At 40.1% G+C, this 60,948-nt stretch overlaps 1 protein-coding gene across 1 annotated transcript; it reads left to right on the forward strand.

The window, feature by feature from the left end:
- Positions 1-33,445: 33,445 nt before the first annotated feature.
- On the forward strand, positions 33,446-59,064 carry LOC102279088 (RE1-silencing transcription factor). The gene is given in 6 exon segments (XM_070372458.1): positions 33,446-33,842; positions 41,216-42,119; positions 47,303-47,386; positions 53,902-54,545; positions 54,547-55,002; positions 55,004-59,064. Coding segments are annotated over 5 exon segments (3,015 nt in total). The 5' UTR covers positions 33,446-33,842; positions 41,216-41,224; the 3' UTR covers positions 55,940-59,064.
- The last annotated feature ends 1,884 nt before the right edge of the window (positions 59,065-60,948 follow it).

The raw sequence follows: 60,948 nt of genomic DNA on the forward strand, positions 1-60,948 counted from the left end.
TAGCAGGCATCCATTTTTGTTGGTTTCACATTGGTGAAATCATCAGGATTTTGCTAGGGATATAATTAAGGTTTGTAGAGTCTAAATCATTTCCAGAAGTCTCAAGTAGACTTCCCCCTTTTTTTTTTTGGCTGTGCCACACAGCATACAGGATCTTAGTTCCCAATCCAGAGATCAAACCTGTGTCCCCTGCAAAGGAAGCATAAAGCCTTAACCACTGGACTGCCAGGAAATCCCTGCTGTTGTGTCTTTAACTTCTGTTCAACCCATTCAAATCCAGCCAGACTTCTGTCTTCATCTCTCCACACTGTGACATCTTTAAAGTCATGGCTATCTCCCATTTTGCCATATCTAATATATGCATTCTACTCCTTATCTGCAAGGAGATCCAATTAGTCAATCCTAAAGAAAATTAGTCCTGAATGTTCATTGGAAGGACTGATGCTGAAGTTGAAATTCCAATCCTTTGGCCACCTGATACAAAGAACTGACTCATTGGAAAAGACCCTGATGCTGGGAAAGATGGAAGACAGGAGGAGAAGGGAACAACAGAGGATGAGATGGTTGGATGGCATCACTGGCTTGATGGACATGAGTTCGAGCAAACTCTGGAAGTTGGTGATGGACAGGGAAGCCTGACATGCTGCAGTCCATGGGGTTGCAAAGAGTCGGACACGACTGAGCAACTGAACTGACTCCTTATCTGACACAGCCTCTCAGCAGCATTTGACCCAGCCCTCTGGTTTCTCTGACACTGTACTGTTTTGTTCTCTGATATCTCTGTTCCCTCTCCAGTCTCCTTTGCTATCTCTTCATCCTCTGTGGGTCTCTAAATACTGGAATTCCAATTCGATACTGTATCACATCAACTGTTCTGTGTTGGTCTTTATTTCTTCTCTCATTCTTTTCCCCACTCCTTCATCCCTGTTTATCGTTATGACTTTAAATATCTTCTTGATGATGCACATGACTCCCAAACTTATATTGTCAGCCCAGCCTCTTTGCTGAACTCTAAACTTAGAACTTTCTTGACTTCTCTACTGGCATGTTTCATGAGCATTTAAAACTCCTTTGTTTGGGACTTCCCTGGTGACCTAGTAGCTAAGATTTCACACTCCCAATGCAGGGGCCCTGGGTCTGATCCCTGGTCAGGGAACTAGATCCCGCATGCTGCAACTAAAGATCTTGCATACGTCAAAGATCAAAGACATCGTGTGCCTCAGCTAAGACCCGGTGTAGCCAAAAAAGTAAGTAAATAAAATAAAATTCATATGTTCAATATTACAGTTTATTGTAAGGTATAAGCAGAAAAAATAAACCCCATAAGCTGTGGAAACTGAGCAAATCTTTTGTCAAAGAAAATGTCTTTTCCCACATGACGTTGACTACAAAGAGGAAACCAACAAGTAAGGAAAATATTTATTAGCTACTTGCCCAAAGTTAAAATATGGCTCCCAGATATGTGTGTGTGTGAGAGATTTGTTTAACTTACCAGTAAGGGAACTGGTGGGTCAGGAAGATCCCTGGAGAAGGAAATGGCAACCCACTCCAGTGTTCTTGCCTGGAGAATCCCATGGACAGAGGAGCCTGGAGGGCTATAGTCCAAAGGGTCACAAAGAGTCAGACATGACTGAGCGACTGAACAACAACAAAGGGAACTGGCAGACAGTAAAGCTGTTCCGAAGACCATTTGAATAATAGAGATTTATAAGGTCACCCAGGAAAGACAATTGCTTCTTGACAGGAAAGCTATGACAAACCTAGACAGTGTGCTAAAAAGCAAAGACATACTTTGCCAACAAATGTTCGTCTAGTCAAGGCACGGTCTTTTCAAGTAGTCATGTACAGATGTGAGAGCTGGACCATATAGAAGGCAGAGTGCAGGAGAACTGGTGCTTTCGAACTGTGGTGCTAGAGAAGAATCTTGAGAGTCCCTTGGACTGCAAGGAGATCCAACCAGTCCATCCTAAAGGAAATCAACCCTGAATACTCATCAGAATGACTGATGCTGAAGCTGCAATACTTTGACCACCTGATGCAAAGAGCTGACTCACTGGAAAAAAATAACCCTGATGCTGGGAGACATTGAGGGCAGGAGAAGAAGTAAGTGACAGAGGATAAGATGGTTGGATGGCATTATCGATTCGGTGGACATGAACTTGGGCAAATTCCAGGAGATGATAAAGGATAAGGAAGCCTGGTGTGCTGCAGTCCTTGAGGTTGCAAAGAGTCAGACACAACTTGGTTACTGAATAACAACAACCAGGAAAGACATGCTAAATAAATTTGCAAGGTGAAAGACACAACTAGTTAATGTCCTACAGGGCAGTAAGACTAGCCGTTTTGAGATACCATTTTTGCTGGAGAGGAATCATTTGACTATCAGACAAAAACCTACAAGTTAACATGTAATTTCCCAGAGTCTCCCAAAAGTGATCATTTCTCTAGAGAATTAAATCATCCTTGGGCAGGCCTGTAAGATAGACCTGAAGTGTGACATTGGAAAGATACACAGCCTTCTTTTTGCCTTATTTCCATGTTTTGGATAATTTTTATTAAGTGTGAGAATCTTTACCAACTTTTTTCTTGAGCACACAGTTTATAATAAATAAACAGAATTGGGATTTTTATTCCAAAGCTCATATTTCTTCTACCATACACCACTGACACATGGCTTTTATTTAGGAGAGGTGCTATAGAGATTTCCAGGCTGTAGGGTGGACAACTGAATATCCATTACCAGAACAAAATGCTCTTAGAACTCTGAAGGTTGAGCTTGTCTCTGGATTTTTTTTCAAAGCCTGCTATCTTGAGTCCCATTCAGTTTTCTGCTCCCAGAGACCTAGTAAAAACTTCAGATTTATATCATTCATTTTCCAGGTTATGCAATGTTTTATTTATTGATGTTTAGTTTTAAGTACATGTCTAGTCTTCTCGAGGAGATGGTAACTCTCTCAAAAGGAGGTTTTCTTTCTTAATACTTTACTGTAGTTATAGCTCCTTGTATATGCTCTACAATGTTCAGTAAGGATTAGCAGTACTGAGGCCATACACAGGTGAAAATGAAAGCTGAACAAGTTGAGACAAATAAAAGACATATTGTAGGGACATCCCTGGTGATCCAGTGGTTAGGACTCCTTGCTTCTACTGCAGGGGGTGTGGATTTGATCCCTGGTCAGAGAACTAAAGTACTGCATGCTGCATGACAATAAATAAATAAATAAAAGACATATTGTCAAGTAAAATAATTTTGTTGCTGTTCAGCCTCTAAGTCCTGTCCGACTCTTTGTGACCCCATGGATTGCAGCATGCCAGTCTCCTTTGTCCTTCACTTTCTCCTGGAGTTTACTCAAATTCATGTCCACTGAGTCCCATCACTTCATGGCAAATAGATGGGGAAAAATGGAAACAATGACAGACTTTCTTTTCTTGGGCTCCAAAATCACTGTAGATGTTCACTGCAGCCATGAAATTAAAAGACACTTGCCCCTTGGAAGAAAAGCTATGACAAACCTAGACAGCATATTAAGAAGACATTACTTTGCCAACAAAGGTTCATCTAGTCAAAGCTATGGTTTTTCCAGTAGTCATGTATGGATGTGAGAGTTGGACCATAAAGAAAGCTGAGCACTGAAGAATTGATGCTTTTGAACTGTGGTGTTGGAGAAGACTCTTAAAAGACACTTGGATTGCAAGGAGATCAAACCAGTCCATCCTAAAGGAAATCAGTCCTGAACATTCATCCAAAGGACTAATGCTAAAGCTGAAACTCCAATACTTTGGCCACCTGATGTGAAGAACTGACTCATTTGAAAAGACCCTAATGGTGGGAAAGGTGGAAGACAGGAGAAGGGGACAACAGAGGATGAGATGGTTGGATGATATCACCGGCTTGATGGACATGAGTTTGAGCAAGCTCCAGAAGTTGGTGATGGATATGGAAGCCTGGCGTGCTGCAGTCCATGGGGTTGCAAAGAGCTGGACGTGATTGAGCGACTGAACTGAACTGAACTGAAACAAGTTGGTGATGCCGCCTAACCATCTTATTCTCTGTCACTCCCTTCTCCTTTTGCCTTCAATCTTTCCCAGTATCAGGGTCTTTTCCAACGTGTCGGCTCTTTGCATCTGGTGGCCAAAGGATTGGAGCTTTAGCATCATTCCTTCCAGTGAATATTCAGGGCTGATTTCCTTTAGGATTGACTGGTTTGATCCTCAGTATATACTCAGTTTAGCACATAAGCAAGCTAAATGACACCCAGAGGCACCATGACAGTTCCCAGGCCAACCACCAAAGACCAAAAAATGGGTGGTGGCCCAATTTCTATAAGTCCAACTCTTTCCCAAAATAGTTGGAATAATCCTCCCACTCATTAGCCTATGAAATTTGTTCTTGCTGTTTAGTCACTAAATTGTATTCAACTTTTGCAACCCCATGGTCTATAGCCCACCAGGTTCCTCTGTCCATGGAATTTCGCAGGCAAGAATACTGGAGTGGGTTGCCACTTCTTTCTCCAGGGGATCTCCCCAACCCAGGAACTGAACCAGAGTCTCCTGCATTGGCAGGTGGATTCTTTACCACAGAGCCACCAGGAAAGTCCCCTGTGAAATTACCCAGCTCATAAAAGCTAACCATACCACATTTTGAGGCCACACTTGTCCTCTGCGATGGCCCACACTCTGTCTGTAGCATGTGTTCCTCTCTAAATAAATCCACTTCTTACCTTCCACTTTGTCTCTCACTGAATTCTTTCTGAGATAAGACATCAATAACCTGAGCCTCATTAGGTCCTGAACCAAGTGTCTGGTTTCAGTTGGAAGACTGTGGGTTTGGTCCTGGTTCAAGTCCCAGCACGTGAGTTCAATTCCCAATCTGAGTTGAATGGTTTCAGTTTCACAAACAAATGGGTTCATTCAGCAATTTATACTGAGTGCCTGCTATGTATTAGCCACTGGGACACAGCTGTAAGTCAGACATGGGCATAAACTTGATTACAGTGTACTGGGAAAGACTAATACTAACTTCACAAAGAGGATTAAATTACTATTAAGAAGTTATACTTAAAAATAGGGACTTCCCTGGTGGTCCAGCAGTTAAGACTCTGGGGTTCCAGTGCAGGGTGTGTGGGTTCAATGCCTGGTTGGGGAACTAAGATCCCACATGCTGAGCAGTGTGGCCAAAAAGTAGTAAAGCAAACAAAAACAATGCAATATGTTGGGACCAGGACACCTGAAAACCTCAAAAATAAAGAAAGTCTGAGAAACTGTCATCACCTTAGGAAACATGACAATGAATAAATGTAGTATGGTATCCTGGATGGGATTCTGAAACAGAAAAAGGACATGAGGCAAAAACTAAGGACATCTGAATAAACTACGTGATTTAGTTAATATTAATGTACTGAAAGTAACAAATGCGTCTTGGTTCATTAGCTATAATAAATGTGCCCTTTTAATATAAGATAACAGGGAAAATTGTTGGGATGAAAGTATATGGGAACTCAGGAGCCTGGTGGGCTGCCGTCTATGGGGTTGCACAGAATCGGACACGACTGAAGCGACTTAGCAGCAGCAGCAGTAGCAGCAGTACTACCTATTTAATTTTTCTGTAAATCTTAAACTATTCCAAAAAAGTAAAATCTCAAACAATTTAAATGCTTGCATTGTAAATAAAACAAAAATTATTTATGATAAACAATAAGAAGGCAAAAAACTGGATGTTTATTGTTAGTGTCTATGAAGGTGGCAAGAAACGCTTCTTGGGAAATCATGTAAGAGCTGAGACTTGAAATTTGAAAAGGAGTTGGCTGAGAAAAGAGGACATTAAGATTCTTCTAGGCAGAGATTATAGGGAATTCTAAGACTGAGAAAATCAAAGCAAGTTCAGTGAGGTCATAGCAAGATCCCTGGGCAAAGATGATAAGATGAGACTGTGACTGCCCCAGATAGGCCTTGGAGACCAGGCAAAGAATTTTTCAATTTATATTAAAACCAAAAAACCATTTACTCAATTACCGGTATGATCAGCATAGCTATGTGCAGCTCTGCAAAGCTTTGGGCCCTATTATGGTTGTTTACTCACTAAGCCTTATCTAACTCTTTGTGACCCTATGGACTATAGTTTGCTAGGTTCCTCTGTCCATGGGTTTTCCCAGGCAAAAATACTGGAGTGAGTTGTCATTTCCTTCTCCAGGGTATCTTCCCAACCCAGGTATCGGACCTGTGTCTCCTGCATTGCAGGAGGATTCTTTACCACTTGGCCCCCTGGGAAGCCCACTGGCCCCATGCTGCTGCTGCTGCTGCTGCTAAGTCGCTTCAGTCGTGTCCAACTCTGTGCGACCCCAGAGACGGCAGCCCACCAGGCTTCCCCGTCCCTGGGACAATGAACAAAACAATAAAACTCCTACCCTAGTAAAGACCTTAAGGACAGGGTGGGAGATGCTGGAGGGAAGAAGATGGGGAAACAGACTGAGCACTGAAGGCCCTTTGGTTTTACTCTGAGATGAGGGCTTTTGAATCAAAGAGTGATTTGACCTCCTTGTGCATTATCTATGAAACCTCACTTAGACCGCAACTCTTCCCAAAATCAACTCCCTGTGTCAGCCACAATGACCTTTTGCAAACAGACCTAGTCATTCTCCTGCTCCTGCTTTAAAGCCCTATTTTTGTCTCCTTGCAGAGACATAAGAATCCAAACTCCTAAAAGCTTAAAGAAACTCCTAAACACTTAAGACATTTCTTCAAAATATGTCAATCTGAAAAGAAAATGTGGTTTTTTTAAAATAAGTTTTTATTTATGGTGGTTAAAGGCGGAAAATTTTCCTCTCCAGATCAAACCAGGTCCCAGAGGATTCTTGAAGGTCATTCTGAAACCAACTGCACATACAAACAAATGTTCTTTAGTTTATTCTATCAAACCCTCATCTCAGGATTTTCCTGGTGGCTCAGTGGATAATAGTCCTACCTACAAATGCAGGGGACAAGGGTTCAATGCCTGGTCAGGGAAGATTCTCACATGCTGCAGAGCACATGCCACAACTGCTGATCCTGTGGACCACAATTACTGAAGCCGGCACACCTAGCCACTATGCTCTGCAACAAGAGAAGCCACCACAATGAGAAGCCTGTGTACTGCAAGGAAGAGTGGCCCCCACTCCCTGCAACTAGAGAAAGCCTGCACACGGCAATGAAGATTTTCTATGAGAAGTCTACTTAGAGGAGATTTTCTCCAAGAAATTCAATTTCATTTTTTAATGTATAACCATCACTACAGATGGTGACTGCAGCCATGAAATTAAAAGACGCTTACTCCTTGGAAGCAAAGTTATGACCAACCTAGATAGCATATTCAAAAGCAGAGACATTACTTTGCCAACAAAGGTTCGTCTAGTCAAGGCTATGGTTTTTCCTGTGGTCATGTATGGATGTGAGAGTTGGACTGTGAAGAAGGCTGAGCACCGAAGAATTGATGCCTTTGAACTGTTGTGTTGGAGAAGACTCTTGAGAGTCCCTTGGACTGCAAGGAGATCCAACCAGTCCATTCTGAAGGAGATCAGCCCTGGGATTTCTTTGGAAGGAATGATGCTAAAGCTGAAACTCCAGTACTTTGGCCACCTCATGCGTAGAGCTGACTCATTGGAAAAGACTCTGATGCTGGGAGGGATTGGGGGCAGGAGGAGAAGGGGACAACAGAGGATGAGATGGCTAGATGGCATCACTGACTCGATGGACGTGAGTCTCAGTGAACTCCGGGAGTTGGTGATGGACAGGGAGGCCTGGCGTGCTTCGATTGATGGGGTCGCAAAGCATCAGACACGACTGAGCGACTGATCTGATCTGCTATTTGGTGGGTTGTATATCTGAGCAAATCTGCTGGAAACTTCCTATGAGATGCAACTGAATAAAAATGATAAATAAGTACATTTCATTTCTACAACATGATAGAGACAATTTCAGCTCAGCATGCAAATTTTAATTTGGGGAGAATGCTGTAGAATTTTAATAGATGGAATACTGAGAAGTTATTAAAAAGAACCAGACATTTGAATATAATAAGTTTAAGATATTAAAGGAAAATTTTATATGTGTATTGTAACTAAAATTATTTCCTTCTATCCTGAAATTTTCCTTTAATATACATATTGTAAATGTATATTGTATATGTATTATTTTATATATAATATAAAAAGTTATATTATATTGACGTTGGGAGAAAGCCTCAAGTGTATGACTATTGATACTACTTATTCTTGAGTATGAGTAATACATAACAGTTTTCAGATTGTATGTTACTGAAATATTTGACACTTTCTACAAATTTGTTTCTGGTTAGTTGTAAATAATACAAAATAATTAGAATCTAATATTTATAAAGTGGCTTCCCAATGGCTCAGCAGTAAAGAATCTGCCTGCCAACGCAAGAGATGCAGGAGATGTGGGTTCAATCCCTGGGTCAGGAACATCCCCTGGAGGAGGAAATGGCAACCCACTCTAGTAGTATTCTTGCCAGGGTAATACCATGGACAGAGGAGCCTGGTGGGCTACAGTCCATAGAGTCACAAAGAGTCAGATATGACTGAGCATGCATGCAGACACACATGATTTATAAAGTATATAATACTTTAGTAATTAAATCCATATTTATAGGAACTAATAAAATAGAACTAAATTAGACACTATCATAAAATGACAGCCAATGATTATACTAAAACTTCTCTCTTGGTGTGAATTACACATTTTATTTGGACTTCTATTTGAAGATGACCCATCAGTTCAGTTCAGTCGCTCAGTCATGTCCGACTCTTTGCTACCCCATGAACTGCAGCATGCCAGGCCTCTCTGTCCATCACCAACTCCCGGAGTTCACTCAAACTCATGTCCATCAAGTCGGTGATGCCATCCAGCCATCTCATCCTCTGTTGTCCTCTTCTCCTCCTGCCCCCAATCCCTCCCAGCATCAGAGTCTTTTCCAATGAGTCAACTCTTCGCATGAGGTGGCCAAAGTACTGGAGTTTCAGCTTTAGCATCATTCCTTCCAAAGAAATCCCAGGGCTGATCTCCTTCAGAATGGACTGGTTGGATCTCCTTGCAGTCCAAGGGACTCTCAAGAGTCTTCTCCAACACCACAGTTCAAGAGCATCAATTCTTCAGCGCTCAGCCTTCTTCACAGTCCAACACTCACATCCATACATGACCACTGTAAAAACCATAGCCTTGACTAAATGGACCTTTGTTGGCAAAGTAATGTCTCTGCTTTTCAATATGCTATCTAGGTTGGTCATAACTTTGCTTCCAAGGAGTAAGCATCTTTTAATTTCATGGCTGCAATCACCATCTGCAGTGATTTTGGAGCCCAGAAAAATAAAGTCAGCCACTGTTTCCACTGTTTCCCCGTCTCTTTCCCATGAAGTGATGGGACCAGATGCCATGATCTTAGTTTTCTGAATGTTGAGTTTTAAGCCAACTTTTCCACTCTCCTCTTTCACTTTCATCAAGAGGCTTTTTAGTTTCTCTTCACTTTCTGCCATAAGGGTGGTGTCATCTGCATATCTGAGGTTATTGATATTTCTCCTGGCAATCTTGATTCCAGCTTGTGCTTCTTCCAGCCCAGCATTTCTCATGATGTACTCTGCATATACTTGTTGACAAATTATCAGTGATTATTCGCAAAAAGAAAAAAGCTTATGCCTTCATTCTGGACCTTAAATTAAGAAGCTTATCTTAATTATAATTCCCACTGCTGCTGCTGCTGCTAAGTCGCTTCAGTCGTGTCCGACTCTGTGCCCCCATAGATGGCAGCCCACCAGGCTCCCCCATTCCTGGGATTCTCCAGGCAAGAACACTGGAGTGGGTTGCCATTTCCTTCTCCAATGCATGAAAGTGAAAAGTGAAAGCAAAGTCGCTCAGTCGTGTCTGACTCTTCGCGACTGCATGAACTGCAGCCCACCAGGCTCCTCCGTCCATGGGATTTTCCAGGCAAGAGTACTGGAGTGGGGTGCTATTACCCTATTTTTAAAAAATGGCTTACCCAGTTCCTACCCATTCCCAACCCAGCCCAATTTAGAACAGACCATAGTTGCTTGGGTATCTGTAGGTGGCAGGAGACATCTGTAAGGCCACCCCTCCCACCCCCCCACCCCCACCCCCCAGCTCCCACCTCCTCCTCCTTCTTCTTTCAACCTGGCTTCCTTTCCTCACTTGAAATCTTTGATGTTAGTACTTGGATCTGAAGTTCTGTGTCTCTGTAGGAGGTTTTCTGAGAGACTGTATTCTTGTATTTAAGGGCTTCCCTGGTGGTGCAGAGGTTAAAGCATCTGCCTGCAATGTGGGAGACCTAGGTTTGATCCCTGGGTTGGGAAGATCCGCTGGAGAAGGAAATGGGAACCCACTCCAGTACTCTTGCCTGGAGAATCCCACGGACGGAGGAGCTTGGTGGGCTACAGTCCACGGGTTGCAAAGAATCGGACACGGCTGAGCGACTTCACTTTCACTTTCACTTTCATAGTTGCTTTGCTCATCATCCATTCTATGAGTGGGAAAAGAGAGATGACACTTGTCTACAGGCTAAATTAGTCTAAGGGAATCAACTGGAAAGGTCATCATCTGAATATTCTAAAAGGTCACTGAGAAAGTTCCCTCCCCCTACTCATCCCTCCCCACTTATAGGACTCTATAGGAGGCTTGTGGAATGGATTTCCCCTACAAAGTCACTGTCCCCTTCAGTAAGCCTATCTTGACCCAGACTGGGTTAGATGCTCCTTAAACAGGCCTGGTTTGCTGCCATGCACCTCTTCATCCATCTTAACACTTCTAGAAATGCATTGTCATTTTTCCATGAAATTCTCCCTCGCCACTAAGTTATGAACTTCTTTTATCCCTAAAGCTTAGCGACCCAGGGATTGAACCTGCGTCTCCGGCATTACAGGTATATTCTTTATCATCTGAGCCATGAAACCAGGACCTAAAGCTTAACAGGGACTAATTATTTGGCCACAGATATTTATTTGAGGGCCTACACTGTACCAGGTGCTGTGCTAGGTGCTGGATTTATGAAGGTGACCAAAATAGTAAAACTGACATGGAATTTAGAGTCTGGTGAGGGAAATCAGTTTTTTAAATTAATATACAAGTAACTAATCAATTAAAATAGTGTTTAGAGCTACAACATCCAAGTAACAGGTGGTAAGAGAGCACACAGAGGCTTAGTAGGACTTGATGCAGTTCACTGAAGGCTTCCTGGAAGACGTGAAGGAAGGGGGGGTTCCTAAAATGAGAACAAGTTGCCCAAGCACAGTGGGTCTGTGTTGGAGTCGGGGTAGGTACTGAGGCCCAGAAGAACCATCCAGGTAGTTGAAACAGCACGTGGAAATAGTCTGATACTGGAAATGGCCAGTGTGGAGGAGTTGGTGGCAGGAGAGATAGCAGCCCAGGTCAGGCAGCTCCTTATTGAACTTGTTAAGCAGCTCAAACATTGCCTTAAAGAAATGAGAAAACTGGGAGGGGATTTTAGCACAGGAATGACGTGATCAGATGATCTGATTTGCATTTTTAAAAGCTGAATTTCTGAGGCCTCCAGATGAAGAATGGAATGTAGAAGAGCAGGAATGGGCAAAGGGATTTTAGCTAAGGCAAGAGATAATGGTGGCTTAATGAATGTAGATAGCGGAACTTTAGAATCTAAGCATAGGACACAAGGCCTGGAGAGTCCCCACACATACCTTTCAGGTTCCAGGTTTTATGTCTCAGTGAACAAGGCACCATGAATTATTCAGTACTAGCTTATTCATAGCAGAGCTAGGGCTACAAGCCAATTGTGCATTTTTCTCTTGCTACCTTTATTCATGGACTTCATGACTCAGCAAGTTTTTTTAATTTTAAAAAAGCAATGCCTTACTAAATGATGGATATATGAACTTCATTACCCTATTCTCTCTACTTTGAGATGTTTGAAGATATTGATAATAAGTGGTTTTATGAAACAATACTTTAAAACCTTTGGGGCATAGGTATGAATTCAAGGCATTTGAAATCAGTTTAGCTATGGAAACTGGTCCATGCCAAAACCATCCATGGATCGAGGAGTACATTGCCTTACAGACAGACAATAGAGCACTCTTGCAGAGGGAGTCTGAGCAACAGCAAGTTTATAGAGCTTCAAAGAGTAAACAGGAAACAGGGCAAGATAGCCTAGGAGGTCAGCCATTTCCGTATAAGCTTGCTGCTAAGTCGCTTCAGTCGTGTCCGACTCTGTGTGACCCCATAGACGGCAGCCCACCAGGCTCCCCCGTCCCTGGGATTCTCTAGGCAAGAACACTGGAGTGGGTTGCCATTTCCTTCTCCAATGCATGAAAGTGAAAAGTGAAAGTGAAGTCGCTCAGCGGTGTCCGACTCTTAGCAACCCAGGTCCTATTTTCCAGAGTAAGGTGAGCTAGCTGAAGCTGAGTTAGGGGATTGTAATGGGTGTATGTTGACAGTGGGGCATTTCCTGGAGGTGCAGGCTGGCTTAGGTTTAGATGTGTGACCTGGGTTGGGCTGCTGGTGTTAGGGCAACCACTGACCGAAACCACCCACCCTGGCCAGGACTGATAGCAACTACTTGCAGGAGTTATCTTATAACAGGAGGTCCTGGTAAGGAACATGGAACCAGCAAGCTACCACCAACTGGAAGAAGTCAGGAAAGGTCAAAAGGAGGGAGGAGACACCAGTCCATGTGTCTTACCAACCTCTCAGAATCCTTCTCACTGGAATCCATCTTGGCTGAGCGATGCATGTGCCACCAGGAAGGACCCTGAGTCAGAACGATCGGCAAGAGACAATCAGGAAACTAACCCCACCACCATAAAACCTGAGACTGTGAGCCACGTGACAGAGCAGTTCTCCTGGGTTCCCTTACTCTGCTGCTCTCCACCCCTTCCGAGTAAAGTCTCTTGCTTTGTTAGCTCATGTCTCCTCAGACAATTCTTTTGAGTGTCAGAAAAAAGCCCACTCTTGGGCTCTGGAAGTGGTTCCCTTCTCTGCAACAGCACATTTCTTGATCACTTAACATTATTTTGTCTAACTCTTCCTAGACATTAAGTAATCAATGTCATCACAGCTGTATGCACAAACCCCCCAAGAGTGACTATGCAGTTGCCTATTTATGATTTAAATTACATATCAGAATAACTTTGAAGAAGTTCTGGATTTGTTTTATTTAAGCTAGGGACTGTTACTCATTTAATAATTTTGGAATACAGAAAGCAAAGACAAGTGTTTATATTCATTAAAACAACTATATGGAAGGTAAGCTGTGATCATATAGTGGTTAGCATAATCATATAGTGGTTAGTATTTTGCACTGTGGAGAGTGGATGTGTGGTGAGGTAATTCTACTGACTTTCAGCCTGAAATCTCTGGATCTTGGAGAGTAGTGGTTGGCAGTTAAAGGCATTAGCTTTAGCTATTAGTTTCTTTTAAAGTGACTGTTATGGCAGGCATTCCTTGGGCTTGGGATCAAAGAACTCTTGAAACAGCATCTTCTAGTTTACCTTCTCCCCAGTCATTCTGCACCATGTGATTTCCTTGGTACCCAGAAAACATTCAGTTAGTTATCTCCTTATTAAAATTATTTTTTCACCCTAGTTTTACATTAGCAAGGGAATATTCAAAAGAGCAAACCTGATGCACTGTAAGTACCAACTAACTGTTAGTGAATGAAGCAATTTACAAGCAAATTGGAACCCTGTAATTTGAATACAACATTACAAGCGGCATAATATAGAAATGCATACTAGAAGGTGAAAATTTCCTCTCACATGTGCACTGTACAAAATAGTCCTGGCTAATATTTGACTACTAGTTTTAGTAAAAACACTGGCCTGGGCATTCTTGAATACCTCTATGTGCTGTAGGAGGCTATGTTGGGTCAAAAGGTTTCTGTGTGTGTGTGTATTTTGGTAGTGTCAACTTACTCTCCAAAAAGTTGTAATAATTTTGACTCCCCTAAACATAGTATTGTCCAATGATCCATGATTATTTTACTTTAAAAATTCTTGTTTTCTAAATTATAAAAGTACATATCCTTTTGAGAAGAGTTAGAACAATTTGGGAACATTTAAAGTAGAAAATTGAGGTATTTCCTATCCCCTATCCAGTTTCTGAAATTATTTTGCAACAAGATGACAATGTGGTCAATTTGATTTTTGTGGTCAAAAATCAATTTTAGATTTTTTTCTTCTTTTTCCTCTAGCACATGTAAACAATATATGCCACTCCTAAGAAATTCTGGGAAAGAGCTGCCTAGGCCTCTGAGTCCTCAGACATGATTGTATTTTGAAAAGCAAGGCTCTACCTTACTACCAATTCATCTTTAAATACATCTACATCAAATACATATGAGAAAAAAGTAATAATTTAGCATTTTTTTCTTTTAAAAATACTTGACTATAAGTAACTATTTGTCTTTTCATACTGTAAAAAGTAAACAATGGAAATAGTGACAGATTTTTTTTTTTTGGACTCCAATATCACTGCAGATGGTGACTGCAGCCATGAAATTAAAGACACTTGCTTCTTGGAAGAAAAGCTATGGCCAACCTAGACGCATATTAAAAAGCAGAGACATTACTGTGCCAAAAAAGATCTGTCTAGTCAAAGCCATGGTTTTTCCAGTAGTCATGGATGGATGTGAGAGTTGGACTATAAAGAAAGCTGAGCACCAAAGGATTGATGCTTTTGAACTGTGGTGTTAGAGAAGACTCTTGAGAGTCCCTTGGACTGCAAGGAGATCCAACCAGTCCATCCCAAAGGAAATCAGTCCTGAATATCCATTGGAAGGACTGATACTAAAGCTGAAACTCCAATACTTTGGCCACCTGATGGGAAGAACTGACTCCTTTGAAAAGATCCTGAGGCTGGGAAAGATTGAAGGCGGGAGGAGAAGGGGACAACAGAGGATGAGATGGTTGGATGGCATCACCGACTCTATGGACATGAGTTTGAGTAAGCTCCGAGAGTTGGTGATGGACAGGGAAGCCTGGCGTACTGCAGTCCATGGGGTCGCAAAGAGTCGAACATGTCTGACTGACTGAACTGAACTGATTTATAGTCTTTTAATTCAATAATTGTCCATTTGTCTTGCAATTCATTTTTCAAGCTTGGAGCATAAGCTTTTGTAGGGGTGGCTGATCTGGCTTAGAAATGGAGAGAAGTTTATTCTCTCACAGTTCTAGAGTTTAGAAGTCTACAATCAAGGTATCAGCAGAGCCATGATACCTCTGAATGGCTTATAGGGGAGGATCCATTCCATGTCTCTCCCAGTTTCTGGTGGTTGCCCACTTCCTTGTCTTGTGGCCACATCACTACAATTTCTCTCCATCTTTATATTGCTATCTCTGTTTTCTCCTCTGTGTGTCTCTTATAAGGACATCTGTCTGTGGATTTAGGACACAATCAGATAATCCAGAATGATCTCCTCATTTCAAGATCCTTAATTCAAGTACATCTGCAAAGGCCTTCAGATAACACTATTCCAGGCATGTGTGCCTGGAACCCAGTGAGAGAGGTCAAGAAAAGGAAGAGATACAGTAGGAGATGTTAGGGGAAAGTAGGAGGAAGTGATGGAAAACTTAGATTACTAGTTGTTAAATGGCTTCACTGTCACTTGAAATCAAAGTATAGACAGTACATATAATGAGCTGTTGAGTCACTTTGTGAGCATGGACTTAATGTCAGGAGAGAGATTCTTTACACCTACTCTGAGTCAAAAAATCCAAGTGACTATCCTTGTCCTAAACTTAGGTGATGCATCTCTACCTGTCCAATTCTGTGTCTCAATGTTCTGTGCACAGTGCAAGGTAAACAGTGCTAAAATTTCCCCCTTTGTTTTTCTCTTTTCTAGATTACATGCAGACTAGCTTCTTAGGGAAACATTCTATTTTCTGAGCACAACACAGGAATTTAGATATCATTTTTGCCAGTATATCAGTATACTGAATTTGGTTAAAGTTTCATGGTGTGACCCTCACAACTGTGATTGGATTATAGTGGTCTGATTTTGTTTTTCGGGGAGACTTCATCACTGCTTATTTAAGACTTCCTTGTGAAAAGTGAAAGTGTCAGTTGCTCAATCGTGTTCAGCTCTTTGTGACCCCTTGAACCATAGCGCGCCAGATTCCTCTATTCATAGAATTCTCCAGGCAAGAATACTGGAGTGGGTTGCCATTCCCCTCTCCAGGGGATCTTTCTGACCCAGGGATCAAACCTGGGTGTCTTGCATTTCGGGCAGATTCTTTACCGTCTGAGCCACCAGGGAAGCTCTAAGACTTCCTTGGAACAAGCCACATTCATGCTTAAAATGGTGTCTGTTCTAGACTAATGCCATGCAGTTTATCTTCAGTCTTGATTTGCTCCAATCCCAGCTGGCTTGCCACTCTGGTTTACTTGACTTTCCTGCATCCCTCTTCTGCCTCTTCATCTTTCAATAGAGGACCAGTCTTCCCTCCTCTTGGATAACATATTAGGAACAACCTTAAGGTAACTGATCTCTAGACTGGAATTTCTGTCTATAAACTGTGCCCATGAGTTGCTTACTTCCCTCAAATAAATACTCCTCCTCTTCCTTGAAGCTTAGTCTAGCTAAAAACAATTTCTCCTCCAAATTCTAAAAACTCTTATTGTTTGTACTTTTACTGAAGCAGAATATGTTTTATTTCCCCATCTAGATCATAAGTTTGGTGAAAGTCAAAACCTTGTTTATACTTTAAAAAAAAATTTATTTATATATTTATTTTTGGATGCACTGAATCTTTGTTGCTCTGAGATGGCTTCTTCTAGTCGAGGCTAGCAGGGGCTACTCTTCATTGAGATGCATGGAGATGCACATTCTCTAGAGCGCAGGCTCAGTAGTTGTGTTCTGTGGGTTTAGTTGTTCCCCGGAATGTGGGATCGTCTAGGACTAGAGACTGAACCCATTTTCCCTGTATTAGCAGGTGGATTCTTAATCACAGGACCACCAGGGAAGTCTGTAGCTTATATTTCTTTACTTGCCCTCCACCCCATACTATGTTTTACCTTAAACAGAGACGATGCTTGATAAATACCTGTTGAATAAAACAGCTTTAAGGATAGGAAGTGAATTTATAGTATAAATTGGTAAAGACTATCAGGAGGAAAATCAACATCCTTAGATACAACATTTTGTGAAAAAATTTGGAACACTTACCAAAATAATGCAAATAATCAAAACACCTCAACAACAAAAAAAAGTTTCCATTGTTTATATTTTTTCAGGTCAGGTTTATTGAGGTATACTTTGCATTTAGTAAAATTTGCCCTTTTAAATTGTTCATGTCAATGAATTTTGAGTAATTTTCACAATTATGTATCTATTACCACAGCCAAGATAAAGATCACTTATCAGTTCAGTTCAGTCGCTCAGTCGTGTCCGACCCTTTGCAGCCCCATGAATTGCAGCACGCCAGGCCTCCTTGTCCATCACCAACTCCCGGAGTTCACCCAAACTCATGCTCTGGTGGTTCAGACAGTAAAGCGTCTGCCTACAATGCAGGGGACCTGGGTTCAATACCTGGGTCGGGAAGATCTCCTGGAGAAGGGAATGGCGACCCACTCCAGTACTCTTGCCCCCCTCCCCCAGCACCCCCCCACCCCCCGCCAAAAGTGGCTCAAAGATCACTTATATCATCCCCCAAATTCCCTTGTACCTTTTTATAATCAACCCATTTCTCTCACCACCAGCTCCGGGCAACCACTAATCCCCTTTGTATCTCTTATCAGTTCAGGTCAGTCGCTCAGTCGTGTCCAACTCTTTGTGACCTCATGGACTGCTGCATGCCAGGCCTCCCTGTCCATCCCAAACTCCCCGAGTTTACTCAGACTCATGTCCATTAAGTCGATGATGCCATCCAACCATCTCATCCTCTGTTGTCCCCTTCTCCTCCTGCCTTCAATCTTTCCCAGCTTCATGGTCTTTTCAAATGAATCAGTTCTTCCCATCAGGTCCTCAAAGTATTGGAGTTTCAGCTTCAACATCAGTCCTTCCAAAGAATATTCAGGACTGATTTCCTTTAGGATGGACTGGTTGAATCTCCTTGCAGTCCAAGGGACTCTCAAGAGTCTTTTCTAACACCATAGTTTAAAATCATCAATTCTTTGGTGCTTAGCCTTCTTTATAGTCCAACTCACATTCATACATGACTACTGGAAAAACCATGGCTTTGATTAGACAGACCTTTGTTGGCAAAGTAATGTCTCTGCCTTTTAATATGCTGTCTAGGTTGGTCATAGCTTTTTTTCCAAGAAGCAAGTGTCTTTTAATTTCATGGCTGCAGTCACCATCTGTAGTGATTTTGGAGCCCAGAAAAATAAAATCTGCCACTGTTTCCACTGTTTCCCCATCTATTTGCCCATCTATTTCCCCATCTATTGAAGTGATGGGATCAGATGCCACGATCTCAGTTTTCTGAATGTTGAGTTTTAAGCCAATTTTTTCACTCTTTTTCACTTTCATCAAGAGGCTCTTTAGTTCTTCTTCAATTTCTGCCACAAGGGTGGTATCATCTGCATATCTGAGGTTATTGATAGTTCTCCCAGCAATCTTGATTCCAGCTTGTGCTTCCTCCAGCCCAGCGTTTCTCATGATGTACTCTGCATATAAGTTAAATAAGCAGAGTGACAATATACAGCCTTGATGTATTCCTTTCCCTATTTGGAACCAGTCTGTTGTTCCATGTCCAGTTTTAACTGTTGTTTTCTGACCTGTATACAGATTTCTCAGGAGGCAGGTGAGGTGGTCTGGTATTCCCATCTCTTTAAGAATTTTCCAGTTTATTGTGATCCACATAGTCAAAGGCTTTGGCATAGTCAATAAAGCAGAAGTAGATGTTTTTTTGGAACTCTTCTGCTTTTTCAATGATTCAACGGATGTTGGCAATTTGATCTCTGGTTCCTCTGCCTTTTTGAAATCCTGCTTGATCATCTGGAAGTTCACAGTTCACGTACTATTGAAGCCTGGCTTAGAGAATTTTGTGCATCACTTTGCTAGCATGTGAGATGAGTGCAATTGTATGGTAGTTTGAGTCTTCTTTGGCATTGCCTTTCTTTGGGATTGGAATGAAAACTGACCTTTTCCAGTCCATGGCCATTGCTGAGTTTTCCAAATTTGCTGGCATATTGAGCATAGCACTTTCACAGCATCATCTTTTAGGATTTGAAACAGCTGAACTGGAATTCCATCCCCTCCACTAGCTTTGTTCGTAGTGACACTTCCTAAGACCCGCTTGACTTTGCATTCCAGGATGTCTGGCTCTAGGTTGGTGATCAAACCATTGTGATTATCTGGGTTGTGAAGATCTTTTTTGTACAGTTCTTCTATGTATTCTTGCCACCTCTTCTTAATATCTTCTGCTTCTGTTAGGTCCATACCATTTCTGTCCTTTATTGTGCCCATCTTTGCATGAAATGTTCCCTTGGTATCTCTAATTTTCTTGAAGAGATCTCTAGTCTTTCCCATTCTATTGTTCTGCTCTATTTCTTTGTGTTTTGCTCTATTTCTTTGCATTGATCGCTGAGGAAGACTTTCTTATCTCTCCTTGCTATTCTTTGGAATTCTGCATTCAAATGGGTATATCTTTCCTTTTCTCCTTTGCCTTTAGCTTCTCTTCTATTCACAGCTAAATATAAGGCTTCCTCAGACAACCATTTTGCCTTTTTGCATTTCTTTTCCTTGGGGATGGTCTTGATCTCTGCCTCTTGTACAATGTCCCGAACCTCAGTCCATAGTTCTTCAGGCACACTGTCTATCAGATCTAATTCCTTGAATCTATCTATCACTTCCAGTATACAATTGTAAGGGATTTGATTTAGGACATACTTGAATGATCTAGTGGTTTTCCCTACTTTCTTCGATTTAAGTCTGAATTTGCCAATAAGGAGTTCATGGTCTGTGCCACAGTCAGCTCCCAGTCTTGTTTTTCCTGACTGTATTGAACTTCTCCATCTTTGGCTGCAAAGAACCTATAGTCAATCTGATTTCAGTGTTGACCATCTGGTGATGTCCATGTGTAGAGTCTTCTCTTGTGTTGTTGGAAGAGGGTGTTTGCTAGGACCAGTGCATTCTTTTGGCAAAACTCTATTAGCCTTTGCCGTACTTCATTCTGTACTCCAATGCCAAATTTGTCTGTTACTCCAGGTGTTTCTTAACTTCCTACTTTTGCATTCCAGTCCCCTATAATGAAAAGGACATCTTTGGGTGTTAGCTCTTTAGCCTTTCCCAAAATGCTGTATAAATGGAATCATAAGGAAAGTGGCCTTTTGTATCTGGCTTCTTTCACTTAGCATAATGCTTTTGAGATTCATCTATGTAGTTGCCTGTATTAGTAGCTAGTTCCTTTTCATCGTTACTGAAAATTATTTTTAGCAGAAGACATTTGAATTCCTGAAATTACTCATCTTCCTAAAAGCAGAAGTAAGAAAAATTCAATGATCACAAATCCCTTCCCCTAGAGGCCATCTGTGGGATCCACCAAGGATGACTGAGGCTTATCATGGGAAATGAGAAGTCTCCACACTACATGTAAACATACATTGTCCCAGAACTATCATATCTCCTGTCTGTTCTCCTCAGGTCCATCTATCTTTCCAAAAAGTCAGTTTGTTTCCCCTTTCTTCCTCCCCCTCCCTCATTGAGAATTCACTTGTTTCCCTTTAAGTATCTTTCTCTCCCTCCCCTTCCTTTATTAAGATGATATATAAAAAAAGCGTTAGTTGCTCAGTCATGTTTTACTCTTTGTGACCCCATGGACTGTAGCCCACCAGGCTCCTCTGTCCAGGGAATTCTCCAAGCAAGAATACTGGAGTGGGTAGCCTTTCCTTTCTCCTGAGGATCTTCCCTACTCAGGCACTGAACCCAGGTCTCTGACATTGCAGGCAGATTCTTTACTGCCTGAGCCACCAGGGAAGCCCATTAACATGGCGTATAAGCCCCAAATTCTAATTGCCCCTTGAGTCACACATTTCTCTGCACCCATACCTTAACATAAATATGGTGATTAATTGTTATCTTCTGCTAATCTGTCTTCTGTCAGTTGAATTTGAAAGATCTCAATCACTGAAGGGGGCTTCCCTGGTGTGTCAGCTGGTAAAGAATCTGCCTGCAATGTGGGAACCCTGGGTTCAATCCCTGGGTTGGGAAGATCCCCTGGAGAAGGGAAAGGCTACCCAATCCAATATTCTGGCCTGGAGAATTCCATGGACTGTATAGTCTATGGGGTTGCAAAGAGTCTGACATGACTGAGCATCTTTCACTTTCAATCACTAAAGTAAGTACAGGAAAAGTTTTAATTCCGACACTTTATTTCATTGTATGGGTGTATTAAAATTGTTTATCTATTCACCAATTGGACATTTGGGCTGTTCCCAGTTTTTGGACACTTCCCTACCAGTTCTTTGCATAACATAAAATTTCAGTTCTGTTCTGGAACAGGATATCCAGATTATATATTTCAAGTCTCTATAGAAAACTTCAAGACTGTTTTCCAAAATGGTTGTATGGCCAATTTGCATTGCCATCATTAATATATGAATCTCCAGTGGCTCAGCATTTTCATCAGCACTTTATATTGCCCGCTGTTTTAGCCATTCTGGAAGGTTAAGTGTTAATTTGAAGACAAACAAGGAAAACATACAGATTACTCATCAAAGAAATATTGATAAAACCAGTGCCTAGTTTTAGCTTCAGCTGAGTTCAACATTTTGTTGGATGTTTGATTTCGTTGACTGTCAGGAGTAAGATCATGTGAAGAACATATGACACAGTACCTTATCTCACAGTCCTCATGGTCAGGTCAAGGGAACATACGAAAGAAAAGTAGGCGCCCAAGTAAACTTTCTATGGCATGTCAGGAGCACAGAGTAGAAGCTTTCTACCTCTTTCTCAAAGGAAGAGAAAGGCTTCAAGAAGTTGTATATTTGAGTTAAATCCCCTTTCCCCTAAACTAATGAATAGCCTTGTACTTTAAAATGTCAATCCTGTATCTTCAGTATTTTAAAAGCTATAGAAGTCAACAAGGCCTCTCCTAGCCAAAAGACAAATAATTTTAGCATAAAAGTATACTGAAGAGTTAAGAAAAGGTAGTTTGAAGAGACTTCTTACCTCAAATACCCTGTCTGTGGGGCCATTGAACAAAGTAGCTCATTAGGCCCAGAGGAATTTTCAGAAAAGGATGTTCCTGGGGCCAGGAACAAACAGAGGAAAACTGGAGAGTTTGAGATAGAAAGATCAGTGGCCCAGTTGGAAATCTGTGTACTTGGATCTCAGTTCCAGCTGTGCTCCAACTAGGTGAGCAAACCTAGACAAGCCAAATGCTTGCAGGCCCATCTTTCCATCTGTAAAACAGAGATCTCTGAGATCTTAGATCCCTTAGATCCCTTTCAGTTGTGACATTTTGTGGTTTGCATATCACATGGAGGGAGAATTCTCAAAAAAAGGACAATGGGGAGGGCCAGAGCAGAGAAATGAAATGAGGGGAGGGGCAGGGCTATGCAGGGAGAGAGGTGTGGCTTGTATGTAAACAGAGGTGAATGGAGTCACCCCTAAGGCTCAAACAGACTCTTAAATTCCACCAAGGCAACATGTGGAAATAGGAGTATGCTGGGAATACAAGATGCAAAAGAGCACGAACTGCTTTTGCTGCATCCCATAGGTTTTGAGTTGTTGTGTTTTCATTGTCATTTGTTTCTAGAAATTTTTTGATTACCCTTTTGATTTCTTCAGTAACCTGTTGGTTATTTAGAAATGTGTAGTTTAATCTCCATGTGTTTGTGTTTCTTACACTTTTTTTCTTCTAATTGATATCTGGTTTCATAGCATTGTGGTTGGAGAAGATGCTTGATACAATTTCAATTTTCTTAAATTTACTGAGGTTTGATTTGTGGCCCAAGATGTGGTCTATCCTGGAGAATGTTTCATGTGCACTTGAGAAGAAGGTGTATTCTTCTGCATTTGGATGGAATGCCTTGAAGATATCAATGAGATCCATTTCATCTAATGTATCATTTAAGGCTTGTGTTTCCTTAATAATTTTCTGTTTGATGATCTGTCCATTAATGTGAGTGGGGTGTTAAAGTCTCCTACTATTATTGTGTTCCTGTCACTTTCTCCTTTATGTCTGTTAGTGTTTATCTTATGTACTGAGGTGCTTCTATGTTGGGTGCATGCTTCCCTGGTGGCTCAGATGGAAAAGAGTCTGCCTGCAATGTGGGAGACCCAGGTTCGATCTCTGGGTTAGGAAGATCCCCTGGAGAAGGAAATGGCAATCTACTCCAGTACTGTTGCTTGGGAAATTCCATGGACGGAGGAATCTGGTGGGCTACAGTCCATGGTGTCACAAAGAGCAGGACATGACTGAGCAACTTCACTTTCTATGTTGGGTGCATAGATATTTATAATTATTATGTCTTCCTCTTAGACTGATCCCTTGGTCATTATGTAGTGTCCTTCCTTATCTCTTGTAAGAATTTTAAGGTCTATTTTGTCTGATATGAGATTGTTACTCCAACTTTCTTTTGCTTCCCATTTGCATGGAATGTATTTTTCCATCTTCTCACTTTCAGTCTATATGTGTCTTGAGGTCTGAAGTGGGTTTCTCGTAGACAGCATATATAGGGGTCTTGTTTTTGTATCCATTCAGCCAGTCTGTGTCTTTTGGTTGGAGCATTTAATCCATTTACATTTAAAGTAATTATTGATATATATATTACTATTGCCATTTCTTAATTGTTTGGGGTTGATCTTGTAGATCTTTTTTCTTCTGTTGTATTTCTTGGCTATATGAGTCCTTTTAACATTTGCTGTAAAGTGGGTTTGGTGGTACTAAATTCTCTTAACTTTTGTTTGTCTGAAAAGCTTTTTATTCCTCCATCAATTGTGAATGAGGTCCTTGCTGGGTACAGTAATCTTGGCTGTAGATTTTTCCCTTTCAGTACTTTAAATATATCCTGCCATTCCCTTGTGGCCTGCAGGGTTTCTGATGAAAGATCAGCTGTTAAGCACATGGAGTTTCCCTTGTATGTTACTTGTTGTGTCTCCCTTGCAGCTTTTAATATTCTTTCTTTGTGTTTAGTCTTTGTTAGCTTGATTAGTATGTGTCTTGGTGTGTTTCTCCTTGGGTTTATCCTGTATAGGACACTCTGTGCCTCTTGGACTTTGTTGACTATTTCCTTTTCCACGTTGTGGAAATCTTCAACTATAATCTCTTCAAAAATTTTCTCATACCTTTTCCTTTTCTCTTCTTCTGAGACCCCTATAATTTGAATGTTGGTGCATTTGATATGGTCCCAGAGATCTCTGAGACTGTCCTCAGCTCTTTTCATTCTTTTTACTTTATTCTGCTCTTCAGAAGTTATTTCCACCATTTTGTCTTCCAGCTCATTGATTCATTCTTCTGCTTCAGATATTCTGCTATTGATTCCTTCTAGAGTATTTTTAATTTCAGTAATTGTGTTGTTTGTCTCTGTATGCTTGTCCTTTAATTCTTCTAGGTCTTTGTTAATTGATTCTTGCATTTTCTCCATTTTATTTTTTTTTCAAGGTTTTTGATCATCTTCACTATCATTATTCTGAATTCTTTTTCAAGTAGTTTGCCTATTTCCTCTTCATTTATTTGGAATTCTGTGTTTCTACTTTGTTCCTTCATTTGTGCAGTATTTCTCTGCCTTTTCATTGTTTTTTTTTTTTTAAGTTATTGTGTTTGAGGTCTCCTTTCCCAGGCTTCAAGGAAAGTTGAATTCTTTCCTTGAAGAAGGTTGAATTCTTTCTTCCTTTTGATTTCTGCCCTCCATGGTAACACTTTGGGCTTCCCTCATGGCTCAGATGGTAAAGTGTCTTTTTGCAATGCTGGAGACCTGGGTTCGATCCCTGGGTTGGGAAGATCTCCTGGAGAAGGAAATGGCAACCCACTCCAGTATTCTTGCCTGGAGAATCCCATGGACAGCAGAGCCTGGTAGGCTACTGTCCATGGGGTCACAAAGAGTCGGACACTATTGAGTGACTTCACTTCACTTCAGGATTGGCACAGTGGTTTGTGTGAGCTTCCTCTAGGGTGAGATTTGTGCTTAGTTTTTGCTTGTTTATTTTTCCTCTGATGGGCAAGGCTGAATGAGATGGTGATCCTGTCTGCTGATGATTGGATTTGTATTTTTGCTTTGTTGTTTAGATGAGGTGTCCTGCACAGGGTGCTACTGGTGGTTGGGTGATGCAGGGTCTTGTAGTCAAGTGATTTCCTTTGTGTGAGTTCTCATTATTTGATACTCCTTAGGGTTAGTTCTCTGGTAGTCTAGGGTCTTGGAGTCAATGCTCCTACTGCAAAGGCCCAGGGCTTGATCTCATTGTTTAGGCTTTGATAATGGTTTGTACTTGATGTATTTTACACGCCATTCAAGAACTTCTTTACAACACTGACATACTCCATCATGAAGTTTTGCATTAATTTTTCACATGACTCCTCACAGAGGTCAAAGAACATCCTCAGGCCCTCAGTGCCAGCAAGGCTCTTTTAAAGAGGCCCAGTCTTGATCCTTTCCCCTTCATGAAGCTTCTCTCTCTCAAACCCGGCATAAAAGAAACACAAAATTTTAACTAACAGAATTCAGCAACACATCAAAAAGCTCATACACTATGATCAAGTTGGGTTTATTCCAGGGATGCAAGGACTCTTCAATATACACAAATCAATCAATGTGATACACCAATATTAACAAACTGAAAGATAAAAATCACATGATAATTTCAATAGATGCAGAAAAAAACCTTTGACAAAATTCAGCACCCATTTATGATTAAAACTCTTCAAAAAATGGGCATAGAAGGAACCTACCTCAACATAGTAAAGGCCATATATGATAAGCCTACAGTACTGAACTGAACTGAACTGAACAGCAAACATTATTCTCAATGGTGAAAAACTGAAAGCATTCCCCCTAAGATCAGGAACAAGAAAAGGGTGTCCATTTTCACCACTATCAGTCAACATAGTTCTGGAAGTCCTAGCTACGGCAATCAGAGAAGAAAAAGAAATAAAAGGAATCCAGATCAGAAAAAAGAAGAAGTAAAGCTCTCATTGTTTGCAGATGACATGATACTGTACATAGAAAACCCTAAAGACAGTATCAGAAAATTACTAGAGCTAATCAGTGAATTTAGCAGTTTCAGGATACAAAATCAATACACAGAAATCACTTGCATTTCTATATACTAACAATGAAAAATCAGAAAGAGAAATTAAGGAATCAATCCCATTCACCATTGCAACAAAAACAATTAAATACCTAGGAATAAACCTACTTAAGGAGACAAAAGAACTGTACACAGAAAATTATAAGACACTAATGAAAGAAATCAAAGATGACATAAACAGATGCAGAGATATTCCATGTTCCTGGGTAGGAAGAATCAATACTGTGAAAATGACTATAGTACCAAATGCAATCTACAGATTTAATGTGATCCCTATCAAATTACCATCTAATAGGCATTTTTCACAGAACTGGAACAAAAAATTTCACAATTCATATGGAAACACAAAAGACCCTGAATAGCCAAAGCAGTTTTGAGAAAGAAGAATGGAGCTGGAAGAATCAACCTTCCTGACTTCAGATCATACTACAAAGCTACAGTCATCAAGACAGTATGGTACTGGCATAAAAACAGAAATATAGACCATAGAAAGCCCAAAAATTAAACCCATGCACCTATGAGTACCTTATTTTTTGACAAAGGAAGCAAGAATATACAATGGGGCAAAGACAGCCTCTTCAATAAATGGTGCTGGGAAAACTGGACAGGTATATGTAAAAGAATGAGAACACTTCCTAACACCATACACAAAGGTAAACTCAAAATGCATTAAAGACCTAAATGTAAGACCAGAAACTATAAAACTCTTAGAGGAAAATAGGCAGAACACTAGATGACATAAATCAAAGCAAGATCCTCTATGACCCACCTCCTAGAATAATGGAAATAAAAACAAAAGTAAACAAGTGGGACTTGATTAATCTTAAAATTTTGCACAGCAAAGGAAATGTTAAGCAAGGTGAAAAGACAACCCTCAGAATGGGAGAAATAATAGCAAATGAAACAACTGATAAAGGATTAATTTCCAAAATATACAAGCAGCTTATACAACTCAATGCCAGAAAAACAAATAAACCAGTCAAAAAGTGGGAAAAATACCTAAACAGACATTTCTCCAAAGGATACATACAGATGGCTAACAAACACATGAAAAGATGCTCAACATTGCTCATTATTAGGGAAATGTAAATCAAAACGACAGTGAGATATCCCCTCACACCGATCAGAATGGCCCTCATCAAAAAGTCTACAAACAGTAAATGCTGGAGAGGATGTGGAGAAAAGGGAATGCTCTTTCACTGTTGGTGGGAATGTAAACTGATACAGCCACTATGGAAGACAGTATGGAGATTCCTTAAAAAACTAGGAATAAAACCACCATAAGACCCAGCAATCCCACTCCTAGACATATACCCTGAGGAAACCAAAACTGAAAGAGACACATGTATCCCATTGTTCATTGCAGCATTATTTACAATAGCTAGAACATAGAAGCAACCTAGATGCCCATCAACAGATGAATGGATAAAGAAGTTGTGGTACATATACACAATGGAATATTACTCAGCTATAAAGAGGAAAGCATTTGAGTCAGTTCTAATGAGGGGGATGAACCTAGAATCTATTATACAGAGTGAAGTGAGTCAGAAAGAGAAAGATAAATACCGTATTCTGACACATATATATGGAATCTAGAAAAATGGTACTGAACAATTTATTTACAGGGCAACAATGGAGAAACAGACATGGAGAATAGTCTTATGGACATGGGGAGAGGGGAGGAGAGGGTGAGTTGTATGGAAAGAGTAACATGGAAACTTACATTAACATATGTAAAATATAGCCAACGGGAATTTGCTGTATGGCTCAGGAAACTCAAACAGGGGCTCTGTTATCAACCTAGAGGGGTGGGATGGGGAGGTAGATGGGAGGGAGTTAAAAAAATTTTTTTTCTCTGCTCTTCTGGACTTTGGTTCTAGTAAGGAAAGATAAAAAAATGGTAAATAAAATTTAAAAATAACACACAAGATGTGTTTGTTAGTGATAAACGCTAATAGCAGAGAAGGACAATAGGATTGGGTGCAGAGGGGGAGGGGCTGTAATTCTAAAGAGTGCGGCTGAGAAGATGTCATCTGACTCAGGAGTGGAAGGAATGAGCTTGCATGGACAGAGAGGTACTGGACAGTCTTTCAGAAAAAGAACAGCAATTTCAAGTAGCCAGGATTCAAGGAAGCCAGGGATTTGAGTGGAAGAGGAACAGGGGAGAGTAATGCAAAATGTGGTGTGGGCTCCCTCAGGAGCAGGAGGAGCTCAGGTTCTTCTGGAGCTCCCTGGCTCACCTCCTTCCCTCTCTCAGCATTTAGGGAATACCTCTGTGACTCAAGCTGCAGATACTATCATGGATAAGACCCTGTGTTCTGGTTACCAGAACCAGAATAAGACGTTTCGGCGCCCAACTGGCAGCAAGGGTACATGAAGATACTGTCAACAATACTTGAGCAGGACTTAAATCTCTGTCTTTAGTTCTGAAGGCCTAATGGTGGGTCTCCTTACAGAGGACAAATGAAGCTACAGAGAAGAAACTAGGGTATATTGAACTAAAAAAAAAAAGCATATAGTTTTTCTAGAAAATACCTGCAGGAGATTCAAAATTTAACAAAAATAAAAAGCACCTTAGATTTCTAAACTGCAAGAATTTTAGATATCACCAGTGCAACTTCTTCCTTTCATAGATGAAACTCAAGAGAAATGATTTCTTTTTAAAAAAATGTTATTGAAGTATAGTTGATTTACAATTTCTACTGAACAATAATGACTCATTTATACATATATATGTATTCTTTTTCATGTTCTTTTACATTATATTATCTCAGATATTGAATATAGCTGCCTGTGCTATACAGTAGAACTTTACTGATTATCCCTCTTAAGAGAAGTGATTTCTCAAAGTAACAGAGGGAAGGACAAATGGTTCTCTAGCCTATTTGGCCAGTGCAGTGATTAATTTATCACAACTTTTTTTTTAACCTTTACCAAAGTTTCAGAATAAGGTTGTAGAGAGCAAAACACAATATTTTAAAAATAATTTTATTTATTTTTGGCTGTGCTGGGTCTTTGTTGCTGTGCAGGCTGTTCTCTAATTGCGGTGAGCAGGGGCTACTCTGCAGTTGTGGTGTGCAGCCTTCTCATTGCACTGGCTTGTCTTGTTGCAGAGCATAGGCTCTAGGCACACAGGCTTCAGTAGTTGTGGTTCATGGGATTATTTGTGGAATCTTCCACATACAACCAGCACGTGGAATCTTCCCGAACCAGGGATCTAACCCGTGTCTCCGGCATTGGTTGGCATGTTATTTACCACTGAACTGCAGGGAAGCCCTAGAGCAATATTTTAAGTTATGTTGTAAGTTCACTGTGAACTAAATGAGAAATAGAAATTGTGCTGACTCAGAGAGCAAAAATGTCAGAGTCAGAGTTTTGATACCTACAGGATCAGTTATATCAGGAGGAGATTCCTAGAGGTGCAAGCAGTGACAGGTACTATTGGAAATGTAGGGAAAATGGGAGAAAAACCCCCAAACATAAGCCCCTGACAGACCAAAGCCATCTCTTTGGCTGTCTCTTTGGCTGGTGACATCAAGAATAGACTTGAAACCCAGTAATATCAGGATGGAGATGTTACACCCAAATTTTTAAACAATGACGACTTTAAGTAAAATGCAACATTTAAAACAGATTATTGTAATTCAGTGTAGCATTAAATGTAAGTTCAGTCAAATTAAGCTCTTTTCTAAAGAAAAAAATGAAACATGGTTAGGAATAAAAAGCATATGGAAACTCAAAAACAATATTAAATCAAGCTTGTGAAATAAATCTCTAGAGAAAAATATTACTCAGAACATAGAATCATTGTAAAGCAACTATACTCTAATCAAAATTAATTTTTAAAAGACAATGATAATTAAAAGTTTTAAATGATGAATTAAATATATGGTAAAGAATCCATGGTCTCAAAATGAGAAAACCAGAACTCATTCACCTTTCAAAGTCTTTATTTTGTGAAAGATCTTAAATTTTGGATGCAGCAAAGTAAAATACAGCCTCTTGAAAAAGAATTCCAGTTCACAGCACAGTTTCTCCTAAGGAGAGTTCCTATTGATTTGTAACTTGGCCTTGAATTTGACCTGTGGCCTTCATGTCATGATGATTTGGGTCACTCTGATTATGACATCTCTGGAACAAGGGCCTCTGCTAATTTTAAATGAATGCAGCTGTCGATTGCCATTCATTTATTTGCATCACAATATATGGGAATAAATTTGCAATTAAAAAACATTTCCAGTAAGCAGTCAGATTGAGGAAATGAAGGACATTTATCTAGTAAGTTTAAAAAGAGATGTTTCATTTTTGCCCTTTTGGACATGAAAAAAGGAAACAAAGTTTATGTCTTTGAAGTGTTGATTGAGGCCAGATTTATTCCCTGGGCTACAGCATCAAAAAAAAGCCATGCAATCCAAGTTAGATTTTAGTTTAAATTTAAAAAAAGAATAAATGTTGAAAATTTCATACCACACCTACAAAAGTTTTTTCTTCCCTTTTTCCTCCTTCTTTGCTTCCTTGCTTCTTTTCTTCTTCTCTTTAATTTTTCTTTCTCTTTTTCTATTCTTTCCACATTTCTTTCTTTTTTCTGTTTGAGTTGATGAAAATGAATACTTCTTAAATTTGATTTATAGAGAGGGCTTGCATTTAATATTAAAAATCAAAACCTTTGATAATCACATTAGAGCTTTCATGCCATCTTACATCTGACACTGCAAAAATAATAACATACCATCCAGATTTAGGGAACCAGGTCTATGAGGAGTAGACCAGGAGAGAAAAGAGTCTGGAGGCTTTCTCATAAACTAGACCAGTGAAGGGACTTGAAAGAGAAGGAATTGAGGGAGCTCTAGAAAGACTTAGGAGGCCTCAATACATAGGTTTTGAGGTGTGCTGTTTTCACCATGTATAATGTTCCTTCCATTATCTTCCACTTGTTGAAATTTTAATTCTCCAAAACCCAACTGTATAATCACCTACCGTGAGAAGTTCTAGATATTCTTGACTGTGTGGATAACAACAAACTGTGGAAAACTCTTAAAGACATGGGAGTACCAGACCACCTTACCTATCTCCTGAGAAACCTGAATGTGAGTCAAGAACCAACAGTTAGAATTGGACTAGAACAACTGACTGGTTCCAAATTGGGAAAGGAGTACAACAAGGCTGTATATTGTCACCTTGCTTATTTAACTTATATACAGAGTACATCATGTGAAATGCTGGCCTGAATGACTCGCAAGCTGGAATCAAGATTGTCGGGAGAAATATCAATAACTTCAGATATGCAGACGATGCCACTCTGACGGCAGAAAGTGGAGAGGAACTAAAAAAATCTCTTCATGAGGATAAAAGAGGAGAGTGAAAAAGCTGACTCGAAACTCAACATTCAAAAAACTAAGATCATGGCATCTGGTCCCACACTTCATGGTAAATAGAGGGGGGAAAAGTGGAAGTAGTCACCGACTTTGTTTTCTTGGGCTCCAAAATCACTGTGGATGGTGATTTTGCAGCCATGAAATTAAAAGATGCTTGCTTCTTAGAAGGAAAGCTATGACAAACCTAGACATGAACTTCCCTGTAGCTTATACAGTAAAGAATCTGCTTTTGCAATTCAGGAGACCCAGGTTCGATCCCTGGGTCAGAAAGATTCTCTGGAGACGTGAATGACAACCCAATTTCAGTATTCTTGCCTGGAGAATCTGATAGACAGAGGAGCCTGGTGGGCTACAGTTCATGGGTTTGCAAAGAACTGGACACGACTGAGTGACTAAGCACATACACAGACAGCATATTAAAAAGCAGAGACATCACTTTGCCAACAAAAGTCCATATAGTCCAGACTATGATTTTTCCAGTAGTCATGTATGGATGTGAGAGTTGGACCATGAAGAAGGCCGAGCACTGAAGAACTGATGCTTTTGAATTGCAGTCCTAGAGAAGACTCTTGAGAGTCCCTTAGACTGCAAGGGGATCAAACCAGTCAAGCCTAAAGGAGCTCAACCCTGAATATTCAGAATGGACTGTTGCTGAAGTTGAAGCTCCAATACTTTGGCCACCTGATGTGAAGAGCCAACTCATTGGAAAAAAACCTGATCCTGGGAAAGACTGAAGGCAAAAAGAGAAGGGTTGGCAGAGGATAAGATGGTTAGATGGCATTACTTACTCAGTGAACAGGAATTTGAGCAAACTCTGGGAGATAGTGGAGGACAGAGGAGCCTGGTGTGCTACAGTCCATGGGGTTGCAAAGAATCATATAGGACTTAGCGACAGAATAACAACTCTGAAGCTTCGTAGCACTTGCTGCTCTCTTTATTGTAATACTAGTGATTGTCCAACTTATTTAGATCGGTTAACCAGGGCCTTGAATTCCATACTAAGGGGCTTAAAGAGGGCCACTAGGTTTCAAGGCAAACTAATAAGGTATTTCTGGTGAAAACAAAAAAGAAGCGGGTGTAGAAACTATTCTCTCTCTCTAGCATATTGCTGTGTCAGGTATCATGCATGGCTGCTGCTGCTGCTGCTAAGTCGCTTCAGTCGTGTCCGATTCTGTGCGACCCCATAGACGGCAGCCCACCATGCATGGCTACCCTAGTTTAAAAAAGTGGAAGCAAGTTACTCTCCAAAACTTGCTTACTAAGCAGCCTCCCCATCCTTAGCACCTTCTCTACCCTCTCTAATGCTATACTGAAATACTACTTTGAAGGTTCAGCAATGACGTGCTTACTTTCCACGTCTAGGGATTTGTCCCCACTGTCCTCATTCTCACAATTTAAGTCCATGATCTTTCAGAAACATTTTCTTCTTACAACTCACTCACAGATCGAGGATTTTGTTTTTTATGTATCCCCCCCGCCCCCCCAAAGAAGCTTAATACGGAGCTTACTTGGTTAAGGGTGGCTATGGGTGGAGTCTTCAAGAAATTCTGAAAGGTAATTTAGAGCGTTTTAGACTTGAAAGGGCGGTTGACAATGCTCCTAAAGTGAAGGGTCAAAGTCTGTAGACATGTTTTTAACAGCGCTCCAGAGCTGGGAGATAACTTTCTGTTGTTAGTTTATGAAGGAAATCAACAAATGAAGAGGAGCTCGGGTCTTTTTTTTACCTAGGAGCTCAAGTGAGAGACTGGGAGAACCAGGCGCGGTTAACCCTGGGCGCGCCCTCAGCGCAGCCGGGGCTCACAGCTTGCTTCGCCCAGGGGCGGGGCGCGCCAGGCGGCTAAGCTTCTGAGCAGCAGAGGGGGCGTGTCCGGCGGGCGCGCGCGGGCCGTGAGGGGGCGTGTCCCGGGAGTGGCGGCGGCGGCGCGGGTCGGGTGCGCGGCGCAGCCTCCTGTGTTGGAATGTGCGGCTCCCGAGAGCTCAGGGCGCAGGAGCGGAGTAAGCGCCGCCGAGGCCTGGGGCCCCAGAGCCTGCTGTGGGTGGCGGCGGCGGCCCGGACCGCAGGGCGAGAGCCAGCGGCCTGAACACTCTGTGCAGCCCCACTGGGTCTTCGCGGGCCTCGACGAGCCCAGCGTCCAACTTTTCCACCGTCACCCTCCCCTCCCCCGAAACTCCTGCAACAAAGAAAAGTAGTCCGTGAAGGAGCGGCGACGCGGGCCGTCGCCCCTCCTCGCCCAGAAAGGCCGGTAAGCGCGGCGCGATCTGAGACACGTTTGGGTGGGGGCGGCGGGCCGGCCGGGCGGCCGTGGCCGCGGAAAGGGGAGGGCGCGGAAGGACGCGGAGCGAGGCGCTGTCCAGGGCTGATTTGCAGATACTGTGGCTCGGGCGGCGGCGGGGGCGGGCGGCCGGGCGGGATCGGGTTACATCGTCGCCGCCGGGGGGCTGGGCCGGGGGCGTCGGTGAGGTGCGGCGCGGCGCCAGGACCCCCTCCCCAGTCGAGGCTGGGTCGCCGCGTCCGCGCGGGCGCAGGAGCGGGGATGTCTTGTCTAGAGGCCAGGAGCGGAGCTGCTTGGGGCCCTAGTCCTGAAACTAACTTCCTCTAGTGCTCCTCCTGCTCCAAGTCCCGTCGCAGCCCCTCGCCTGCCGGCGGCCCTCGCGTTTTCCTCCCTCCCCGGCCTCTCCCTTTCGCCGGAAGGCGCCGTTGAGTGCGGCCGGGCGAGTTGAGTCAGCCTGGGACCCGGGCGGTTCCGCCAATGGGGCTGGACAGCGATTTCTGCGCTCGGGCGGCCAGGCCGCCGAGGCCCTGCGTGCGGGGTCGTCTGGCCGCCGGAGTCGGCGGGGCCGGGGCGCGAGTCCCGCGGGGCGCCGTGGGGGAGTGAGCCTCAGACTTCCGGGGCGCAGGGGGCCCCCTCTGGCCCTCGGGGCCCGGCGCCTCGGGAGGGCGCCCGCGGAGGCTCCCGGCCCCCTGCGGAGGGCGAGCCCTGGGCGGGCGAGGAGCGGAGACGACGACGACGCGGCAACTTTCCTCACTCTTCCCGGACTGGGGCGCGCGGGCCGGGAGGGGGCAGCCTGAACTGGGAAGACTCGGTCTGGCCCAACGGCGCCCCGAGTTTGCCTGTTTCGCCGTCTTCAGTGGTGGGGAGCCCAGGAGACGCTTCAGGACGACTTGGTGTGTCGATGGTGCAGTGAGCGGGCCGAGGCGAGGGGAAGCGAGGGCGCCGGAATTTGCGAAGAGCTGCTTTGTGTTTGGTACGTATTTTGAGAAAATGGCCGAATGCCTATTTCAGTCAGGAATGCCGCGGCCGAGGCCGGCGCTGGTGAAGGCAGCACGTAGGATCCGAGTGGCACGTTGGGCTTTCGGGCTGTGCGCGGACGGCCTTCCTGAGCAACGTGGAAATGCCTGTGGGGATGGTAGTTAGGGTTTGGGGAGAATTAGGAATTATGAGTCGCCTGGGCGTTTCGTTAAGGCTTTGGACAGCCTTTGCTTTGTGTGATGGCATTTGATTCCGACTTTCTTTGGTACCTATGACTCAACGAGTTTGTTTATGCACTTGGGTGAAACGGATTACTGTTTGTATTTTGGGTTTAGCATTTTTTTTTTTTTCAGTCTTTGCCATCTGTTTTGCTTTTTCTGATTTGTAAGAGAACACCTGATTCGTGAATAACACCTTTTAGATTGGAAACTAAAGTGTGAAGATGGTGTATGAAAACCCCAAGGTTTCAAGGTGATCTTGTAATGGCTCCGCTGTGCAAGTGGGCCAAGTCAAGCACAGTGCAAGAAAGTTGCTGATAGTGAAAATGAGTTGTCTTGTTTTATATGGGAATTTGAAAGTTTCTTTACTTTGATTTGTGAAGTCTTTTTTCTTTTTTGATTTGTGAAGTCTTAAATACACCAAACATCTCTTCTCACAGGAGAAAAGGTGATTACTTACTTTTTTTTGTTTGTTTTTACTTTGTAACAGGTCAAATAATCAAAAAAGTAGTACTTTTTAACAATATAGTTGATCCTTGAACAATACATGTTTGAATTGTGGGGGTCCACTTGGATTTTTTTTTCCCAAGGAATAAATTGTAAAGTTTTTGAGCTTTGCAGTATTTTGAAAAAATTAACACACCAACCATGCAGCCTAGTAATATCAAAAAATTAGGGGAAACATGTTATGAATATGTAAAATATATGTAAATACTAGTCTATTATTTACTACTGATAAATCTAATAGAAGGTTGAAATTTATCAAGACTTGCACTCAACCGCATAAGCCACTGCACTAGTGCCATTCATCGAAATGTAAATTGAGATTCATTATTAAATCATAATTGTGTAAAAGTAACTAGTACATACAGTACTAATGTAATAATTTTGTGGCCACCTCTTTTTAATTTTGTTGAGCTCGAGTGTTGCAAGTGTCTGCTGAAAATGCTAGGTGAGGCTAATCAGCCCTCTGTCCAGTAAATTGTGTTTTCAGTAAAAAGTCACCACTTGCAGTTCTAGCGTATTTTTCATCCTGTTTAGTGCAATACCATAACATCATGGACCCATACATAGTACCACTTGTGATACTGGAAGTGCTCCCCAGAAGCAAAGTTGTTACAAGAAAAAGTTGAATTGCTTGATGTGTACTGGTGTAGATTGATGTCTGCACTTGAGGTTGCCCACCATCTCAAAATAAATGAATCCATACTAATTTTTTTAAATTAAAGAAAAAGGGTATTTGTGACATCATTACTGCAGCTACACCAGCAGGCCTGAAAACCTTGCATGTTTTGGGAAATACCTTTTTATATCAAATTGAAAATTCACTTAAAAATTGTTTACTTATATATTTTTGGCTGTGCTGGGTCTTTGTTGCTGTGCGGGCTTTTCTCTAGTTGTAGAGAGCAGGGGCTGTAGTTGTCACTAAGTTGTGTCCTACTCTTTTGTGACCCTGTGGACTGTAGCCTGCCAGCTACATGAGATTTCCCAGGCAAGAATACTGGAGTGCTCTTTAAAGTAGTGTTGCTTTGAACAGTGCTCCTGGCCACCCAGAACCGCACAAATTCAACATTAATTATTCTGAAGTGGTCTACTTTCTTTTTTTTTTTTCATAATTGCATTGATCACATTTATTTTATACTCGTCTTTTAAACTTATTCAGTTGCATTTTCATTGTATATATAACTCAACAGACACATAATTTTATAGGTTATTTGCAAACAGTGAGCTTATGTCCATACCCTTTCTTAGAGATTTAAAAAAAAAGCACATAAGGAATGAACATGGGATGAGGAGCTGCCTCCAATGATTACACAACAATTTAGCTATGTGGCAGCCACTATAATACTCTAATATCTGGGAAAGCAGAGGTCAGAAAGATGAGAGAACAACCCACAAAGAAGAAATTGAATGTTTTCCATCAATTTCTATGGCTTGAGACCAGTCCTAAAGAGACGTGTTCAACTACACCCAACCCCACTTGACTGAACAGGGCTAAGCTGCCACCAATGATTATGGGAACTGATTCAGAAAAGTGTAGATTTCTGACACAAGACTTGAATGTATGCAACATTTCCCACCAGTGTTAGCAGGCCCTAGAAAACTTGTGACTTACTTATCAGGGAACACAGGAAATCAACTTATTTTGAATAACACTACTATGGATTCTCTAAGTCCTGAATCTAAGTCATGGAATTGTTGCCATCTCTCCGTCTCCTCTTGGTTCTCTGGATACATTCAATAATGGTGCCAACTACTCCAGGAAGCTGGATGTCTATGAATTCTATCCATTTAGACAAGGAGCAGAAACATTGTCTTGTAGCCCAGTGACCTTTAAATTTCTCATGTCTTCCCTCTTAACTTTCTTTTAGGTTTTTAAATAATGACCCACCTTTTGTTTTCATTGTCCACTGGCAACATTTCTTCTTCTCTGAAGTTTTAATTCCAAAGAAATGGCTTTTGTGGTCCTTACTTACGCCTAGATCAGAGTTGTATCCCCTCCACACAAAATAGAGAGCCACCTCTGTTAAAACTAGGATTTTACTCATCCAGTGAAAATACATAATGAACAATCAGCAAAGTGAGTCTGTTCTTTTTACTCCACCCTCAAGCTGCCTACGAGTCTACTTCCCATCATAGGAACTGCCGTTTTCAGGTTCAAATTTTGCTTGGGCACGTTTAGCTGCTTTTGCTCAAAGAACTGAGTCAGTGAAATACAGAAAATATGTCTCTGATCGCATGTCCCCATTTCTTCAACTTGTATTTAAATTTCTAAAATATTCCACACGGGATGAATTCATGCAGAAGAATTGGACTTTGGCTAACACCCTTAGGGAAAGTGGTCTACTTTCCCTAAGAAAGAATTGTCTCTAATTCTGCCTGTGGATCAGGGAGTCTTTAAGCTCATTAGACATGATACTCTATGAAAAAGATGGGAAAGGTTGTCAATCCTGTGGGAGGAGAACCCTGATAGAACATCATGAAAGTCTGAAAGGATTACACCATTGAAGATGCTGTTTTTATAGGAAAAGCTGTGAAACCATCAAGCACCAGATAGTAAATTCCTGTTAGAGAAAACTGTCCAGATGTTGTGCAAGACTTCACAGGATTTACAACAGAGCCAATCAAGGAAATATGAATGAGATTCTGGATCTCACAGCAAAAAAAAAAAGTAGGATGAAGAGTTTTAAGACAGGGGTCTTGGAGAAATTCAAATCAGAGGAATTAAGATAATTTGATGGAGATGAGTGCATTTTTACAACATGGAGCATTCTATGATACAGTGAAACTAAAGCATACCATGTAAAGATTGATACCATATAGGAACATTTTGGGAGAAATGAAAAAGGAAAAAAGTCAAACAAAATTTGGGATGCATTTCCATCAAGCTGCATGAGTCTGACTGTCCTGCCTTCTCCACTTCCTCCTTCACCTCTTTCACTCCTTAGCGAAACCAACCCTTCCTCCTCTCAGACTGCTCAATGTGAATGAAGACTAATAGGTTGAAAACCTTTGTGATGCTCCACTTCCACTTAATGAACAGAAAATAAACATCATGTTGTACAGTTAATAAACTTATCAGTTGTGTGTGTCTTATGAAAAATCTAGTAACTTTATGGCAAGAGTCCTGAGATGTTACTATGTCATCATCTTTATCACCTAAGTGTTCATTCCGTAGGACAGTGTGCAAGACTCGTATTGAAGTGGATAGCCTACCCTTACATTAATATAACATGATTGATATTCAATATAAAATTAACTATCTGTTTTCCTGCTGTTTTTTTAACTGTGCTTTCAAAAAATTACACTACCACATAGTATGCCTTTCTCCTAGTTGGCAAAACTGTATCAGCCTGTTGTTACAGGTAAGTAGTTTTTTTTTAATGTGACATTTCCAATACTGTGGAACGAATATGACTGTAGTAATGTATGCTATAACATTTTTATAAAGATTCATTCATTTGCACGTGTTAGACTATCAGGATGCAATCATATTGATCACATTAAGTTATCATAAAGCAGTCATATTGTTGCTTCTTTGTTATCAGTGTATAAATGTTATATCCATAAATAAATATGAATTTCATACTGTTTTTATTTTTGATGTCTAGCATTAGTAATGTTTAACAACAACATTTTTAATTGTATAAGACAATATGGGTACCTTACATACATGTGCATAAACTTATGATATCAGTGAATACATTACTATAAATATATTTTTTCTTACAATTTCCCTTTTTTTGATGCTGGAAATTTTTTACTGTTTCTTGTCATCTCACAAAACATCTTTTGTTGACATTCTGCAAGTGATAACATTCAATAATATCCCAAGAAAGTATCTTTTATTTCTGTAATATTTGTTATTTCAAGGAGATTTTTTAGAGAAACTTGATGACTTTCTATCTGGGATATTACATCTTCCTGGTTTATATGTTTTTCTCCCTCTTCAATAAAAGCAGTTAGAATTGAAGTGTCATTTGCTGTGATACCAAAATTTTTCAAGGCCTGTGAAATACTGTTATTTGGGGAAAGATTGAAAATAATTTCAGTAGGTAAAGTTCTTGTTTTCATTTTTCCCATTTTGGAGAGGTGAACGGCTTTGTTTGCTGCCACAAGTATCTGAAATGGATTGACAGTCACTGTTCAGTTTAGTCGCTCAGTTGTGTCCTACTCTTTGCGACCCCGTGAATCACAGCACGCCAGGCCTCCCTGTCCATCACCAACTCTCAGAGTTTATCCAAACTCATGTCCATTGAGTCGGTGATGCCATCCAGCCATCTCATCCTCTGTTGTCCCCTTTTCCTCCTGCCCCCCAATCCCTCCCAGCAAATGAGTCAACTCTTCGCATGAGGTGGCCAAAGTATTGGAGTTTCAGCTTCAGCATCAGTCCTTCCAATGAACACCCAGGACTGATCTCCTTTAGGATGGACTGGTTGGCAGTCACTGTAGGGTTTATTAACTAGCCATCAGTGGCACCTTCGAGAGCCTTTTTTTCTCAAGTCTCAATTTTTTACATATGTAAATAACAGAAGGGTCATCCTGTATTTGGGGAAATAGGTCCTGCTGAGGTGTTAACTGCATTTCATAGATAAGCAGGATTCAGTACTCCCAGAACCTCAAGACTAGCTCCCTGTTCTTGCCAGCTCCTTTGTCACAATTTTGGTGAGTTCGGGCTTACCAGGATGATGTATAGCCACTAGACTGTTAGCCTACAAAGGCAGAGACTGAGCTGATCATTGTGGGGCTGCATCCCAAGGCCTGGCCTTGGAAGGTGCTCCATAAATGAAGGTGCAGAGAGTCTCAAGTATCACCTGGAAGATCACGATCATGGGTGTCGGGGTTGGGTCTCCTGTTCTTGCTCAGCCCCGCCTGGCCTGGCCCTCCTTCTGATTTTATTAACGTCTTCTTTTCTCTAGCTTACTATATTGTAATAATACAGTATGTAATATATATAACATACCAAGTAAGTGTTAACTGTCATCAGTAGGCTTCTGGTCAACATTAGGCCATTGGTAGTTAAGTTTTTGTGAAGTCAGAAGTTTCACTCCGATTTTAGATTACACCAGGGAGTTAGTGCTCCTAGCCCCTTGTTGTTCAAGGGCCAATGGTAATTTATTCTTTTGAAGATAGTTGAGTTCATATGAGATTTAATTCTCGGAGCAATTATTACAGGCTTCTACTTTGCAGACCATACTTTAATCTGTGCACAGTTGGCTTTTGGATCTTTTTCCCCTTTCTGATTTAGACCAGTAAACTGTTGAAGCAGGAGTTAAGAGGACAGCAGTTTACTATTCATGTATAGAATTTAAAATATAATTTTAAGTAGCTCTAAAAATGAAGGTTACTTAATTTTTCCACCAGAAAGTAAAAGTGCTTGAGGGAAGACATGCCATGTGTCAAACACTTGATAGAATTTCCTATAGGGGTCATAGAAATTTTTTTGATGACTGCAATAAAGAGAATTTGGAATTACAAAGCTATTTTAAAGACTTATTTTCAATAGTTAATGAAGCTGATTGGGTTTAAAGATTATATGGGGAAATGTATTTTTTTAAGTTACAAAGAATTACAGTGATGTTTTGTTTTAGACCAGTAAAAGTTGTGCTTAAACTGGTGCTTTTGTGTGTTTTGTTTTGAATGCAGAGCACAGATATGGCCACCCAGGTAATGGGGCAGTCTTCCGGAGGAGGAGGGCTGTTCACCGGCAGTGGCACCATGGGCATGGCCTTGCCAAACGACATGTATGACTTGCCTGATCTCTCTCGAGCTGAACTGGCTGCGCCTCAGCTCATCATGTTGGCAAACGTGGCCTTAACTGGGGAAGTAAATGGCGGCTGCTGTGATTACCTGGTTGGCGAAGAAAGGCAGATGGCAGAATTGATGCCTGTTGGGGATAGCAACTTCTCAGATAGTGATGGAGAAGGACTTGAGGAGTCTCCTGAGGTGAAAGGCGAACCCAGTGGGCTGGAGAACATGGAACTGGAAAGTTTGGAACTCAATGTTGTGCAGCCACGGCCTGTGTTTGAGGTAGCAGCTGCCTCAGAAACGTACAGCTCAAATAAAGACGTTCCTCAGGAAACACCCGTAGCAGAGGACAAGTGCAAGAACTTGAAGACCAAACCCTTCCGCTGTAAACCATGCCAGTATGAAGCAGAATCTGAAGAGCAGTTTGTGCATCACATCCGAGTTCACAGCGCCAAGAAATTTTTTGTGGAGGAAAGTGCCGAGAAGCAAGCAAAAGCCAGGGAATCCGGCTCTTCTACTGGGGAAGAGGGCGATTTCTCCAAGGGCCCCATCCGCTGTGACCGCTGTGGCTACAATACCAATCGCTATGATCACTATACTGCTCACCTGAAACATCACACCCGAGCCGGGGACAATGAGCGAGTCTACAAGTGTATCATATGCACGTACACCACAGTGAGTGAATATCACTGGAGGAAACACCTGAGAAACCATTTTCCAAGGAAAGTTTACACATGTGGAAAATGCAACTATTTTTCAGACAGAAAAAACAATTATGTTCAGCATGTTCGAACTCATACAGGTAAGAGTACCTTTCTCATTTATTAAGTGTACTGTACCCCCCAAAATGGAAAATGTGAAAAATTTTAAACATCTCAGAAGTAAAGAGAATGCCTCACTGCACCCACAGGTACCCATCACCTATACGCAACAGTTAAAATCACCATTTTATCACATTTGGCAATCATACCTCATATATCAACTTGTACATCAAATAACAGCTTTATTGAGATATACTCCACTTCAACACAGTTCATCCATTTACTGTTAAAATGCATTGGCTTTAGTATGTTCACAGAATTATGCAGCCAGCACCACAATCAATTTCAGCACATCTTCATCTCAAAAGGAAGCCCTTCTCAGTGGTTGCTGGCATTTCTCCCCTACACCCCTTAATCACTTTTAAATTGACTTTCAAATCTGTGTAATTAAGGGGTCTTATTTTTTAAAAGCATTGTTTGTAACTATTGATAATTGCATTACATTTTCTTGGTGTGAATTGGTACCTTTGAGGACTGATTACTGGTCTGAACAACATAGATAAGGTAACCTAGTACTCTGCTCCTCCCATCAGCAGAGAAAAGGGCTGTGGAATGCTGTTCGCATCAGATCGCATTTGCAGTAGTTGTCACTCTGTAGGACTGAACCCCGTGCTAAAAGTGAGTCCTAGTGAGGAGAGGAATTGATGTTGAAGTGGTAGGCATAAACAAGACAGCTTGCAGATAAAATTCCATTACAAGAAACACATTTGCAGCAAGATTTCTAAGCTCCAACAGATGGCTTCTGTGTAATTTAAAATCTGGTCAAGTAAAATACTTTGCAGTCTCCTTGGAATTTGTTTTAACCTGTAATTAATTGTCTCCAGGCTTTAAAACCATCTTGTTTCAAAAATTAAAAAAAAAGTACAAACATTTCAAAATTACATGGCATAGGAAAGGAGAGTTTCTTGGGAATCCTACACCATTAATCACTTAACTGTTTTAATTAAACAAACTATTAGACTAAACTAACCTCACCAACAAATACCAAATATACTTCTGCCATAAATACTTCATGTTCTTTTAATAATTTTGTGAAACCTTGGGGCCTAATTTAGGATTGGCCTTAATCTGTAGAGCTTTCAGGTAGTAACTGACATGGTAAAATGCATGAGTTTTACATGTACACATTTATGAATTTTTTTAAAAAGGTATTATTGGCAATGGTGAATATTTACAAATCTGTACTCATAACCAGGCTTCCCAGGTGGTGCTAGTGGTAAAGAACCCACCTGCCAGCACAGGAGACATAAGAGACCCAGGTTCGATCCCTGGGTTGGGAAGATCCCCTGGAGGAGGGCGTGGTAACCAGCTCCAACATTCTTGCCTGGAGAATCCTATGGACAGAGGGAGCCTGGTAGACTAGAGTCAGACTCGACTGAAGTGATTTAGCACTTAACCTAACCACCATACAAGTCATCATAAAGAATATTACCAGTGTCTTTGTTGTACTGAATTTTGATTTTATTAGTGTCAGTTATATTTTAACACTTTCAAAATTGTTGAGTCACTTAAAAATTTTAAAAATTTCCCCCAAATCTAAAAATGTTTCCAATGATAAATCTAAGTTAGCTGATTTAAGAACATAAAAAACGAGAAAGATGCAGAGATCTGGAAAAATTTTACTTTCAGTATAAATTTCCAATTTTTTATGTGAATTTTTTGAAACTTAAAAAAAAATTATTTAATTTATTTCTGGCTGCATTGGGTTCTCCTTGCTGTGCTAGAACTTTAGGGGCTACTCTCTAGTTGCAGATTTCTCATTGTAGTGGCTTCTCTGCTGGCAGAGCATGGGCTCTTGGCTCATGGGCTTCAGTAGTTGTGGTACGGGGGCTTAATTGCCTCGTGATATGTGGGATCTTCCAGACCAGGGATCAGACCTGTGTCCCCTGCATTGACAAGTGGCTTCTTAACCACTGGACCACCAGAGGAGTTCAAACATTTTTTGTTACAGTGGTTTTTTGTCATTTAATTATAGTCTAGGTGCCTAATTTTTTTAATGTTTCGAAATTTTATTTTTATTGAGTTATAATTAGCATACCGTATTAGTTTGAGGTATACAACATAGTGATTTAACATTGTTGCATATCATGAAATGGTGACTAATTTTAATGGCTGTATTTTATATACTTCATCATCTATTGAATAACTTTCCCTCACCTTAAGGTAAGGTTGATATTTCCACAATAATATCATGACTTCCATAGGTACACATATCTCATTTTGCATTTTTAGTGTTAAACTTAGTGTGTCTCAATACTTTTAAAAAGCTTCCTTCCCCACCACACCCCATTATGTTTATTTGTGGTGTTTAAAAAAAAAAAATTTCAAAATAATTTGTTGGTGTATAAATAGAAGGATACTGTTTTGATTATGTAAATTCTGAGAGTACCTCTGGTTTTAAATGCATGCATGAAAATTGTATTTATGGAAAAATTAATTTATCTAGTGCTAATGAGCAGAAATATAGAAATGATCCACAGGAATCACTTGTTTCTTACTTCTCACTTAGGGAACCTTTTCAGGTTCACTTAGTGGGTCTCTTAAGTTCCTTTACTGAGTGCTAAGGGTTAGGTGCTTTTACTCTGCTAATCTTCAGAAAAATTTGCTGAGGAAGCAGGGTGTTTATTTACCAAAGGCCTGAAGTGATGTTCCCAGGGTCACATGCAGCTAAGATTCAAAGTTCTGAGTCTCTTTTTTATAGGTAATTATCATGGTAAGCGGCTGAGGGTTTTTATTTGAATCTTAACTCAAAAGATTTTTCACTTTGTGGGTTTGATATTTAGCTAGTTCACAGTTTCTACTTTTTTAAAAATTAATTTTTATTGAATTACACAAATTCTACTTTAAAAGATTATATTTTTGCCTTATGTATGCCTGAAAAATTACTAGCATTTCTAGAGTATTTGTGTCTGGTTTGATGAGTTACACAGATTGAAGCAATCTATTTGTTATGAAGAATTTTAAAAGTAAATTATCCTTAGTTGATCCTTCATGTAAATCTGAAAGGGTATTAAATTTTTCTTCCGTTCACTTTTTTTGATAACAGCTTTACTAATATACAATTGATAAACCATACAAATCACTGTGGATTGAACTATTCTGAGTATTTAATATAAATGGAATCATGTGTGATCTTTGGTAGCTACCTTCTTTTACTTAGTATATTTTCAAGGTTTATTCATGTCATATGTACAGTACTTGTTTTCCTTTTATTGCCAAATAATACTCTGTTGTATGGATAAGTAATATTTTATTCATCCATTCATCAGTTAATGAATATTTGGGTTATTTCCAAGTTTGGGCTGTTATGAATAATGCTGTTATGAATATGTATATGTTTTTGTGTAGATGTAATATTTTTATTCCTCTTGGTTAAGTATACATCTAGGAATGAAATCACTAGACTATATGGTAATTATGTGTAATCATTTGAGTAACTGACAAATTGTTTTCCAAAGTGGCTGCACTGTTTTACAGTCCCACCCATACTGTACTGAAGTTCTGAATTCTCCACAAATAATTCTCCTAACAAATATATTTTAACATCTGTCATTTTGATTGTAGCCATCCTTTGGGTGTGATGTCTTCATGTCTGTGGTTTTGATCTGAATTTTTCTAATGGCTGATGATATTGTGCATCTTTTCATGTCTTTATTGGCCATTTATATGTTTTCTTTACAGAAATATATCCAACATTTTATAAGCTGTCTTAAAATTCTTCTATGTCAAAGTATGCATTTTGTTGCTATGATGTATTTACAACTAATCTATAGCTACTGGCTAATAACAACTGAATAGTTATTAAAAATACATTTAACACTCATCAGTGCTTTCTATTTTTTTGTACTTGTCTTTTCCTTATCCCATTTTTTTAGACACATCTATTACTGTAACTTACAAAATAATAACTGACGTTTATTGAGGGCTTTGTGTGTTAGGCACTGCATTAAATGCTCTGCATATATTTTCTTGATTTAAATTGTGGCTCAGAGGTTAAAGCGTCGGCCTCCAATGCTGGAGACCCGGGTTCGATCCCTGGGTTGGGAAGATCCCCTGGAGAAGGAAATGGCAACCCACTCCAGTATTCTTGCCTGGAGAATCCCGTGGACGGAGGAAGCCTGGTAGGCCAGAGTCCACAGGGTCGCAAAGAGTCTGACACGACTGAGCGACTTCACTTTCACTTTCAAAGATACTTTTACAGAAAAAGAAGCTTCTCCAGAGTCATAATTATTATCTTGTGGCCAAAGAACAGGTGAAAACAAATTATCAAGCCTTTTTTTTTTTTAATGTAATGTTCCATTGTGTCCTGAGAGACAGCTGCTTTTATTTTTATTTATTTTTTAATTTTTCCGGCTGCACCCCATGGCATGTAGGATCTTTGTTCCCCATCCAGGAATCCAAACCGTGCCCTCTGCATTGGAGGTGTAGAGTCCTAAACAGGAAAGTCCCTATCAAGCTTTTTAAAAGATACATGTTTTGTGGTTGATAATGTGTGTACAAAAAATACATATTTCCTGCCTTTGAGTCTTTTAATTCTTTAGTAAATTACTGGCCTGTCATCTTCAGTTACTCTCAGTCCCTGTCGCTTAATGATTATAATTTGCTTTAACACTGACTTATTTTATAAAAGTTCTGGCTACCACTTGAAAATTTTAGCTTGAAACAATAGCTTCCTCACTCAAAAATGTTATTGCTTAAAGCTAACAATTTCAAATAGTAGTTTTATCATTTATAAAGACCAAAAAAATTACCCAAGTCATAGCATCAGAAAATTTGGGTAGATTTTTAAAAGAATATCATTGAAATATAGTTGATTTACAATGTAGTGAATTTTTTTAAGGATAATTCTATTTTTAAGATGTTGCTGATAACCTGCTCCAAGATAGTTTTTCAGTTCTTAATATTTAATGTAATAACATGTAGCATTACTGTGAAAATTAAAAGGGCTGTGAGAATTCAGAAAGCCAATGATACTTTTTATTAGCAAAGCTGATATAATGTAGTTATGTGTATTTTAAATGATCTTTCTAATACATGATAAAAATTGATCATTTTGCCAGGAACAGGAGAAAAAAATCCTCAGTACTGCATGATATGTATATGGTTGAGAACGGTATTTGCATTATTTTATCATATTTGAACACTAATCATTATATTTTTCTAGGTGAACGTCCGTATAAATGTGAACTTTGTCCTTACTCAAGTTCTCAGAAGACTCATTTAACCAGACATATGCGTACTCATTCAGGTTGGTAAGAAATGGGAACTTAAAAAAAAGTTTTTTTTATTGTAGTGCTTTACAATGTTGTGTTAGTTTCCACTGTACGGCAAAGTGAATCAGTTATACAGTATACATATCCATTCTTTTTAGACTTCTTTCCCATCTAGGTCACCACAGATCATTGAATAGAGTTCCCTGTGCTATAAACAGTAGGTCCTCATTAGTTATCTGTTTTCTCATAGTAATTCATATATATATGTCAGTCCCAATCTTCCATCTATTGTTTTTAGTAAACTGCCATTATAAGAAAGTTCTTCTAGACTAGGAACTGGATCCTAAATGTTTATTTATAGCATAATTCTGAAATCAGAATTAAAAATTAGTGGTCTGCTAGGGTAGAGCTGTATTAAATGGAGATTTCTAACCAGGGAGTCCATAGGTGGAATGTCTAAAACTGAATGTAGATGTATGTGTGTACTTTGTCCAGGCGGAGGGTCCTTCAGTTCAGTTCAGTTCAGTTCAGTTCAGTCGCTCAGTCGTGTCCGACTCTTTGCGACCCCATGAATCGCAGCACACCAGGCCTCCCTGTCCATCACCAACTCCCGGAGTTCACTCAGACTCAAGTCCATCAAGTCAGTGATGCCATCCAGCCATCTCATCCTCTGTCATCCCCTTCTCCTGCCCCCAATCCCTCCCAGCATCAGAGTCTTTTCCAATGAGTCAACTCTTCGCATGAGGTCAAAACTTAAGTTCCATGATGTAATAAAAGTTGAACATAGGCCAAGGCTGGTTAATCCTTTTTGAACTGCCTCTGCTTTCTCATACTCCCACCCAGCTGCCCTTGCCTCCCTTAGCCTCCAACAGAGCATAACACCAAGTTTCATACTGTGTGGTTACCAGGTTCCAGGGATTCCTTCTTATAGCTGCTCAGTTTCTGAAATTTGGATTTGTTCTCTGGGAGTTGACAGGGCTTCTGAGGGCTGGTTTATAAAGAGCCAAACTTTAAAGAATGGTAGATAACCATGATTCCAATTTATTAACTTATAATAGATAAAATATAGGTCTATAGCAAGTTGAAGATTTATATCCCTTCCAGTGACTGAAATTATCAAGAACACCAACCAGAATTGGTCCCCATTATTTAAAACGTAGATAGACAGCAAAGTTAGGTCAATATTAGCATAGTGGTCTTGAGTGGATAATTCGTTTTAGTCACACTGACCCTTGGTGAACAAGCACATCTGATCAGCATATTCTCCTAAATTTAGAATATATAGCCCTATGGGGGAATTCTGCTAAAATTTTGCTGTGTACCGAAGTGTATATAGACCCAACTCCCCTTACCTTAGGATAATAGTTTGTGGTGTCTAATTGGATAGCCACTGTCCATATGTGGTTACTGAGCTAGTGAAATGTGGCTGGTTTGAATTGAGGTGCATACCTGAGTTTAAACAGTATGAAGAAAATCATATAAAATAATCTTTTTAAAATATTGATTACATTTTGGCATGATGCTGAATATAGTGGGTTAAGTAAGTAAAATTATTGTTACTTGTTTTTTTGTTTTGTTTTGTTTTTAGCCTTTGTAATGTGACTGCTAGACAACTTAAAGTTACCTCTGTTGCTTGCATTTTATTTCTGTTGGGTATTTCTGTTTTAGGTCAGTGATTAAGACTCGATTACAGTATGAATTCTAATTTGAGCAGCTGTGAGGGATCACAGCATGTTTACTGGCCCTTCTTGACCTTACATGCTTGTCAAGTTTTATACTTTGAATGCTCCTTCTCAATCTTCTTAACTATTGAGTTGAGTCACTTAACCAGAAACCTGTTTTTAGTATTACTTTTGGGTGCTTCGTGGTTTCACTTTCTGCGGATAACATGGATGCTTTGTTGAGGATAGGCCATCATATCCTACTAATATTTGTGCTGTAGCCTTTAAAAAAAGAGTTTTTCATGACTTAGATCATTTCCATTTTCATAACTGTCTTGTCTATGCAACCCTATAGACCGCAGCTCACCAGGCCCCTCCATCCATGGAATTCTCCAGGCAAGAAAACTGGAGTGGGTTGCCATTTCCTTCTCCACTTGTGATAATAAGTTCTGTTATTGTCCCCATTAAAGCCTTGAAGCAATACAACCATTTTTTCTGTGGAATGTCCTCTCTTCTGGATTTGTCTTAACTTAGCTTTCTCATGGTATCTTTAGTTTTTCCTTTTCCCCTGTGCCTTGTATAACATGTACACTGGTAATTAAGTCTAAATGCTTGAATTGTGTCTCACTTGAAATATCTGGTTGACCTTATATTAGTGTCACTGGATCAGAATGACAACACACTTGTATGTTTTTCATTGAATCAGTGATACTGTTGTCACTGTATAAATCTGTATCTCTGTTTTACACCAAACAATAATGATTGCCTGAATGATTTTGCATTGATTACTGTTATCTTTTGCTATATTTTAAAGTTGATTTTTACTAGTTGCCATTGTAATATAGCAAATATTTTTAAAGTGTTAATAATGAGTAGCGGTTAACTATTTATTGTATGCATGCTGGGTGCTGAAAAATTGAAACTTGTTATCTCAAATCTTGGTACCTCTAGAATACTTAAATCCCAGTTTATAGATTAGGACACTGGTTTTGAGAAGATAAATGTTTTATCTAAGGTTAATTTGTCATTCCTCCAATTTAGAAGAGCCAGGGTTTGGCTTCATATTTCCACACTCTCAGTTTTAGTCATCAGCAGTGTTTACAGAATATTATGGCTCAGCAAATGGCTCAAGAAGCTACAGAATAATGAAATTAGAAACACAAAGTATGGAGATAGCAAAGCCACTGTCTTTTATTGGATGCCAATAATTTGTGAGTCACTAACAGGAAACAAACATGGCTAGTTTGTTTTGTGTATGAGTGTGCTGAATTATTTCCAGTGGATCCTATATTGCAAATCATTGAGGCTAAATGTGGTCAAATTGGGAAGGTAGCCTTCCTAACTGGGTTGCATGGAGTAAACATCTTGGGTGCTTTCTTTGTGGTCTGGAGTCTGATCTTTACAGGTCAGCTGGGGCATTCACTTCCCTGTTCATCTTTTAGGGAACAGAAGTGTGTGCTTAGATTAATTTCTGGAAGAGATTAGGCTCCGTTGAGTTGGTACATTTTAGCTAAAATGACAAATTAGTTAATGAAACAAAACCACATTGATTATTTCCTTGGAGCACTTCCATTCAGGTAGGTCTTCTGAGGCCAAAGTCAGAAGGGATCAGAGTAATGGTGTGGTGAAATATATAGACACACTAACCTAATCAGCTGTTATTCTGTGTTTTATTTGTGTTTACAAGTGATGGTTTTGAAGCATCCTCACTTAAATAGTTTAGAGATCCTGATACATTGAACTTATGTTTGCCACTATATTTTTGTATGTATCACCCTGGATAGTTCCCCCATTCTCCTAGCATAGGAGTTCATTTTGAAAATTTTTAAACAGTATTTTATTAAGTCTAATTTACACACTTGAAAATGCACACATCTTAGGTTTACAGGTCAGTGACTTTATATATGTTTTCTCTTATTTGACTGCCATCTAGGTGAAGACACCAAATGTTTCTACTACCCTTAGAAAAGTTCCCTCTTTATTCTTTCCAATCAGTACTCCCCTATTTCCCCTCAACTGATAACTCTGATTTCTGTTAATTTTTTTTTACTTCTGTAAAATGTTTTTGAGATTCATTCCATGCTGCATTACCAGAACTTTTTGTTTATTGCTGAGTAGTATGCCCCTGCTGCTGCTGCTGCTGCTAAGTCGCTTCAGTCGTGTCCGACTCTGTGTGACCCCATAGACGGCAGCCCACCAGGCTCCCCCATCCCTGGGATTCTCCAGGCAAGAACACTGGAGTGGGTTGCCATTTCCCTCTCCAATGCATGAAAGTGAAAAGTGAAAGTCAAGTCGCTCAGTCGTGTCTGACCCGCAGCAACCCCCTGGACTGCAGCCTTCCAGGCTCCTCCGTCCATGGGATTTTCCAGGCAAGAGTACTGGAGTGAGGTGCCATTGCCTTCTCCAGTATGCCCCTATTACTGTTTAATTAGAAATTCCCTTTATACTCTTCCTGGGCTCTTTTTGATAAGAATGTGCCTTATATCTGTACTTTAGGAAGAATAAAATAGACATATGACACATTCATAAAAGTAAAATTAAAAATGAGTAAATATTCCTAGAACTGGGAAAGGGAATTAAGTTAAAACTGTTGGTACAGGGCAAAAGAATGTTCATTCAGCTAGGTATTAATAAACTGAACTTGATGAATTGATTTTTCAATACAATAAAGATTTAATGACAATAAAGCAGAAATGGGGGTGGAGTGAAGGAAGTGGTTAAATGATGTCATCATAGTTTTAAACAGAATCCTAGGAACTCCCATTCCCTGACTGTTTCACACATGGAGGCTTACACCTTACTTGATGCAGGCTGTGTAAATACCCTCATTCATTAGGGTTTATAAAATGACATTTGTTTATTTATGGCTCTGCTGGGTCTTCATTGCTGTGCAGGCTTTTCTCAAGTTGCGGTGAGCTGGGGCTTCTCTTGGGGGGCTCACTGTCGTGGTGTCTCTTGTTGGGGAGCACAGGTTCTCGAGTGCACAAGCTTCAGTAGTTGTGGCACATAGGCTCAGTAGTTGAGCCTCTTGGGCCCTAGGGCACGGGCTCAGTATTTGTGGCACACAGGCTTAGTTGCTTCTCAACATGTGGAATCTTCCTGGATCAGAGATCAAACCTGTGTCTCCTGCATTGGCAGGCAGATTCTTTACCACTGAGCCACCATGGAAATCCATAAAATGACATTTTCATTATAATTCTTTTATGAGCTCAAATATTTTCCTAAAGGGATCAACTCCATTCATCAACTCTTTGTATACTCAAAGGCAGAATTTATACAGTAAGGCAAGATAAGCACATGAAATCTTCCCTTTTGTTTAGCCATTCTATAACTTAGACCAGTTTATTCCAAAAGTCATGAATTACAGGCAATGTGTTTTGACTATTTGGCCATCTGTCCTATACTAAGTGCTCGAACTGGATTGGATTATTTATAGCTTACAACACTTAAAGAGTACTTTACAAATGAGGAAATTGAGCCTTAGAGAGTTTTCAGTACCTTGCTAAAGACCTCATGATAAGTTGCAGAGCCCCATATTTGATCCCCCCAGGTATTCTTATTGTAGAACAAGTTCTTAACAGTTATGTCACATTTCTTTTCCCCATTCTGTGTCTATATATGTTAAGTAGATGTTTGTCTCCATTTAAGTCATTTAATGGAAAGGACAAGATAGGACCAAGTAGAGAGTAATGCATCGTGTTTTAGAAATCTGTTGGTAGACTAATATGTGGTCACTGACAATGGGAACGTAGTCGTAAACTGAACAAGTTTTTGTGATCTGTCGTCACACATCTTTTTAATCAGGTAAAGCTTAGCATCTATGTGGTTTTATTAATATCTGAATAGTTTTGCTTTATGAAAAAAGATTTGGTGTGAATTTGAGAATGTTCGAGAGATGAATTTTCATAAATGTCAATTTCCATTTTTCTGCTATGCATTCCATTGGACCAGTGGGGTTTGGATACCGTTTGGTAATATTTGCTAGACTGTGATCTAGATGGGTATGTATTCAGGGAGAATGAGTTAAATCTTACGCCTTTAATTTGGGGGTGGGTGGGAGGCTTCTGGTCTTGTATGTGCCTGTGGTTATGACTTCTTGTTCTTATTTAATATGCCATATCTATTTGTATGCCCCTTTTCATTTACCTAGTTCCTTTGCCCAGTCTAGAAGAAGGTGGGAGAGAATTAAGAAAAGATGTTGCTTGTTAAACTTTTTCTGTAGAATAGCAGCTCTGGCACTGGAAAAGTTTGACTCAGCTCTTGCCATAAAGGACAAAGGGTTAAATCGAAAGAAAACATGTTTTGCTCCCTGAGGCCAAGGCATTGTTTTAAAAGTTTCACGTGGAAGGTCTGGGAGTGTGGCAGAGAGTGTAAAATACTTGAAATTCCAAGGTTTATCTTAAATGAATGTATGGGAATTTTGTGTACTATTCCATTATATGTTTAACTAAAGATAAAAACTTTAAAATTACCTTATCTCTTTGAGTGCCCTTGTCCTAGAATTAACATTAAGAACCTAAGCCCCAAGGGGTAGCCAAAAAAAAAAAAAAAAAGCCCAGATTAGTTTGCCAGTAATTGTTGTGTACCTCTTGATGAATCTGTGTTCTTTACTAGTGACTGAGAGCGTTAGTTAATGAATTTTTGAAAGATGATTGAGATAATTATTCTTCCATTTGGTATGAGAATCAAAGGATAGAGCAAAGATATACAAATAAATATGGTAAATATAAATTGCATGATGAAGTCTTCATGAAATAGTTTTGGTGGTTTTGTTTATTTATATATGTATATCTCTATATCTATTTCCACTTCTTGATGAACATATTTGAAAAAATCTTGAATTCATTTCTTAATGTGTGCCTTCTGTAACATCTCTTGTCTACCTTCAGGTGAGAAGCCATTTAAGTGTGACCAGTGCAGTTATGTGGCCTCTAATCAACATGAAGTAACCCGCCACGCAAGACAGGTTCACAATGGGCCTAAACCTCTTAACTGCCCACACTGTGACTACAAAACAGCAGACAGAAGTAACTTCAAAAAACACGTGGAGCTACATGTTAATCCACGGCAGTTCAACTGCCCTGTATGTGACTATGCAGCTTCCAAGAAGTGTAATCTGCAGTATCATTTCAAATCTAAGCATCCTACTTGTCCTAATAAAACCATGGATGTCTCAAAGGTGAAACTAAAGAAAACCAAGAAGCGAGAGGCTGACTTGCCTGATAACAAACTCACCAGTGAGAAACCAGAAACAGAGCAGACAAAAGGAAAAGGGGATGTGACTGGGAAGAAAAATGAGAGGTCTGTAAAAGCGGAGAAGAAAGATAATGTTTCAAAAGAGAAAAAGCCTTGTAGTAATGCCTCAAGCCAAGTGACCACCAGAACGCGCAAATCAGCCATGGAAGGTAAAGAAGTGGATGTGTCCCCGGGAAACTGTTCAGAAAAAAGCTGCAAAAGCAAGAAAAGCAAAAGGAAGGTGGAAGCTGAAGCCCATCCCTTACAAGAGCCTGTTAATGATGAGGAACCTGTGACAAAAAAAGAAAAGGAAGGCAGAAAGCAAATCCAAAAATAGCCAGGAAGTGCCAAAGGGTGACAGCAAAGTAGAGGAGAATAAAAAGCAAAACATTTGCGTGAAAAACAGTACAAAGAAGAAAACTGTGAGAAGTAAATCATGTAAGAAAAGCAGCCAGCCTGCTCAGAGGCGGCCCACTCAGATGGAGTCTGCTCAGGTGGGGTGTGTTCAGACGGAGCCGCTGCCGCCTCCTTCTCCTCCCCCTCCCCCTCCCGTGGGGTGTGGTGAGGTCGAGGTTGTCCAGAAGGGGCCTGTTCCCATGGAGCCATCTCCTCCCATGGAGCCATCTCCTCCCATGGAGCCTGTTGAGGTGACCCCTGTTGAGATGGAGCCTTCTCCTCCTCTTCCTCCTCCTCCCCCAGAGCCTGCTCAGGTGGGATCTGTTCAGGTAGAGCCTCCTCCCCCGCCTCCCCCTGTGGGGGGATGCTGAGATCGAGGTTGTTCAGAAGGGGCCTGTTGAGACAGAGCCTCCTCCTCCCATGGAGCCGATCCCCAGAAGGTCTCCTCGCAAAGATAATAGAAAGGAAAAGTCCAGCATGCTGAGTGAAATGGCACGGAAGGAGCAAGTCCTTATTGAGGTTGGCTTAGTGCCTGTTAAAGACAAGCAGCTTCTAAAAGAAAGTGCCAGTGCACAGGATCTCTTCCCACCATCACCACCCCTGCCAAAGGAAAGCTTAAAGGGGGAGGAATCGAAAGACCAAAATTTGTTCCCTGCAGGCGAAGGAAATGAAGAAGCCCCTCTTCAAAAAGTGGAAGCAGAAGAGGCAGGTAAGAGTCTGGCTGGTGTTGCTGCTGTTATCAAGGAATCTGCCAACACTTCATCCTCTGCAGAAAACTTGAATATGCCAGAGGGTGAAACTTCAGAGGATAAACATCAAGCTGAAGCTATGCTCTGTGAAATGGAGATGGACACTGATGAGAAGAAAGCAGAGAATTTCCCCAGCAGAGACTCGGCAGTTGAAGAACAAGTTTCACCTCCACTTCCTGCTCTACCGCTAGAAAAACATGAAGCTGTGTCCACAACTGCTGTGGCCTCACCTCCTGTCACCGTGGCAGTAAATGAGTCTCAGGAAATGGATGAAGACGAAGGCATCCACAGTCATGATGGAAGTGACCTAAGTGACAACACATCAGAGGACAGTGACGATTCTGGATTGAACGGTGCTCGGCCAGTTCCACAAGAGACCAGTGGGAAAGATGGAAAGGATGCCTTGGCTGTCAAAGTGGCTGAGGGAGATTTTGTTTGTATCTTCTGTGATCGTTCTTTTCGAAAGGAAAAGGATTACAGCAAACACCTCAATCGCCATTTGGTTAATGTATACTTCCTTGAAAAGGCAGCTCAAGGGCAGGAGTAATGAAACTCTGGTCAAGGCCTCAGTTCTTAGTGTATAAGGTCTCTGACATTTTATATTCATTTGGAGTAGTAGACAGCCTTTTGTTTTTAAAATTAATTACTGTCCAATCTTGATTTTTCAGTCCCACTCTTTTTCTTGGACTCCGTGTACCTACTGATGTACACATTTTAGCAAATCCAAGGGAATTAGTATACTAAACCAGCGGTCATCTAAACCTGTTAGCTTTTTAAAAATATTTTTATCTTTTGCCTTTAACTGAACCAAGGATGCCAAGGTGGTATTAGAGCATTCTATCAATTTGTTCAGCAATAACTTGTCAGTTTTTTCTCATGTCTGTCTTCCTGTTCACTTTAGTTTATTCTTCATTCCTTGTTTAGCCCTATAAAAATTGGCTTACTTAAATGGCAAATTACTTGAAGAATTTGCCTGCTTTATTTGAAGTTAGCACTTTAAAATTGTGTTAAAGATGAGAAAATACATTGAATTTGAAGAGAAATTCTGCCAACAGTAGATGTTCTATCGGTTCAGGTATTTACTTCCTGATTTTTGATCAATAGGTATTTCTTATTTGTGTATATGTTAATTGTCCTAAAAAAAAAAAAAAACACTGATTTTGGTGTGTTTTTTTGTTTTGGTGCTTTAATGGCTTAAGATTGCACTTTTTAAATCTATGCAGTTACATTTTTTTCCCTAGAACTAGCATTTGTGTTGAACAATAACACTTTATACATATATGGCATTTTATTTTTTCCTCTTTGGAGGGATGCTTTTATTCTTGTTTGCAAAGGGCAGGCTTTTTTTCCCCTTTGCTGCAATTGTCTTGCAGAATATTATTGTGTACAAATTTCTGAGCAAATGAAATATGTAGGTTCAATTCATATATATGCCAGAGTCTGCATTTCAAATGTTATTTATTTTAAGTGGATGTAGTGAAATCATAGCTCTCAGTTTGAACTTTACAATAAATAAACCACTAGGTCTATATTGAATGGATATTTATCTCAAGTATCAACCATAAGTAAACCTTTGACGTGTCTTAGTACATCTACTTCCTAAAAGTGCAGTGTTAAATCGTATCTTAGAGGAAAACCTCATTGGTAGATGGTTGTTGTTTATGTCTACTCCGCTGAATAAAGGGCTGTAATTTTTATTTGGAAACTGCAAATCTGGAACTAGGAGGGATAATTACTCCTTCAAGTTACACACAATATGAGTTTGTGAGATTCCAAAGCCATAGCAGTTATACAGAAAATCTAGGATGAGAAAAGTAGTATGGTAGACCAGCTGCTACTTCCTGTGAATACAGTAGAAAAGGCTGGTGAAACTGAAGTTCAGTCCAGATTTTTAAAAATCACACTTTCTCAGGGATCTCCACCAACTAGTGGGTGTCCTGGCTGTTCCTGTGACTGCCTTTTTCTATAGGTGAGGCCTCAAATGAGTTGTAGCTATTCTGGTGTTCCTATGAGGGTACTTTGTATGGAAGAGTATATACTCCCAAACTTTGTTGGTAGATTCTTTGGCCAGTCACCGAAGAGTATGAAAGAATCCAGCAAAGGATTGTTCTTATTGATAGCAGTTACTCATTGTAGTCCAGTAAAGTATGATCCCAATAGGGAGCCTTGAATAATTTCAACCCTCCCATATTCTTTTCTAAAATTACCATTTTATATTTCATTTGTTTTCTTTTGTCTGATGTCTGAGAAAGGTTTCAGAGTTTGACAATGCAACGTGAAAGATGAGGAAAATATTGAAGTATTGGTGGGAAACTTGATAAAAAATCATAGATTAAAGTTTGATAAAAGACATTTGAACTTGGAATTGACTGGGAGGCCAAAGATATAAAGAAGCAGAAGACTCTCTCAAGACATGAGTAAGTTGTGTGTTACTGGTGTGTGTTTTGTATGCATGATAGGGATTTGTAAATGATGTTGAATTCTAAGCTCCGACAATCATTGTCAACGAAAGATCAAGCTGCAAATATTTATGTTTTAAAACTTAAATTATAAGGCTAGTTAAACCTTTCTGACAACTATTTTTAATGTTCATGGGTACATTTTGTATGTTACCTTTAACAGTATATGTGAAAAAAATCATGTTAAGTACAAATTGCCAACTGGGAATCAGTTTGGGAAAGAGGTATTGTGGATTCTTTGATACTTCAAAAAAAAATTTGACTTCTGGGGAATTTGGTTAATTTTCTTATCTAGATTTTAAGGCTAGAATGCCAAAAGTGAACATATGAAGGAAATTAAAACCCTTTATTAAAGTGATCTGTGAAAACATTGTTACTGGAAATTGAGTGGACTTGAGGCCTTTCTTCCAGAAAACAAGGACTTGATTGTCAGGCCTATATTAGGTTCTGAAACTTAATGCCATGTATTTGTACTTATTAAAAATTGTTTCAATGAAAAGTGTATTAGTAATAAGAACTTCTGGTCTAGTTGGAAGTTCTTCCATTTAAAAAATGTGATATTTACGTGGAACTGTTTTGAGTCTTTTTGTTTTCTCAGTTTCCCCTCCACTGGATAGGATTGAAGCTAGAATTTTCCCTTTTAATAAAGGAATGAAAGGTGAACATGTTATTTGTAAGTTGATATTTAGTCCTAGAGCAAAAGTTGAAAGACTAGAATATGTTATAAGCCTAATCCTAGGTAGCCTTATAAAAATATCTCTTTTAACTATCTTCTGAACCTATATTCACATTGGTTTTTAAGATATATTAAGTTATATATTTTTTCTCTTTCCAGAGCTGCTTCTGTGGGGCTACCCCCCTCTTTTTTTTTTTTTAATTGAGGTGTCATTCACAAAGGGCTGCATTTTTTGAAAGATTTCTTACAACTATGGCTGGGTATTTTACTCTAGTCTTCCAAGAAGGGCCATTGTAACTTTATTGTGACTTTCGAAGTGACTTGTGAAGTCACTTCTGAAGTCAATTGGTCTTTAACTTTGGGGACTGTTTTGCATGTAAGTGCTAATTCAGATTTAAGCTTGAGTCATCGCATATCATCCCATGAATATTGACAATGGACAGAATACCTTTCCTGTAGTTTCAGTTCTAGACTGAAAAGCTTGGGAAGAAACTTCATTTTCTTTTTTGCACAAATCAGAAAAATAGCTACTGTGCAGAGTTTCCTTGTTGACCTCAGCAGGTGAACTGGACTTCTAGTTTTAAATCAGACTAGATTGAATGGCTTTTATATTTTCACATGTATACATAGACTCTCCCCATTTTCATCAACATCCATTAGTTATTGAACTTTATGAACTGGCATTGAGACGTTACAACAATGTTTGTTGCACCAACTTTATTAATTTTTACAGTGCAATACATGTTATTTTTCAGAGACAAACCAAAGTTTAATTTCTCAAGGTTCATGCTGTTTACTTCAGCAGCATTTGATGGAAGATCTTTTATATACATTTGTAATAGATAAAAAATAAACCAGACTGCAAATCCTTTTTCTTTCTTTTTTAAAGCAAACCATGTACCAAGTTTTTTGGTTCAAATTGTGTAGGATAAGTTAAATTGCATTCTATTAACCAATATGCGTATTTCTGTAAGTATAGTTACATTGAAATAAAGTTTCAAAACATTTTATGGCTTTGTTTATTATTGGTATATCAAGTCAAATTTATTTGGCTGAAATTATAAGTGTATTAATAATTTTCAAAATCTTTTACCCAAGGTAACAGTAACTCATGGTAAGTAGAAAGATTGTGGCAGACATTGTCCTTTGGGCTAACAGTCCCAGTGGGTAGTACTTTCAAGCCTTTCTATAATTTGTTTTCTGGGAGGTGGAGCTGAAGGTCAGGGAGAAAAAAACCTGCAGACGATGTATAGGAGATTTTCCATAGTAATTTCTTTCCAACTATAGGTCCCTTTTATAGTTTTAATGTACATGCCCCATCACAGTTGCAAGCCTGATACTAATTTTGACTCATGATTGGGAAAAGATGTACTGAAGAGAAAATTAGAAGTTACATTGAATGTTCACTAGTCTAAGGATTTTACTGTATTCAGTGGAAATCTGAGAATATGAAACCCATGAAAAACAGATAAGCCATATTCTAGTAAGATTCTGTTTCCTTTGTTAGTAGAAATATACAGTTGTGCTGTATGTTGAAGGCTTAGATATTTCTGTGGCCTTTAGAGAAGAGGGAGAACAAGTTGGAGAAACATCAGAACAACTGGATTGCATTTTTGTCTTGATTCATCAGATGACCTATAAGATCATGAATCAGAAAAGAATGGATTTTTCTTGTTGAATTGATGAGCAGTTCACCTTTCTCCTGTAAGACTTTATCAGCAAAAAGAAAAATGAATTTTCAAGCATTTATTATATTGGCATGGTTGAATTAATAACAGGAATACAAAGTTTTCTGCATGATGCAAGGATATATGGGGAATTTATCATGAATATATAAATGTTACTGATGTGTGACTTAGTTTGTTACCTTTAAGTTATCAGTGTATTTGGTTACAAGTGTGTTTCTCCTGTCCTTTGCTATTCCTTTCTCAGAGGTTCACTCTGTTATAATTTTTTACTTGTATCATTTGTTTAACCTCTTGCCATTCTTGGATTCTGCCCATGGTCTCACTAAGGGCTTGACCCTAGTTTGTAGGCAGAGTTAATGGTACAGTATTATGAGCTCCCCTCCAGTGTTACCTCACAGCTTTTATCTTCAGCTCCATAAAAGCAGGTTGGCAAAGATGCTATTAATAATAATAGTAAGAACAATGTACTGATCTTTAGTAATCAGTACTAAGGGGAAGTTTCAGTGTTATGAAATTGCCCTTTTTTCTTTTTAATCAGAGGATAATTGCTTTTTAATGTTAGTTTCTGCTGTACAACCATGTGAATCAGCTATATGTATACATTCATCCCCTCCTTGACCCTCCCTCCCATGCGCCCCATCCCACCCCTCTAGCTGAGCTCCCTATGCTATACAGCACCTTCCCACTAGTTACCCAAAATTGCCTTTTAAAAGGATTTTGATGTTCACTGTAT

This window comes from Bos mutus, chromosome 6 (assembly GCF_027580195.1).
Source record: "Bos mutus isolate GX-2022 chromosome 6, NWIPB_WYAK_1.1, whole genome shotgun sequence".
Classification (NCBI taxonomy): Eukaryota; Metazoa; Chordata; class Mammalia; order Artiodactyla; family Bovidae; genus Bos; species Bos mutus.